Raw genomic sequence first — 72,089 nt, 5'->3', positions numbered from 1 at the left:
TACAAAAAAAAATTCATTATTAACAGAGGATTTTATCTTTTTTTTTGCATTGTGGCTCGGCTGTTTTCAACTGACTACAGTTTTCAACACTGATGCTGATGTAATCGCCATTCTAGCTCGAGGCGTCACGCAGTTTGGTCGTGGGTAATGTTTACTTCAAATAGCACACAGCTAGTGTCCGCCAGTCGCATTATGTTTGAGTGTCACATTTGCTTTGCTCTGTTCATTATTTTGTGCCTTGTTCGTGCAGAAACAAGGCACAAAATGGGTGCCCCTCCTGTCATTCATTTTTTTCTGGTTCCGCCACTGCCAGTACAGTATACAAAAGTAAATACGGGGGATCACAGAATGCATTCATTTATATAGTGATGGGAACTGTAGGTTATAGGAGGGAAAAGAGACTTCGACAAAAGAAAAATAAAAGAATACTTTTATATGAAGAAACTTAGCCGAGTGGCTTTACTCAGAACAAGGGGATAACAGGTACAGATACGGGGTACTGTGGATGGGATTTTTGAACAGTAAAATTAAGTATAGATTAATGGAATATGGCAGGGTGGGGGGAAATGTGAGCCATCAGAACACTAGATACTGGATTGGAGACTCCTCCTACGATATGACATGAGCAGTTAGAGATGGGTCAATTTGTAATCCTTGTTCTGAAGCATTATGCATGTGAACAAGAACCCGGTAATGGGTTTGTAACCTAATGCTCATTTATTCAATTGACTTATTGTACAAATTACACAATACATTTTTTTCTTTCTTTAAACATATTTTCTTTCTTTTAGAATAATTAATTTCAGAAATTCTATGTCAGACAGAAAGAGTTTAAATTTTACAATTCAAATAAACAACAAACTGCACTTAGTGTATATTGGCCATGAGAGAGAGAGAGAGAGCGCCAAAAGCCCAAACTGTTCCCCATGATTTTTTTTTTCAAAATAAAAAAAATCACGGAGAACAGTTTGGGCTTTCTGTCCTGGCCGACTGGTTTTTACTGGCCCCATTTTCAATAATTCTTTATTCGTTTTATACAAAGAATAACATGTTGGAACTAAAACTGAGAATAAAGGGGTCGCACAGAACTGACCCTGTACAAATGCACAGGTATTTTCAAGAGTTTTCGGTACTTCCAATATGTTACCAGCGTTTATTGCCAGTGTTCTATATATATGTAGGCATCAGGAGTCGCCTCCTAAGAATTTTATTCCGTCTAAGATGAACAAAAGAAAAAAAAAAAAAAAAACGGACAGTAATCAAGTCCATCTGTTATGAATTGTCAGAAATTTTTGACAACTCAACAGATGGACCTAGTTCGAATCGCAAATCGAATCGTTTATCACGAATTCCTGAATTATATCTTCGGAATTAAGTTCTACAAAGGTAACATTTGAATTTAATTCATAATTGTTAAATAGATTGTTAATCTATTGAATTTAATTAATAGGTGGTTAAATTGTTAAATAGAAGGTTGTTAGATAGATTAATGTTAATTATTTTATTTATTTATTTTTTTTGAATGATCTCAAAGTCGCTTTTGGTATTCAGTATGGGATTGTTACGGTTCACAACGATTCACTCTTAGTTTTGGCCCACCTCCTCGTGCTGCAGATGGACACTGGGCAGGCTTTCCAGGTGATCCACTTCCTGTTGACAAAGTGGCCAGAAACAACTAAACAACAGAGCAACACGTGTATTACACAAACATAACACTAAACACATTTCTCGCCTTTTACAGAGATTTGTAATCATCAGTGGACCAAGCGGAGCTGAACTGACGTAAGATACCGTACCCTATGTAAGATACCGTACATGTCGTAGGTTAAACACCCAGGAAATATTTTCAGAAGATTAACTGGAAGTGATCTAAAGAACGCAAATAGAAATGAAAAAGTCAGTTGACCTCTGAAGCAGATAGGAGAGTGTCAGATAGTGTCGTTAAGTTCCATAAATTATTTAGTTACACCAAAGGGGGAAGCATAGAATGGAATCGATAAGGCGCCGGTTCTGCATGCTGTTCCACAATTTGGCTGCATGGGTCTCAGTTAGGACAATGACTGAGAAATGTGTTCCAGTTGATTACATTTGTAGTTAATTCTAGGTTCCACGTGTTCTGTCCAGATTTCATTACTATGGAGACAAAATTAAGTAGTTGTGAGGGTGACGTCGCCTAACCGGAACTGCTATCGGAGATCAAGGACAAGCATATAGAGACGAGGAAGAAATTATTTATAGCCGCAACTTTGAAAGCTGTGTGTGTATACGGGGAGGTTTTGCTTTAATACGACGTGTTTGAATACGTTTAAAAGCCTTGGATTAATGAATATGCTTTTTTTTTAATAGAGGACAGGAATGAAGGTAAAATTGCATAAAAGTAAGAAATCGCATTTTGTGAAATAGAGGAAATTACAGTCATATAGTCGGGTGGTCAAAGCAGGATTACAGTGGTACAGAGGAACACAGTAGTGCACGCATGCCACTTGACCGCAAAAATTAATGATAATATTCTTATGAAATAATTAGTTGTTAGCTCCTCTGACCTATAACATCGAGACAAGGTATAGTGTTGTCCACGCTGTAAACAGAACAACAATCCCTCAGTTATCATATCTGTATCATTGATGACCTGCCAGCAAAATACACCCTAGTCTAAATTCTGTGTTCATTTAATTTAAATTTATTTTATTGTGGTTTATTTAAATGAAATCTCTACGACTTCATTTAAACGGAAAGGGTAACAACATGGTGCTTCTTAAAATTATTCTTATAATACGATAGTACCTTCGTGTAACATAAAGTGATTTGAGTGTATCGAAAATTAAGATATCATTGATGTCGTGAAATAGATGTTTCTATTTTCACGTCTGTAAATAAATGCGTTTATAATTAGAATCCAGTCAGAAAGTTAATGTATTAATAGGAAATAAGGAGCAGAATCATCGGATTATAAAATCTATAACATTAGGCAATAAGTTATCACTCGGCGAACATTTCAGTAAAATTATTAATATTCCTTCAAATATGTAGTTCAAAAATATTGACTTTTTTGTGATAACAATGGAAATGCTTCGTGCCATACATTACATCAAATTTCGAACAGTTTCTCGAAAATTCTGACGTGGATGTACGCAAAGGTCTATTCTTGGAATTTTGTTCTCAACTATGGAAATTCTGTGGTAAATAGCATTAGCAGAGGAATATGATGCAAGAAAGCAAGCTTATACAGCATAAGCCAAAAAATAAAAAAAAAATTAATAAAAAGAAAAAGAAAAAGAAAAGAAATTTTCCCATTTCACCCATGCATTCGCTCCAAAAGTTTTCCACTTCTTCCTTGAATTATCACCATTCATTAAAATAAAAGCGAATTCTATTCTTCAACAACTTTCTGATTGGTCAGCGCTTCACAAACGTACTATTTTTCACAGTAAAATCTGAATGATGTCTTCAAAGGCATCCTTTCGCCAATTGCTCCTCCTTTCCTAAAAATTAATGGTAAATCTCTCTCCCTTTCGTAATTATCATAAAATTCCTTGGATAATCGTTTGATAATCGCCTTACCTTTCTTTCCCATCTGAATCGTCTATCTGACAAAGTGAGAAAATTTGTCTTTCAAATTGTTGGCATTTCTCTTCAGGACTGGGTGTGAACCATAAGATTTTGTATACACTATGCAAAGATGTTGTTTTACCAATTACCACTTGTGTTGCTGCAGCCTGGTCTAGACGTACTGAATTGCTTACAGTTCGAGCCAGCGAAGTTTCCTCCTAGTACTGGTTAGGGCTGTAGAACTGTCTTTATACCTCTACTCTACAAGATCTATATGGTTCACTACCTTTAGACTTATATTTAATTTACAATGGACTTTCTTGCTTCATTCGTAAAGGCCTCCTTGCAGAATTCAGTGGAATTCAAATTGACGTGACCTCCAGTTCTAAACAAGAAACAACGAATTTTAAAAATGCTCCATGACCGTTGGCAACTTTCCTGCTCTGATTCCCAAAAAGGTTTAATTACAAAATCATTTATTCCACAAGTGACATTTGTTAATAAAAATACTCGTAAATAGTTTTCTCCCAGCATGTTTTCGAGTTTTCTTTTAACAGGACACGGTTCCTTAAATTTCAAACTTTCCTATTTTCATCTTTCCAACTCCGAACTTTGCGGTTCTCTCGATGATCCTACCGACGTTCTTTTCTTTTACCCTATTTACGATGAATTTCGTTCACAGTTACTGTCTGTTACTAGTTTTATTACTAGTAGCCGGTCAGGGATCTATCTTAATTTTCTCCCCTACTTTTTTCAGTCGTTTCAGAATTTCTCACGCTCTGTCTTTCTTACAAGACGACAGTTATTGTTCAAACTATAAAGGAATGCATCCAAGAACTTGTTGCTATCAGTCTGACTCCATATTCTTTTACCGTGAAATTTTACATTTCGTAAATAGAATTAAGTTTATATTTAAATAACACCTTTGTTTCTTTAGATTTTTTGGTAAAATATGCTCTTTGTTTTTGTTTTGCTCAATGTTTATTTGATTCTAATCAAACCTTGAATGTTTTGATTTGACGAATAATAGCTATTCTTTTGTAAAATTTATTGTATTGAACACCTGTTCAATATAATAAATATCTTGGGCAATAATTGTTGCACTGGATATTTATTTACTTTAATGGTTAATTTCCTTTTTTTAGAATATGGAATTTTTTTGTATAATTATTTGTATAATTACGTACATTATTATACAAATATACATTTGTATAATTATTTTGCATCTGTATAATTCCTTTTCTTGAAATAGCCGAGCGGTGCCTTTGCTTAACTATTTCAGGTTATCTATCTCTAAATGTTCTATTTTTTAAAGAAAATCGAACTATAAGCAAAATTTCCTTCAAACTGAATTCCTAATTAACCTCAAATGGTTTCTTTCATGTTTACTTTTGCTTTGAAACGGTTTACTGTTGTTTTTCTACCTACAGGCATGTCCTCTATCACCAGAGCGAAACACGGCGGAGTTGAACTGACGTTCCACGTGCCGCCATTCATCAGTCACATATCTACATTTCTACGTGCCATAATGACTTCCTGAAGTCATTTCACTTCCCTTATCATTTTAATTAATAATCATTCTCTAAAACTATTCAAGAAGAATGAATCATGTTCATTATTATTATTCAAACATGTAATTACCAGATACTGCCCTAAAGTAAGATAGTTTAAGAGTTTCAATTTAACTGAAAGCAAAGAAAGCGTTAAACAGCATCTAAACTATATTAAAGAGGAACTGCGTGGAACCGGGACTGATTTATGTCGATATAATGATACAACGATAAACAAAAAAGATATTTAAGTGAACAAAACATTCTAATAATTCATAAGCAAGACAGAAAAAGGTTATATGTAAATAACAAATAAATCAATTAAATTTTGCTTATCTTCACTGCAAGAAAAAAGTGCTTTTTGACTTTGTCAAACTTTTATCTGTATTACTATACGATATAATAATAACAACAACTAGGGGGCTTTGCTCACTGCGCTCGCTTATTTTGATAAAATAAAATACTAAGAGAAGCTTTCGACTCTGTCTCTTCCTCAGCTATGTAAACATAAATACGTTACTATACCTATATAATATCGGTGTAGATACACCATAGACAACTCTTAAAGAAAAACTACGATCTTAGTGTGAAAGGCATCATTTCATCTATATCTCATATTGTGCTCGTCCTTCACAACGAGTTACCATGCATTGAATTATCTCCAATAAGTAACTCTTCACCTATTACACGTGGGCATCACCACCCAGACGGCACCGTTTCAAAGCTAGTTGGCTTTTCATCGGTGGATGCCTTTCGCACTATGATCGTGGTTTTTCTTTAAGAGTTGTCTATGGTGCATTTACACCGATATTATATATATATATATAGAACCAGAAAATCTTAAAATATTATGCCTTATTGCATTTAGTTATTTATTAAATAAATACGTTACATATGAAAATCAAGAATGGTACCGCGTGGTCATGTTAGATAAACATAGCGCATGACCACGCTTAAACAGAAGTTTGTTTTACCACAGTAAAACAAATTTCCACGAAACCCGCATCTCTCTTCTCCCATTTGCTGAAGAATAAATATCATTAGGAGGAAAATCTTTCTATTTTAATGTATAGAAAGATAATAATAATATGTGCAACTGCGCTAGTGACCACCCAGGAAGGAAGAAAACGCCAACTCATGAAGCGGATCATCGAAATAAATACGTACATCATGCAAGCATAAATAACGAAGTTCGCAATCCTGAACACCTGTAGGATAGGCAGAGTTCCTCAACCAACAGTAATGCCAGACATAACAACAAACATCCCGTGTACTTGAGCAATACCCGTTACGAGGTGGAACCCCCAATTAGGGAGAAAGAATATATAAGAGCAATAATAATAATAATCACAAATGCAAGGTTAAAACACGACGAAATGAAGAGAGGTGCTTTCCTCAAAGTACGGTGGGACAACAAAGAATGCAATTTTAACGAAATATGTGGTGCGTAGAATTTAAGTACAAGTCTATTCAAATATATAGCACGGTTGTTGCTGTTTTGCTTTCTTTCGCGAAGTATATATCAAAATAATCAGATCGTAAATGAATGATTTAGTATCATAAGTCTTATGATTATGATCCCAAGCAATATAACGAAAATAAGATTTCTCGCAACTGATCTATGAAATATCTAATGTGAGACCAGATTTTGATAGCACGATCTAATCTAGTAATCACAGGAGTCATAATCCTTGACAGAACAATGCGCTAGTATTAAAGTATAAATAAAGTTGAGGAAGGTAACGTGTCACTTGCACTGGACAAGAACGGATATCCGATCAGGTAGTCATATTGTTCAGAAAAGTTGCCACAGACTTATCCACGAGGTTGTCAGTGCGCCTACTGTACGCAGGATGTCACATCACCGTGAGTTATACGGAGAAGCTGCTGCCACATCAAATAAGCAAAACAACGGGCGTCGCGCTTGGGATTCTCTGATGGGAGGGAAGAGGACAATCTTAACTGGAAGATCATCTCTGATTAAAAATTGGAGTTTCATCAGAAGAACTCTTATTTGACAACAACCCGAAGAGTTTTTGAATTGAGGAAGCATTGGCAGGCTGATAGTTAGGGCCTGTATTTCGTAATATGATGATGATAGATCTCTCTCTATATCTCTGTGTGTTTAATGGCTCACAAGCTGCTGTGGCTATAGTGCGCCTAATCATAGGAAACCAGCTCAATTTAATTTCAGCTCAGAAACTATTTATATTCGATCATAAATTCCAATTTCTTTCAAAAAACAGTAAAGTTCGTTAGTATTTGCCTCCTCTCCAATGATATGATTTAATGTCATCGATTCTCGGAGGTTAGCAAGAGAATGAAACATTGAAGTTCGATGTTGTCAATAATGTGGACAATCAATCAAAATGTTTGGTTGTTAGATGTTCCGAGCAGTGGGAACACTGAGAAGGATCATCGCCTGTGAGTAGATGGAAGTGAGTCAGTTGGGTAAGTCCTATTCTTATCCGTGCGAGTGCCACTTCTTCCTGCTGCACTGTCTGATTGCTCGAGTGCCAGAACTTTGGGTCTTGTTTCAACTGGAAAAGTTTACTTTTTGTTCTGCCATAGCCCTGCCCATTGTGCGTGGTATGCTGCTTGAATTCTGATATTATAATCAGAAGCTGGAATGAAGACAGAGGTATATATCTTGTAGAAGCGATTTTGTAATATCCTGACTAATACAGTTCCATCAAAACTAGTGCCAGTTTAATGCGCAGAATGTTCGGCAGCTTTACTTTCTTCAGCAGGAGAATGCTCATGTCACAATACCCGACGTGTGATGCTTTGGTTTGATTTTAATGTGACATTATTGGGTTGCTTCTATCTGAACTCGGTACGGTAGAAACAGTGTGGAAAAAATTTTAAAGATATGCGACTGGATTTTCATGTAGCCCAACATCTCTTGATGTTTTTTTTTTTTTTTTTTAATTAACTAATCCGTTGGGGGAAAACGAAATACATTGCTGTCGACATGTGTGAAATGGATAGAAAGTTTTTCATGAAGATTCATGTTTTATTACATGATAAAGGAGGTTCACTATTGGGCTAAAATTAGGTCTGCACACGATTGTTATTTCTCTTAGCGTCTTGGTACTTTTTGCAACATAGTATATAAATTAATTTAGTAGTTTCATGCTCTAACGTATAATTTACGAAAATAAAATATAGTAACGACCGGAAGGAAGAATCCACTCGTCAGAGTATGCGATCTTAAATTTCCTCTTCGCTAAAATACAGCGAGTTGTTCGTTTGCTGCTGTGTTGGACTTATATATGAGATGAAATATGACCAAGTTGAAAGCGTCAAATCGGAAGATGACGTCTAGTTGTGTAATTAAAGGAAATGAACTTTTAATCTCAGCTCGGCATCTTAAACAAACCAGCTGTACACAGTCGACTTGCTGTTATGAATTCCGGGTGATAATGAGTAATAATCCTAACAGAAGTTTGAATTTGAATAAAACTATTTATTTAACAATTGAGACGATGTGATTCATAAGTTTCTAGTTCGCTAGGTACAGCTCATTATCTGTTTTATAAGCAGCGAAAATATTTATCTGTGTCACATCGTTTCGCATTATACGCCTTGTTCAAAAGAAATTTAAATAATGTGAACATTCGATATACAATCTGTGTGTTATTTTTTATATCACCCAAATAGAACAATGTATTGGTTTAATACACAGAAAATGCAAGTATAAGCATGCATTCCAGTTCGCACAGCTGCGAAACCCCACATTTCTTTCTACGAGCGAATGGCAGTAGGATATGAATTTGATCATTTCAAACCAGTTGCAAGAGACAACCGCTATACCATCGGGGAGGACACTAAAGCATTTTTCCCAAGCAATGTCGGTTCCAAGATTTTCTTAAAATGGGGAGGGGACTAAAGGAAGGAATCATTAAGCTTTGATCATCATGTAGAAAATTCCACATTATTTTGATCATACAGGCGGATCATATGGATCAAAGTCTCATCAGCCAGCACCCGAAACGGCGCCTATTCTTGAGGGATAGCAAAGTTCGCGGATCCCTTCAGATCCGCAAACAGTTCCGATAATTTATGAAATGACTCCTTTGAACGTTACTCATTTTTAAAAACAAAATCTAAATTTTGACTGGATGTCGCACCCGACATGAGAATTCAGTTGTCTACAACCATTCCCAACTTTAAAGGACTTTGTGAGACGAAGAAACAACATCATTCTTCACACTAGTAGCGTATGAGGTACGATTGATTCTATACTCAAATAGTGACAGTTTATTTTTTATTATTCAGTTATTTTTTGTGTCAGTCTAAAAAAGGTAGACTGTAAACATATAATAAGGCAATTCTGAGATATAATTTTAAAATTTGGATACCTATCGTCCGGACACTTCATATTTAAGTGAGCTAGGATGTGAGGATCCGTGGTTATTCTTCGAAGCTAAAAGGAGTCCGCTAGCTAAATAGTTTGGGGAACAAACTATTCCTGGTAAAAGCTGTATGAAATAACAACGAAACCATATTGGAAATTGCCTTATAAACGTATATTATTAATTAAAACAAAGGCAGCTGCAGCCTCCACTAACAGAGGCAACAAAGAGAAAAGCGATGTAGTACCTGCCTTTAGTAAATATAAGAATGCTATATGGTGTCACTTCCTTCGGAGAAAGAAAGTCGTAATTGAGAATTAATGGATCTCATTTCAAAAGGTATGGCTGACCACTTACCTCGGAAGTGTCTAGCTCTCCCTGTAGCACTTTACATTCTGCATGGCCCACAGCACACCATATTAAACTCACCGCACAGCCTAGGAGCATAGGTAGCACACACCTGGCCTCCATGTTTTCATGTGTCATTTGCTTTCCTCGTGTAGTTAGACGGTTGCTATGGAAAAGCACGCGACCTACCTGTACGTCATCAGGTATGGGTAACGCGCGCTTAAAATGCACGTGGTCTAAGTAGAGCGACGATGATAAAACGTAGAAAAAAAAGAAACAACAAAAAAAAAAAAAAAAAAAAAACTACAGAAAGGATACGAGAAAATCGTTTTCAATATCAGATCCCGTAATTTGTTTTCTACAAACAAATTACGGTAGAAGAAATTGAGAGATGAGCAAAACGATTACATTATATTGCTTTACTCCCCGTACAATAATTAAAATAATGAGCTCCCAAGGGACTTTGCGTTATTATTATTGTTATTTATGTAGCGCAAAGAAGTCACAGGCTTTTGCTGCACCGCCAAAAAAATAAAAAATAAACAGATAAGAAACTAAATATTATACCTTGGGGACCCATACTTCTGACTTCACACCAATCTGAAGAATATCCATTAATGACAACCTTCTGCCTTCTACCCTGCAGCCATCTAGCAATCCATCTCTATAATCTCACCAGTAACTCAACCTGTTCAAGTTTATACAGTAACTTCTCATGAGGAACCGAGTCAATTGCTTTGCTAAAATCCAAATAAACGATGTCGAAATTTGTTACCCAAATCCAGCTCATGAGCAACTGTGTCAAGATATTCTGCTAAGTTAGTTTAACATGATTTTCCCTTAACCAAACCATATTGTGTGTCCTTCAAAATGCCATTTCTATCTAAATGTTCCTTGATGCGCTCTTAATCATTGCTGTAAGCTTTTTTCCCAGCACTGAAGTCAGACTGATAGGTCTGTAGTTAACCGACCTCACTCTTAGTATTGGATACTTAGAACTTCTACTTATTGGTATTGGATACGTTATGGATCGTTATTGGATACGTTAGCACTTCTACAATCGAAAGGAATCTCTCCGGGGTTGATGTGTCATAATTGACCGCAACACACTCTATAACTGCCTCTCTCAAATTTACTAGTTATATGACATGAACTCCACGAGCCTTACATGCCTTTACGCTCGAGAGGCATTGATAACATTATTAGGGAACAGCTCTTTTGATAATTTTGATCACTTCCACAGTACGCGATATCGAATTGCTGCTAGTAGCTATTGGTCTTTACGCTTGTGTTCCTAAGAACGGTGATTGTTAGAAGGCTTTAGAAATCGTACTTAATTAGGAATAGTATATGGAAACCGTCTTAACGTGATTGGCACGGATGTGTGATTATCATGTTCTTTGATAGTAAAGCTATCAGAATTATTTCTACCACCTCTCTAGCATTATGATCCCCCCCGCACAAAAATTAATCCATGAATGGGACATTTATGATTTTATAAAGTGCATATTGTTATTATTAACCAAACAGGCCTGTTCCACATAGAAACCATGTGCTGGTGAACCAAGATCACATGGTTTCTGTGTATATAGCTGTTCTCTGTTCGATTGCTCTCGGTGTAGGGGATTGGTACAAGGCACCCGTACTCTCAGTTCTTTCTTCCGTCAGGTGGTTCGAGCAGCTTCATAAAGGATTTGCACTGTAGATGTTTCTTTCTTTTTTTCTTTTTTTTTAGATGCTATGCTTTATTTATACAGACTAAACCAATAGAGCAAACCGAGGAGACGTTGGAGTCCCTGTCCTTGGAAGTGAGAACTTAGAAAGGATCAGAGGATCTACAAAAATAGCCTTTTTGTTACTCAGTACATTTGAAAATTTGAAAGTATCAATCACTTCGTAATCGACATTTATTTTTTTATGACGGGATGCACATTTTCTAATTGAAATGTGTTGACCTACTCATACAGAAATAATTTAAAATATCAATAAAAATAAATTAACAATAAATTGAAATATTGCCATTCCTAGGAGCCTCGATATCGAAACTAATTAAACTGCTTAAAATCAACCTGTTAAACCATTCTGAATTTTAAGCAGATTTCGAAAATGAAAACGAACGTGATAATGTTCAGTTTTGGAACTGTTGTAAATTATGTCAAGGATTTAAAAAAAAATATATATATATATACCGACTGGTTATAAAATAAGTTTTCCTATTCATGAGATCTTAGTGTCAAAACGGTTAGGGATAGAGCGGTGAAGATCGGTGGGTATGTCATTTAGAGTGTGGGGAAGCGATTTATAGAAGGAAAAAAAAAAAAAATAGTTAAAATTTCTGCCACTAGGAGAGAAATTGGCACTGTAAACATAAGCTGGAATGCTTAATTTAGGATTAGATTTTAATATGAGAACATAAAATTCTACAGATATTGTTCTATGTGCTTTCCTTCACTTGAGATGATATTCTAAAAACGGAGGACTGCGTGCGACGGCATCTCATTGGATATGTTGGCTACATGCTGGTTAATGCTTGCTTTCAGATCGACAAGTGTCTGTATGCCGCCACGGTAAACTCTGTCTTTCAAGTATCCCCATAGCCAGATATCAGAGGGATTGAGGGCTGGCCAGAACTGCGGAAAGTCTCTAGAAATGATTTCTGAATGTTGAACGGAGCAGTTCCTTCACTTGTCGACCAACGTGGGGGGGGGCATCATCTTGCGTGAATCCTACGGTCTCCAAGCATTGCCTTTCTTGCAGAGGGGGAATAATGTGATCTCACAGAAGAGCGCTGTACTGTAAACTAGTTACATACACCTTACGGGGCAATGAGGTGTAGACTCTTCAAAGAAAAATGGTCCAATTATAAAATCTGCTGTGAATCCACGCGATACTTTAACGTATGGACTTTGTAGTGGTCTTTCATGCATAGCAGATGGATGAGAATATTCGGCAGTTTTGTGCATTTACAGCCCCATAAAATGTGCCTCATCAGACCACAAGATCATTCGAGCCCACGTATCGTCAAGTTCCATACGAGCCAGAAATCGTAGAGCAAAGTCTATTCATTGTTGCTGATCACAAGACTTTAGTTCTTGCAGTACGTGAATCTTGTACGGGAACCAGCGTAAAATTATTCGAGGCACTTTACGTACAGTAGACCAAGAAAGGTTCAAGTATCTTGACACACCTCTGGCAGGCACTACTGGCTGGTAGTGTTTCGCATCCTGACCATTGCAACTGCCACTTCATCCACTACCTCCGTTCCGATTCGTGGTCGTATCCTGCCTGGAATTAAACCTAACTCCCTGGTCGGTCGTTTCTAATTTCTTTATTAGTTTTCGAAGCCCCACTGACAAGGTCAAGGGTCCTTTACTCAAACCTTTAAGTTTCCGATGATATTCACATAGTGCTGCATTAGCGTTATTATTATTCTGGTAGAACAATTTAACTAAAAGAGCACGTTCCTTTTTTGTAAGTTATTGACAGTGGTGTTGGCCTTTCTGCTTTTATCTAACAGGATGTCATTTGCATAAAACAACTTTTACTTATGTGCAGCGCCGCTTTTCCCCTGCTGGCGGAAATTTGAACATTTTTTTTTTTCTTCTACAGATCGCTTCACCATACCCTAAATGACACACCCACTGATTTTCACAGCGCTAACCGTTTTGACAATAGGGTCTCCTGAAAAGGGAAACTTATTTTATAACCACCCCGGTATACATGTATATATAGATATATATATATATATATATATATATATATATATATATATATATATATATTTTTTTTTTTTTTTTTTTTTTTACGAGATATACATTTGTATATATATATATCTGCGACAGATTTAGCAGATCGGCAGCTTAAATTTATTGCCTTCAATAGAAAAGGGAGCCTCAAAACTAATAAACCCAGACGTGACACAGCTGATCTTATTGGTGGTGTTTGTGACGCCAACAAGCCTGATGACGACATAATATTAAATTAGCCACACACAATAATAGGACATTGTCACGAAAAACTGAGGAGTGTGTGGACATCTTAAAGGACAGAAAAATAAGCATAATTGGATTGAGTGAATCAAAATGGAAAGGAAATGGGTGTAGAGAGTTACGAGAAGACATCACCCCCAAACCTATATTGGTCTGGGGGAGAAGTAGCGACGAAGGGTGTAGCCGTCATTATAGATTACAAGATTAAGGCTACTGGAGATGAATAATATCAGCGACATACTCGCGTCAATTAAACTGCAAATGAATGGCAGCGAAACATTGAAGATAGTACAATGTTCTGCATCGCAAACTGGTTGCGAAGAAATGGAGAAGCTGGGGTTTGAGGACAAGCTCGAAGAGAACATCACAGGTGGAGATATATTCATCATGGGTGACCTGAACGCTAAAGTCGGAGTGGAGAGACAAGGACTAGAATACATTATGGGTCCGCATGGCTGGGGACTTGGGAATGTCGTGACATCTACTTTGGAAACCCCTACAGTCAGTGATTCTGTCTAGCACTCAACCCATTATTGATCATGCTCAACAACAACATGTAGTATGGATATAACCTCAAGGAAGGGAAGGAAAACCTGTATATCCTCTCCCACGTGATGTGCACGGGTGATATCAAGCACTACGCACAATGGAGAAGCCATTGCACCAGCTATTGCGGATTACCGAAGAATTCAGCAATGACATCAGGATGGAATTTGGACAAGATAAATGCGAAACCACTGACTGTATATCAAAGAAAATTAGCCGGCTGAACCTACCAGCTGCAGACTGGTAAAGAGATGCAAACCACGACAGGGGGAGAAACCTTCAAATACCACATTCAAGAGTTAAAGTACAAGGAGATAAAGGCCTGCCTGACCGAAAAATACCATCCCCGACTCAGAATCCTACTTAAGGCAAAGACGAACTGAGAGAACTCATTTAAAGCCATAAAGACCTATGCAATTCCAATGCTAACGTACTCCTTCGAGATCACAGAATGGACTAACACCGAACTGGAGAAGATCATGACAAAGACAAGGGCATTGATGACCAAGACTGGCCTACACCTCCCTATGTCAGCTGTGGAGAGACTGACCATAGTTCAGAAAGAGGAAGGGCCTTGGCAGAACCACGGTAGAAAGCAATTGAGATTCGAAACAATTATTTCCAGAAAAAAAAAAACAGCGGCACTCTACTGGACCATAATGAAGATAGACAAGCGGCATACCCACCCCACTTGGTCTTAGCAAGGAGGCCCCTCTCGTACAGGCGGAAGAAACGAAGATAGGAGGACGGGCAAAAAGGCAGTCCATGGCAGACTCTTTAGTGACTTCCATCAAGACCACATAGGTAAAATAGCTTCCAATGAATGGCTGACGAGCAGTACTTTTCCTCGAGACTGAAGGATTTATGCTCGCTATCCAATACCAAGAACTATTGAAAATATATCGCTAAGGAAATCGAAGTGATAGATGACACAAGTGGACTATGTTACCTGTCTCCAGAAACACTAAGGACATCACAGAATGCAGGGTGGATCACCCAGACGGAGTACACTCATAGAAACGACCAGGTCACCAGGATAATACATAAGCAACTAGCGAGTAAATACCAGTTGATCAAAGAAAGTGTACGGTATATAGAAGTTGGGTTGTCTAGTACCCAAGCTGTACTAGACAACCCAATCCCCAGTACAAAATGGGACCGCGCAATAAAAACGGACAAGACAATCACTCACAACACACCATAACTCTCGTCCACAAGAAGGAAAATCCTACCTACCTGATCGACATAGTTGTTCTCAACACTGGCAACCGTCAGAAAGCCTACGACGAAAAGATCAAGCAGTACACAGACCTGAGACCTAGGAGGTAAAAGAAATGTGGCATATTGAACAATTAACGATCATCCCGATCACCGCGTCAACGCCCTCATGGTGCCAAAGAGTCTACACTAGAACCTAGCATAATAGACTTGCCAGATTATACCTACAAGGAACTCCATAAGGAACCTAATCTTAAACACCTGTAGGATAGTCAGGGAGTTCTCAGAGTACACCTAAAAGGAACTCCATAAAGTCCTAATCCTTAACACCTGTAAGGTAGTCACAGAGTTCTCAACGAATAGTAATAATAGCCAGACGTAGCAACTACCATGCGAGTGCGGTACCAACCAGCGTGGGAAATCAACAATAATAATGATAATTATTATTGTTGATTTTTGGGTTATGCATAAAAACTTCGTTTCCTTGTATTATTTGGGCTTACTAATACTGAAAAACCTTTATTATCAGCCAATCAGCTTACTGAAGAACGAAATTGCTTCACAGAATTTTGTTTTCCTGTAAGATGATTGTTTGGTTTGTTAGTTTAATGGGCATCAGCATCGCATCTTAGACCACCTCGGTATATTAGGTCTATACGAGTATGTATTTCTGGGAAATTTATATGTCATATGAGCTGAAAAGTTGGAATAATTCCCGGAAAATCCTAGTCTTTCCACCTGAGATTGGCCAACTGACCTCGTGATTGAAGAGTTCTTTAAGAATTCCTCCAGTCTTCGACGGAATTCTAACCGGAAAGTGAGTACTGCACTGTGATGGGAGACCTGCTGTTAGCATTTTCATAATTTTGTAGTGGCCAAAGAGCATTAGCTCCTTTTTTAATTTATAAATTAAAAGTGTTTCGTTGAATTTAAGTAGTCAGTTTTATTTATGTACCTTCGAGTTCATCACATAGTCTTCCATAAAATATTTTGAGGTAAATATTTAATTATTTCCTTGATTTTAGTAAATGATTTACTTAAGCTTGTAGATTAAGTGAAATAGGGGTTCATAGATGGCACTTAAATCGCTTATTGGTATAATTCTGTTACTAGGTTTATATGATTATTACCGCCGCACAACAACAACAGATCCAATCAATAATAAAGAGAGATGCAGTCTTCTTTTACTGCGTGAATTTTTCATTGTATTTTCTGTTAAAGTACCTATAGAGTTCAAATTCGTTCTTACTACGCGTATGAGATTTTCTCCATGGTGACCAACTGGACACAGCAGTACCCTCCATAACAGTCAGTATGAAATTATCAAGTATTTTTATTATTCAACCGATTTACGGCGTGACTCTCATGTGGTCACTTCTGGGTCTGTCCAATGCTAAGGTAATACGGGGAGAACTTGATACAGAAGAGGTGAGTACGATCTCGGCTGAATTGTGTATTATTTCTGCATTTAGAGAACTGAGAAGTTGCCCAATTTGACTGTAGGGAATGATTTCTCATTACTTCTGGAACTATGTTGAATTACAAAGGTTGCGTGACGCGATTCTGAAATGGCAGAGATTTCTAATAATTAATTGCGTTAAGCTTTTGATTTATGTAGATACGCAGTATGGGGTAGGCGGCTAAAAACTTTCCAAATTCATTTATACAAATAATACGCTGAGAAATATCTGGAGTATTATTTCTGTAAATGCAGTGTCTCCTCCTGTACAATGTAAACAGAAAGTTAATATCCTTTTCTCATCTCCTCAAGATGGTCAGGAAATTATTTTCTGTGGACCTCAAACTTTCTCTGACATTTAAGTGTTGCCTGCTCATTTCTTAATAATTTGAGATAGAATAATTCGCCTCTAGAAAGTTTTATAATAATAAAATAATAATATTTTGTTAAAAAAAAATCTTTTATTGCTGTATTTATTACTGCACATGAAACGTTTGACACTGTTTTTAAATAGGACTAATCGAAGAGCCCCAACCATGAATTTAAGAAATTACGAACCTATTTGAAAAGACAGCTAGTATTCTTTCAAATGCCGGTGAAGAACTTCAGTGGGTAGCTTAGTAGTGTAAGAGTGGGTAAAGTACTTGCCCGCCAACCCAAAGGTCGCGGGTTCGATTCCCGCCTGGGGCTTGGATCAAAGTACTGCAAAAACCTTGGGAGGTGCAATATGGCCACAGAAGCCGAGGCGCCAACAACTACCAAAAAAAAAAAAAGTAGTGTAAGAAAAAATATAATCATCCTTCCAACCCCCCACCAGACAGAAAAGACGCGAGTTCGAATCTCGCCAACGACGCGATTAATTACTGAGTCTGTCAGGGGAGGGTGTATGATTTTTTTTTTTTTTTCCCTTCGGGAAGTTCACATTTTTCGTTCAGCACACAGCATTTTGACAACGGAACACAAGCAATTTGCAAACAATATACACAGCGCAATATGGCCTAAGTTGCTGATGTCTCTTTAAAAGAAACGAAAAACAATGAAGAAAGTTGAAGATGGAGTTTTCGTGCATTTTATCAAAGACTACAAAGTGTAAAAAGTACTCTCCCTCGGCGTATTTTCACCATACTTCACATCTCTTCGCGCTTGTGATATTTGTGTTCATTTTCCACTTGACACATGTCTTGAGCCGGCTCGGGAATATAAATATACGTATGCAAAACAAGTTACATTCTTATGCAGTCTCTCAGCTTGTTCAAAAATGAACCCATTTGTTTCTAAAATATTATTATGTAAAACTTACTAATTTTTTTATGTTCATCAACCAGAATAGGTATGACAATTGAGCAATTAATTTCTATTTATAATGGCCTACTTAAAAGATCACTCAGTGTCAAATTCAACGCTAGCTGCCACAGAAATTAATTCATTCATTTCAGACAATGCGTTTAAATCTTCACTAAAGCTGGATCATTGAGGAAGTATCAACCAAGATAGATTGTCTTCACAAAATCTATTTGGGTCAATTTCCAACCTGTTTTAAAGTCGGATTACATTGCTTGGAAAGAGCAATTTTAGCCCATCTAAATTGCTTACATACTACAAAGGTACAGATATGAATCTATTGACTGTCTTCCTGCTACGTCAAGGCTCCAGCCAATTACCTTATGTCAGAAGCATCAACACCCCTGGAAATGAGCTGAGTGTAAACCAGGATATTTCATGCTGAGATGAGCTGCATCCAATTGGGGGAATTGGATGCTGCTGGAACTGATGTTCCAGCAGCATCCAATGCTTCTTTTTACTGACTGGAACTGATGTTCCAGTCAGTAAAAAGAAGGGATCATGATATGGTAAACGAGTTTCCTGCAAGGCCCGAGTTCGAATCCAGTTAGTGAAGCGATCAACTTTTATCGACTTGTTTCACTCCCTAGCTGAGTTAGTTACTCTCAAACGATGGTAGCAAGTTTTATTTTGCTGGAAAGATTTTCAGTCCACAAAAACTCAAGACCAGAGAACTTACGCAATTAATAGACATAATACACATGTTTTTTTTTTTTTTTTTTTGTTAGTTGTTGGCGCATCAGCTTCTATGGCCATATTGCACCTCCCAATTTTTTTGCATTTTACTGTGATCCAAGCCCGAGGCGGGAATCGAACCCGCGACCTTTGGGTTGCCAGGCAGGCACTTTACCTACCTGGCTAGCCCGGTCGGCAAACACATGGGCGGATGAGGTTGTTTCAGATAACCTTAACGTTACACTTTTTCCTAAAAGCTTGCCATTCGTGGCCTGGTCGTCATGATGCATCGCCGTCAGCCTCTTGAGAGAGGTGTGGGTTCGATTCTCGTCGATGAGGGGAGGAATTTCTGTAAGTCGGCTTTATTCGAGGCTGTAGGCAGCCGACCTCAGGCGGAGAGCGCAGAGCTTCCCTGTGAGTTATTCCAGTTTTTTTTCAATCCACACAACATGCAAATAGCCCGTGAGCACACACTTCTACAGATAATGCACTTATGGTTGTGAGGGCACGCTTCAGAAACATAAATAGCGATATTAATTTTTTTATATTTATCCCTACAAGCTGCAAGGTACGAGAGAATCCTTAGAAAATGTTTACGGAGAGGGCCGGTTGCCATCTTAACAGCAATTCTTTGCTTTGTGTTGCTACTTCAGTTTAATGCTTTTCAGCATGAACGCCATTTGTGCCAATTTTTATGAGGTTTAAATATTTAAACCTCACAAAAGGTTTAAATTAAATGCGCTTGAGGTTTAAATGAATGCATCCGCTTCACATCCCCAACGAATTTTTATATTGCACTCTGAGAAAGTTCGAATTTTGTCTTCTTACTTTTAAAATACTGATCAAAAGACTGCTGGTCATTGAGTTACTGCCTATCGGATGAGCTATTCTTAGTGATCCGAATAGTGGAGTTAATCAGCCACTCTTGTAATGTACCACTGGCTGAAAGCAATGGCAGCGTGTCCAGTGCTGGTCATAAGTAACGAAATGTAGTACTGCGAACTTCTATGTTTCCATGAAGTTATTACCAGACTTAATCAAGCCATTCGCATTAATTAAAGCGATCACTTTTTCCTTCCATTCACTTCTTTTCTTAAATCGACATCAAGCATCTGGACTGATGTTTGGAGAAAGTTCAAGATGTTATATTCCGCGAATCTAATGATATGCATTTGATTAAAAATATGTGCTCGCACTGTGGCTCCAAATTAAACGAAGCAGAATGTTCTATATCAACTGGAGTAAGCACTATCTTTTAGTTTTTTACAGACTACAATCATCATGACGTCACTGAGCATCACTACGATGTATTTAATTTATTTTATTACTGGTGTTTCTGAAGGATTCCGTGATTGCTCGCTGTGGTTTGTGCTGTTTAAACATTAGATGGACTTCAAAGCAAACTTCTGATTTTTTTTTTTATGTTTTACGACGTATTAATTGTCATTATGTTTGAGCATGCAAAGGTAGTTGGGATTATTAACTGATGTATGTTCTTTTGCAGAACTGGATTTTTTTAACGCGTTTCTGTTTCTTGTCGAAAATAGGGAACTTTACTTATGATATCGAATATCCACTGGTAAGTATTTATCATTAATAAGGATTTTTTTTTTTTTTTTGCTATTGCATTTCGCGTTTTTTTTTTATTTTGGACATAATGAATTCTTCTGAAATTTGCATACAGTATTCTTTATTTATATGTTTCTTCTTCAGACATTTTCTACATTACCAATGTAGAAAAATCATCATTAAATCCTAATTTAAAACAGAAACAATTCAAATATTGTGTTAAATAAACTATACCGAGCTTATCTACATGCAGTAAAATAATTACCAATTCAATCTATTAAATAAATTGGTGGTAGGGTCACTAAAGGGTTGAGTTTAATACAATATATGCCCACTAGTCGGCAGAGAAATCCAACAGGCTGAATAAATCGGCTATTGAAAGTAACTGAGTAGAAGTAACTAGGCTGAGTAGATGTCCCTCTTTCCACACACGGGCATATGGAAAACATGCGCTGAACTCGCTTTCTTGTCCTTACACCGCTGTTAAGCATTCTTGTGAATGATATAACCATTCTTATGAATGATATAATTTCGTAATTAATGCGAACCTAAAAAAAATGAAGTGAGGAAAATTGTACGTGCCAAGTGTTGAAAATATTATTCACAAATATTTTGGGAATAAATGCAGAAATCAAGTATATTTCTGGAACGAACTATCAGAGGAGAAAACTTACGATGTAAAAGCAAGCGTTGCTTTATTAAATGTCAACACTTAAGTTTAAACGATGGCTAAAACGTCTCTTTTGAAAAAAAAGTCTTATAATGTTTCACAAGTTTCTAGTACTGTACAAAGAAACAGAGTCGAGTAACTATAAGTAAACATATAGGCTTTCCATATATCAAATGCAGTATACATATAGAATCCAATGAACAACAGTCGTTTCTAGTAGCCAATAATTAAAGGGTACAGGTACCGTTAGAGTCACGCGAATTCTAAATATGCTTTTTTAAGGGAACTGCATTTTTGAGAACATTTTTCTAAATAAGTTACACACTTCGAGTTAATATGAATCCGGCTAAAATACAGGGATGTATAAGTTAATTACTATATTTAATAACCACTTTTATACCACGTGAAATTAATAATATAGTTTATTAAGCTTGTAGCCCAAAGAACTGTATATTTTAAGGTGACGTTTCAGGCATCTTACCGATACCTATCATCAGATCTTGCTACTGACAGATGTTCATCCTGCTTGCCGATGCTACTGGAACTTGATGTGCATACTGTAGCACGTAGTAAAATTGATTTTCATAGAAAACAACCACGAAACGCCCTTCCCTAACTATATTAAATGAATAAGTTGCCAAAAACCAAAACCTAAAACTCCTGAAAGTTTCAGATCCGCTTTTGGAAGCAACCCCCTTCTTAAATGTTTGGACAAAGGCATATTCCAAGTACTTTCTAAATATATTTTTTTCCGGAACAATGGGTGAATCAATGGTGACCTGCCTGTTTTTCTCGATGAAGAAGATTCTACACTTACATAGTGTCAACCAAGTATTGCATACATAATTACAGTATTATTGGATGTGATGACATTGTCTGTTCCTTGCCAAGTAATAATCAGACTACAACACATTTGATGCAATAGAACTGAATAAATATTCAAGAAATTCTGTAAATACGCCAACTTTTCTAACCCCCGCCCCTTACTCAATCTTGTTAATTAGGACTACGTTACATTCTACCCAGTAGAAATTTCATACTGTATTGCTCCCATTTGCTATGCCCGAACCTAGAAGAATAAATTCTTAGGTGTTGTTTTAGACCTCCGGTATCCTTAAAAAAAGATCACACGCAGTACTCGCACTGGAAAGCACGGAAGCAGTTCTTGGGGAACAACGGAATTTATGCAAAAAACGCACAGACGAGGAACTATCAGGAAGCATATCTCTTTTTTGTCGTGCAATGAGTATATGATCCACTGCCCCACAGAGCACTGTAGGGAACATTGGGTCTACAGTTCTGAGTTCTCAAATGGGTGCACAGATTACCCATCAGTTGTATATCACCTTGAAATCAGCAATATGTGCAAACCTAACTGCAATCTCACTGTAAATTTGTGATCATTAAATTGATCATTAAAGAACTTTTCTTAACCTGCTTGAACATCTGGGACAATTTGAGACGAGGAGTCCTATCTAGATTCCGAGAAAAATCGAACTGCCCGATTTTCTGTCAGATATTGCATAACCGAAGTTGCACTACAAGCCGTTTTCTTGAAATGCAACACCGACTTATTAGGTTACAGATCCCTTCTTTTTCATATCTTTTCCCTCAAATGCTTCAGAACTTAAAGGTAAAAACTATTGACCGTTTGTGCTCGGACAACCAATTCTTAATGAACAATTTTTTTTTTTGTGATTCATGACCAATCATTGTTTTAATGATTGATCATGAATTTTTAATTTCCATGTTTTTTTTTTTCTTTTTCCTTTGGTATTGGCGAACTCACCCTCTTCCATTATTTGCTCTGCCTTTTCGTCTGGAGGTGGTGATGAGGGAGAATAATAACGATATATTCATGTTTCTTCCTCTGTGTTGCTTAGAAAGTTCGGTTCTGCTTCAATTTCGTTCAGAGGATTGATGCAAACCTACTCTCTGATCAGTCTTTGGTCATGAGGTAAGGGCTTCGACACCTCCTTGGAAATTGTAGCATAGACCAAGTACTCCAATTTTATTTTTAAATTTTGATGAGCACTTTCTCCATCCATCCTCAATTGTTTTGTATCATCCCGGTTATTACCTTTCTTTGAATGTGCCAAAAAAACCCAAATACAACAAAAAAAATATACAACCGTTCTTTGATCGGTACGAAAGCGTTGCCGTACCTTTTCAATGTTTTCAACAGTTTTCACATCGTCACGGACGTTTCCTCCTCCTTCAGAAAATTGCTGAAAATGTTCATGTCACTCAAGGCTCCCTCGACATTGCAAACTCTTCGCGGGTGGAGAACTGGTTATAATTACCATCCTCCCACACCATGTCGAAAAGGCCTTATATAAAAGTTCCTCCCTTCAATGACACGAGGAAATTTTACGGGCCTTTTTCACACTGTGGCTGAGTTAGTCGGTCTCTGGAAAGTGTAGCACGGTTTTTAAAATTCCGGAAACTTTTTTTACGTTCTAGCAAAGAAAAAAACCGACTAAAAAACACAACAAACACAATTTGACATTCTTTTTTATTGAAGTATGTATTGATTGTTAACAACCTTTTGAAGTAGTAGAATTTAATATGATGTGGTGAAAAGAGAATGTATGCCTTAGTACATAAATAACAGTGCCTGACAACTATTCACTGGTTATTGTAACATTAATGAAATACAAAATAGTCCATGTAAATATATATAAATAGATAAGTTAATTATGTTAATCCTGGTTTTAATTGCCGTGATTTGGAATTCTTAGTTTCATGTATATGTATTGTACGGAAAATTTTAAAATAAAAGTTATTTCTTTATTTAATTTTTCATATTGTGGCGTTGCTTTTGTTATTTTCTTATGCAATACACGTTCTTATGCTACACCGCTGCGAATGGTGACTTGGCTGAGGTAACTCGGCAGATCAACTAGCATGTGTAAATACCTTTACAAAAAATTCTTTATTTTTATTTTTAAATCTGCTAGTGAGTGAACACTTACTAGATGGCATTTTCTTTGCAGAGTCATGAAGTCCAAAATATCCTTTTGTATTACGATTCTAGAAGACAATTATCTGGAATGTTCGGGAAGAATAAAGTATGTAAGATTAACATAAAGTTACAAATAGTATTGCAATTCATCTTATAGGAATGGAGCGATTAAATATTGAATTATTTTTAATTTTAAAGCATATATTTTGAAATTTCCCTGTTCGAACAGGAAAAACATGTACCAGCTCATCTCTAAGATTTTTAATGGGATTCTAGCCAGACCTCTGTACCAATCACTCCAATTCTATAATTTAGTTATTTTTTCAGTAAGAAGTATCTAACTTTGACTTTGATTCGGAAGATTATTATGCGGATGCATTTCCAAATTTCCGTCGGCAGACATGTTATTATTTGATACAAATCAATAAAAATTCTTGTATTGAAAAAGTAAAAAAGAAACATTAATTTATTTTAGAGATTAGTTTACAATCAGAGTTCTGATTTTCCTTTTATGGTCATTCCCAAGAATAGGTGAGTGCCCTTTCGCACTGTTATACTTCACTTTTGCTAGTTTACAAATTTTAGAAATTCAATGATATTTGTTTCTGGGTAGAAGGAAGCGTAGGAAGCTGCAATATCAGGAAGCATTGGAAAGGCCGACATTCACACGATATACAGGGTGTCTCAAAAATATTGGTACAAACGTTTAGGGGAGGTAGGTAACATCTAAAGGAATGTGAATGGCATAGGAACCCATAACCAGAAACGTCACGGGAAAGTAGTAGCAGAGGTACAAGAAGCAGAAATGACACGAGACAGTAATTAGTGGCAAACATTTATTTGACATAATATTAACAATGGAGTACGAGATGGATGCATTTCATGATGTTACAACATGCTCGAAGGTTCCACCATGAGACGCGATGCATGCGTGACACCGACGCAGCATGGATTGGCGGATACCATCGAACACACCTGGAGTTTCTTTGACAGTAGCAGCAGCGCAGACGAATCTCGCCACGAAATCCATTTCCGTCTCCACAGGCGATTAGATTTAAGGGCCCCCCCACAGAAAGAAATCAAGGCAAGAAATCGTGAAGGCCAGGCAACGGGTCCACCACGGCCAATCCATCGATGCCCAAAATGCCTGTTCAAATAGTCAGGAACACACCTTCCATAATGGGCAGGCGCCCCATCATGTTGAAACCAAATGTTGCGTCTCACATTTGCTGGAACATCGTCAAGTAACCCTGGTAGAACTTGTTCAAGAAAGATCCGATATTTAGCGGTGTTCATGCGGGATGGTAACAGGTATGGGCCGACTAAGCAGTCACCGACCATACGTGCCCACACATTTATTGCGAAGCGATGTTGTGCCGCATGGGGGCGCACACCGTGTGGGTTTTCGTGAGCCCACACATGAGCATTGTGCTGAGTGATATAAGCCTCATCTGTGAACAAAACATAGGCTGGAATATTCAAGTCTTGAACACTTTCTTGGAGAAACCACTGCGTAAAAGTCACACGTGCAGGATGATCTTGGGGGAGCAGTAACTGAACCCTTTGGAGATGAAAGGGAGTGTAAGGAATCGTCGTGCCAGACATGCTGTACACTGCAACGAGACACTCCTAAGGCAGAGGCAACGGCACGTGTGCTGGTAGTAGGATTATTCTGGACGGCATTCAACACACTTTCTTCCATGGCGGGAGTTTGCGTCAAACGTGGTCTGCCCGCACTACTCATGTTACCTCTAAATGACCCATAATCGCACAAAGTTTGATGCACACGCGCAAACAAACGGTAGTTCAGTACACGTCTGTCTGGGAAGCGTTCTTCATAAATTCATTGAGCGGCGCGTCCATTGCCCTCTGCTAATCCATACGCTAGGTATATGTCTGCCAGCTCACAGTTCGTATATCGATACCTGCTCTTCGTGCGGCGACTACTGCTTGAATGAGTAAACCAGAAATTTTCCCTCTCGCGAACTGATGAACAGCGCCGTCTACCGACTTACGGTGACGTTTTCGGTTATGGGTTCCTATGCGATTCACATTCCAGTAGGTGTTACCTACCTCCCCTAAACGTTTGTACCAATATTTTTGAGACACCCTATAGAAGCCCTCGAGTGTAGTATAGTGTACATATAAAATCCCCCTCCCCACATTGGGAGGAAAAGACCCGAGTTCTAATGCTCAATGACCGAGAAACTTTTAAGAGCTTTTATTACAATGTGGTTAACCCTCGCCAGAGAGTCAACGTGGGTGCATGGCTTTTTCAGTTGGAAACTCAGGCTTTACGTCGCAAACAAGCAACTCGACCATAGAACATATACAATTTACAGATGTAATATACAAGGTGAAATATGGCCTCAGTCGCTGATGCGTCTAAAACCATACTACAACAAAAACAACAATGCAATAAAGAAAAGGATGCTGTTTTTAGTTCTGTCTAGTTGGGACGAATTATCACATGGATTTATCACAATAGAGCTTGGTTAATCAGCCTGGTACGGAAAGAATTTCTTGCTAGAATTGCTCGGTTTTCTTTCCAGGAAACTTGGGGTTTCCATTCCTCAAAATAGACAAACTAATTACAAGAGGGACGCAAAACAAAAAAAAACAACCAAACTATTATTTTTAGCCGTCTGAATAATTAAATTCATCTGCCGTGCTTGTGTGTCTTATGTCTTTTAATTGTATGGGTTCTATGGGCGATTTGTCTGTTTTGCTGGACGAAACCCCCAGTTTTTGGGGGGAACCTTGCTATCTACGCCTAAGACCGACTAACGCAGCCACGGAGTGAAAAAAAAGCTCTTTAAAGTTCCTCGCGTCATCGACGGGATTCGAACCCGGGCCTTTTCCACCCGATGTGTGGAGGGCGGTGACGCTACCACTGTGCTCCCCTCGCAGACAAGATGAGCGCAGGTTATAGACTCGATACACAGAAACTTCATGATATTATTTGATTGGTGCAAAATCAGACTTAACTTCCCAACTTTCAAATCAATCGAGGCAGATATATGTGTGCCGTCCACAGGGATACATGTCGAATTTATGCATACTATTCCCCATGAGTGCCGAGGTGAACATAGAGAACCAAGAAATCCGGCGAACGTTGAGAAGAACAGAATGAAAAAGAGAGAATACTCATTTCAGTGTGGCCAGAATTATCCCGCATAATAAAATGAAGAGGGAGGGCAAAAACTTTTTCGAAATTAAAATAATCCTGCAATATCAAGAACAGCGAAGATGGTGCCCAGCTTAGCGTTGCCAGCAAAAGATCCCACCTCAATAGAGGTCATCAAACGCACACACACCGAAATAAAGATCAGTATGAGAAAAGAGAAAGATGAGAAGACAAAAAACAAGATCTTTTGACACAAAACGATGAAAACACCAGCACTGAGCTAAACTTAGTTGAGGCAAAAAAATAAAGATAAAAAAATTAAATAAAATAAGTAAGAAAAAATAAAATAAATACAAAAAAATCATGATGATTATTATATTAATTATATGATTATCGTGAGGGACCTCGGTGACGGCGAATCTCGCTCAAAGTAAACACTGTATCTGCAGAGACATCAATTGGCGTTTGGAAGACAATATTCCAGGGCAGCATCATTAGTCAAACATCAAAAATTGTAGCAAGGCCACAGGAATGAAAGAAAAAATCCGATGTCAGGAACTCCCAGGGATGAATAGGATCAGGCGACATAGTGCAACTTGAAGCATATGGATCAGAAGCAGTAAACATTGGTAATTGCATTTTATCTGTGTTTTGCAGCGATTGAAGTTCTTACTAAGAATGAATCCTCTATAAACTGTATAGCCTTATATTTTCAAAATGCGACGTCCTGCAAAGGCAAGTTTAGTGAAGTTTTGGAAGGTGATAAAGATCTCTTTAGAAGAAAGTTGTTGAATTTCGATTCCAGAGAAAAACTTAGAATTATAGTGTTGAGTGGTTGTCTGAGGAGTTCGTAAAGTAGACAATTAATCATGAGATGTGCAGAATCCTCTTCAGCGCCGCACACATAAGGAAGTATTTTTTTACAATAACATAATTGACAATAGGAACATTTTTTTTAATTTATTGCTCCTTTAGGAGAGACAGTCGAAATCTGTTACCACAATTCAACAAGAAAGTTCCAACACCTCTTCCTTTCCTCCACAGGGTTAGCGGAAGTATCAATCTGGAAATTGTAAAATTCAATGGTGTTGTCGTGTCTACTGTCGTAACAAAATGAGCAGTAAACAACTAAGGGATCAGAGGAAAAGTTCTTGCCAATACTTGTAGAGCGGGAGTATAAAGAAACATTTCTGTATGTAGAAGAGAAAGCAGGAAAACTCTCTATATACGTGACAGTTTTTATTCAATGGTGAGAAGTTTAGCTCTTTTAACCAAAAGGCAGCCACAAAAGTATCAATGGGAACAATTACAGACCTGTAAAGATATTGTGGTTAGTCCCCAGTCCTGTCGAATGATTCGATAAGCTTGGCTATAAATTTCTTCATTTTTATGACTAATTGTTTAATATGAAGTTTGAAAGAAAAGCGGTCATCAATGTGGACTCCTAGATATGTGGATGACATATCCTTCGGAATGGTTTTGTTCGTAATTTAACAGTTGGAGGTCTGTTGTAATTCATCGTGCCCTTAAAGAGCATTAATTTTGTCTTTGAAGGTGATATATTTAGCTCGTTTTCATAAGACCAACAAATAAAGCTGTCTGTTTTGGTGTTCGCTTTTAGTTCAAGTTCTGCTCGCGAACTGCCACTGACAAGATAGAGGTATTGTCAGCATATGCTAATTGTTGAACGTTGTTGAAGTTGATAGTCCTGGACAGCCAGTTTTCTAGAGCTTCCAGATCAAAGGGCCTAAAATTGGGTCTTGAGGGCAACTGCGAGTTCCAGTTCTTGACACAGATTGATGTTATGAATGAATGGCAGCAGAATGATCAGTGAAGTAGCTATGTAGCAGAGAATACAGCTGTGAGGGGCGGGCAGTCATTCTCCCAAGACAACGGAGGGCGCTCTCTTGCCATAAGCTATTAACTTTCAGTAGTGTTGTAATTCTATGGCAAGTTTATAAACAATGCAAGAATGTATTTGGAAGTGGAGTAAAGTTTTTCTCATTTAATAAGTTCTTGATGGGAAGAGCGATTAGTCTTTCCAGTAGTTTGCCGAGATTAGATAAAAGCGCTATCAGACAATATAACGTTGGATCACTCAAAGGTTTTTCTAGTTCTGTACTAATTTTCAATATTGCATGCTTCCAGATTTGAGGAAAAGTACCAGAAGAAAGAACTTATTGTAGATACTGAGAAGAACATTTGGTCGGAGAGAATAAATCTCTGTATACAAATATATTTTCTATGAGATCATCACCAGGCCATTTATTGGCTTTTACTCTGTTGACAACATATTTTAATTTGTGTGAAGTAAGAGTGAAGTTTGTTAAGAATGTTAAGGGCCCATTCTGGAACATTACTGAAACCATAGACAGGCTATCAGTAGTGTTGTAATTCATATGATTAGAATCTGTATATCATCTGTATGAATGTATATTGCGGATTTGCCAGTTTCTGGCTAGGGGCCGCTCGTTAATGAAAATGAAATGAAAATGTTCCCACGACGAGCTGAACAACCCTTTTTGAAAGCAGTAGTCAGAACAGCGAGTTCTGATGACTGCTTTCAAAGCGGGTTGTTTTGCATCTTAACAATGAGTAATCTAATGTAGCCGGAAAATGGAGGGGGGGGGAGACTGTCGAAATGATTCGAAGGTTGAAATTCGGACTTCTCCCTCGCCCACCATCTAGTTCAATTCTAACTATCACCTTTTAGGACCACATAAAGAAATGATAGGTGGACTGGTAAGGTGGATGGTGGCTTGATGTAACAAAGGTTTGGAAGAGCAAGGAGATAACATTAATACTGGAAATATGCCTTTTGTGTCATCACGCCAGTAACAACTGGGTGAATTAGAAAGGAAACAGAACACTACGTTAATATTTTAAATGCGCTGTTTTCATTTATTTTAAATGAACTTCGTTAATTGTGTCTTTCACGGTTCCATAAAAATTAACATTTATATAATGATTATTATGCCTGATTATCGTTAAAATAAGTAAAACACAGTCCACAAAAATTTGCAAATTTACTTTAACGTTAATTTTGTTATGCCACTCCTTTCGAAGATGATATTGATTTTAAACAACGGCTGTGGCAGGCTAGCCAAAACTGTATTACCCACTAAAATAGAATAGAATAGAATAGTATCTTTAATTGCAGCAATGATAGACATACAATTAGTCCCCTCACGGCATGGTGGTACCAGGGGTTAACAAAATATATTTACAAAAGAGATACACATGAGAAAAAAAATCAGATTATTAACAAAGCACAGTTTTACATTTTCAGTTCGACGAGGATACCCTCCCTGTATTTTTTATTATTGACCACTTCTTGGAGGTCCCCGTCGATGGCTTGCAGTGAGGGCAGCATTTGCTTTGGCAGGAATCTGTCGGTTAGTACTAGCCGGTTACGGTTTGCTAGCAGCTGTGCTGAAGACCGGATATAAGGGGGAGGAATGCACCAAGATCAGTGATCCCAGAAGTTCGGCTCTGTAATTTTACCGGTGGCCATCTTGATGGTGAACAGCAGCCTTCTTTCTCCGATGTAGGACTGGAGCCTGCGTAGGTGAAGAGCTTCTGCTAACTGCGTTGATCTGAGAGCTGGGGGAAGGTGGAGTTTGCTGTTGGCCCATTTTAGAAGCCAGAATTGGTCAGAGAATATTCTTTTAATGTTGGATTCGGCGGCCGATGCCCATATCTCTGAAGCATAAAGTATTGTCGGGTAAAGGATTGATACGATGTATCTTTTTACCAGTTGTGGGTCGGTGGTGTGGAGCAGCTGTTGTTTGGCGACCCGCGTAGTGAATTCAGCCTCGACTGTATGAGGTTTATGTGATCGTTGAAAGATAGTTTGGAGTCGAAGACGACCCCCAGATCTTTGTGTGTTTGAACACTTGGAACTGAGGAGCCGTTAAGCACAGGCTCCAACGTTGTTGGGCTGTCCTTTAGAGAATAAGTTATTTGTGCCGATTTTAGGGGGTTGATTTGGAGGTTGAAGGTATTGAGGTAGTCAGCCATGTCCTGCAGTTTGCTAGTGATTTGCTGAGTGATTTCAGCTGCCGAGTTGGATGGCGATATTCTAGTAAGGAGCTTGACATCGTCAGCATATGTGATCCAATTGCACTTATTGGTCACAAATGGCACCATGATTGCTGAGAAGAGAATGCCAGATGGGACCCCCCCCCCTTGAGGTACACCGGCAGTTATGTGACGCGTGAAGGTCTTTGTTCCGATCTTTAGAATAAGGGTCCTCTTAGACAGGAGAGATTCTAGGAACCAGAGAACATCGCCGCGAAAATTGAAGTAGTTTTCTAAGAGACGTAGGAGATGAGGTATATAGATGGCATCAAATGCGGAATGGATGTCAAGATATATAACTGACAATTCCTGTCTTTGTTCAAAGGCATCTAAGATGTGCAGAGTGGTTGTTGCAAGGTTAGTTATAGTTGACCTTCCTGATGTCCCATAGTGTATTTGCTGATTACTGTCACGGAGAATTTGATGAGTGACAGACGGTAGTAATACTTTCTCCAGAATTTTTAGCAATACAGAGGCGCAGGCGATGGGCCTATGTTGGCTTGGGAGCGTCGATTGTTGGTGCTTAGGAAGGGGCCAGACAGAGTACCTGTTCCACTGGGGTGGAAAGAAGTGAACTTCGAGGCATCTGTTTTATAGGTTGAGGAGTGAGTCGATGATGAAGACATTTAAACATTTGATTATGAACTGAGGGATGCCATCGTCACCGGTGGTTGTTGTGAGAGGGAGAGTATTAATGGCCTGCATCAGTTGTTGCTTAGAAATTCGGATCGTAGCGAGACTATCAGTGAGATGAGAGCGGTTGAGGAGTGGCCGATTAGGTAGAGCTGGAGGTTGATTAGAAAATCTGGCAACGTAGTTGAGCCAGTCAATTGGGTCGATGTTGCTGGAAGAACTAGCCTTTGTTCTGTAGAATGGTTCCCCCCTTTTTAGGGTTCTTTCGAGGTGCTTTTTAATTGCGGCTGATTTGTTTCTGTTGAATTCGGCCCTGGTTTTGGCGGTCTTGGACATTGCCGGAAGCTTTCCACTTGGCGTGTAGTAATTGTTTGTAGTGGAAACTTTGGTTGAACTGGGGAGTCCACCATGCTCTGGAGCGCGGAGTAATGGTGACTGTCTTGGTAGCGGTGTGAAGGGCTATGGTATTGATCCATTTGGTCATTAAATCGATTGCGAGGCCCAGTTCACATCCATCTAAGATGTTCTATGGGACTGTGGATGCGGCTTCAATGCAGAGTGCTGGATTCAGGAATTTTGGAGCGGTGACCTTTTTCACAGATTTGGGTTTGGGGGTATTGAAATATTTTTTGGGTAGGAGAGCTGTAAATATGATTGGTTTGTGGTCTGATTGATACATGTCGGCTGTGGTTTCTTCGAGTTGACATGTTGCCGAGGAATAGACTATGTCCAGTAGGTTTTGGTCTCTCGTTGGCTGGTAGTTAACTTGGAATATTTGGATTGATTGGAGAGATTCTGTGAGACGACTTTTGAAGTGTTGGGTAGATGGCGGAAGATTGAAGTCCCCACATACGATGTGAGTGGCTGCGGGGTGGAGATTATTTATTAACCAGTTAGTGGCTGCGTCAATGGCCATCATAGTTGGTGTTGGAGGAAGGTACAGGGATGCGACGTCTATAGTGGTACCTTAATGTTCCAGAATTATCATTAAGGCTTCCACATCTTGAGAGATACTTGAGACAGAGTATACGATGAAAACTTTGTCGTATTGAAAATTATAGCAACTCCACCCCCTCTGCGGTTATCGCGAGAGGCAGCCAGCACATGAAAGCCTGCAGGAATGGAGCAGCTGATATCTGTCTGGTTCGCCTCTAACCACGTTTCAGCGAGGCACAATATGTCTAGTGAGTTTGAGAGTAGAATCTCTTCCAAAAAATCAATACACTTAATAATAAGTGTATTGATTTTTCTGGTGTGTAGGAAACTTATTTTAACAAGCGTTAAAATAAAGTTACGCACACACCAACTTTATAAAATGTTATGTAGCTAAGCAAGGTAGAAAACCAGTGCAGTTAAATAGTTGTTGCGGTGTTATTAAAGTAGTATTTTAGGCACATCAACGAGTTAGACCATACTGCGCCGTATATATTATGTCTGTAAATTTCGTGTTGCTAAATTTAGGAAGAGAAAATCGTGCCACCCTCGTCTGAGGTCGACTAAATTAGCCACGTTGGGAAACAGGCCCTTAAATTCTTAGTGGCAACTGATTCCCACTCAGGTCTTCCACCCGTTGTTGAGAGGAGTGTGATTATATCAACTGTGCTACATGCGAGGGCACAACCCAGTGTTCGATGTTTCCTTTCTGATTCAAGACAACCTCCGAAAATTATGGTACCCGTGTGCTTGGTTTCCTTCTGATTTATTAAAATAAATCAGCTGTACTCTTTGAACATTTATATTTTTATTATCAAGCGGCCCCTAGCCAGAAACTGGCAAATCCGCTTATATACATAATCATATACAGATGATATACAGATTCAAAGCGATATGCATTACAATGTCACAAAGTGAAATCAACGTATAACATGTCCGGACAATAAATCACATGAAATATTCGAATTAGTGAAGTTGTTTTGATCTTTAATACTGCGTTGAAATACCCCTGAAATCCTATAGTACTGTACTGCGTTGGATAAACGCAGCCGAAGTCTAAGAGTTAAATGTAAACATAACAGTTGTTATGATTTTAAATGGAGCTTTACTTCGATACACTTATCGCATTGTCAGAAATGAATACACAAAGCTAATTCGTAAAAGTAAAAAGCAAACGTGGCAAACCCTGGTATCCACTTCTGGGAATAAGGACCCCTGGGGCATAGTTTTCAAGATCGTAACAAACAAGCTGCCGCGAGGAGAGGTACTCGATACGACACTAAAGATGGATGGCTCCTCTACTTACACCTGGAAGGATAGCATTAACAATATTCTAGACACCATTTATCCCATTGAAGCTGCAGCTATGACTCAACAACAACAAGAAATAGTAGATGAAAATCACAACTATCATCCTGCCTCTGTGGAATCCCCCTTCACTAACATTGAGATGGACTTGGCAATAAACAAAATGAAAGTAGGAAAAACACCTGGTGCTGATCTGCTGGAAGTGGATGTGGTTAAAAAATTTGCAGAATGCTATCCTGTTACTCTCCTAAGCCTTCTAAATAGGTGCCTGACAGAAGGCACATTTCCAACATCCTGGAAAACGGCAACCTTGAAATTTATATTGAAAAATCCCGACAAGCCACCACAAATTCCAACCTCCTACCGCCCGATTGCCTTGCTCTCTGTAATGGCCAAGCTACAAGAACGCCTGCTCCTATTTCGCTTAACCGCCAGATATGAAGAACAAAAACTTCCAAGTGACAAGCAATTTGGATTCAAAGCAGGTAGCAGCACAGAAGATGCCATTAACAGTTTAATCACTCAAGCAACTCACACAGCCTTTAAGTACTCCCTTGCAATCATGGTAGACTTCGCTGGGGCCTTTGATCGACTATGGTGGCCCAGTGTTCTTCGGAGGCTTCGGCAATCAAAATGTTTCCAACAACCTATACAACAGTTTAAGGTCATATTTAACTGGTAGAAAATTCCAAGTTACCAACAGATTCCAGACAGTGACTAGGTACATCGATCGAGGCTGTCCGCAGGGCTCTGTGCTTGGCCCTTTCCTCTGGTCTATTGTCCTGGATGAGTTCCTAGGCATGGACCTGGGAGGTGTTGAGCCCTTGGCCTTCGCAGATGATCTTGTCCTTTTGGTATGTGCTAACACCAGGACGAACTTAGAGAAAATGGCAAATGGAGCACTGGTAAAACTTCAGAACTGGGCAGCCCTGCACAACCTTACCATTTCAGGAAAGAAAACAAAGTCCATACTCCTTAAAGGCAGGCTACAAATCACAAGACCACCTACAATAAAATTAAACTTTATGCCCATACGGCTGCACGCTGAAGTCAAGCTCCTAGGTATCTTCTTAGACTCGGGGCTTACCTTCCACCACCACCTAAAGTATCTAGCCAACAAAATTCAAAGGTACAGTGCTATGATAAGGCGGGTCAGCAGGGCAGACTGGGGGCTGAAGCACAAAGCTCTTACTCTGATATACCAAGCGGCATACGTGCCAATTGTGTGTTATGGTGCCTCCATCTGGTACCGAAAAGCCATCCTAGCAAGAAATAAACGTAAGCTGGATTCAATCCAAAGATTCATGCTCCTTTCAATTTGCAGGGCATGCCGCACCGTCAGCACCCCTGCTCTGCAGGTATTAACTGGATGTCAGCCACTATACTTAGAAGTGGTTAAAAGAGGGCTTTTTTATCACTTAAGGAAGGGAGTTCCAACCCAACTGCTAAATTTTCAACTTGACACCACAAACGGCACCAGGCAGGAAAGACAACGGATAACCAAACATCTACAAGAGATATGGCAACATGACTGGAACACTACAACAAAAGGGGCCATCACAAAACGATTCCTTCCATCCATAAGTTCAACTCACCCAGAACCTCCACCCTCGTTTTCGCCTGGCCTCTATGTGACCTTTATCATCACCGGCCATGGATCCTTCCAACAAAAACTGACCGCCATGGGAATCGAGAATGACCCACGTTGCCACTGCGGCGAAGAGGAGTCCTGGGGGCACCTCATGTATGAGTGCCCCAGCTACGACAACATTAGGCTTAAATTCCTCACCACAATACAGAGAAACCCTCGAAATCAAGAATCCACTCTGCTTCTCGAGGAACATACCTATAAGGCATTAACCACCTACGCGCAGGAAACATTTGCTCTTAGGCGAGCTAAGATTGCAGAACTCAGAGCCCAAGAACTAAACCGGACTGGCGTGGGATAACTCTCCATTCCCCCGGAAAAATGCAGACATAATTATGCAAACCCAAATAGGGTAGGATCCACTGCAGGCACCATCCAAGGTGCAGGATGCTGGCACTCCTCGGAGTGCGGGATTTAAAAGTCATCGCAAACCCGAAATGGGTAGGATATACTGCTGGCACCGATCTAGGTGCGGGATTGCTGGCACTGACCTCAGTGCGGGATCTACAGGCACTATGCCATTGACAATTACACAGGGGCACCTGTCCCCTGTGACCTTTAAACCCACACTCTTTCCTATACTTCGCCTAAATTAGGGTGGATTTATTCTCCCCTGTCAACCCACCCAAATTCATTCTCCCTGAAATCCTCTCTTTTTCTATGCTCCACTCTCTCTCCTTTTTTTTTTAATTAATTTATTTATTTTTATTTAATTTTTTATTTTATTTTATTATCTTTATTTTTTATTTCTTTTTTTATTTACTTATTTATTTTTATTACTTTTTATTTTTATTTACTTATTTATTTTTATTACTTTTTATTTTTATTTATTTTTATTACTTTTTATTTTTATTTATTTTTATTACTTTTTATTTTTATTTTATTTTATTTATTTATTTATTTTATTTATTTTTTTTATTATTTTTTTATTTTATTTTTTTTTATTTTATTATTTTTTTATTTTTTATTTTTTTTATTTTTATTTTATTTTATTTATTTATTTATTTTATTTATTTATTTTTTTTTTTATTATTTTTTTTTTTATTTTATTTATTTTTTTTAATTTTTTATTTTTTTTTTGGCTCCGTCAGGAAGCTCAGGCAACCCTGGCGGAGGCCAGCCAGAGTATAATGGGCAGCCTGGCTCACCTCCCAGTGGTGGTGGCGGGCAACGTGGGGTTCCCTTAGGGGCCTTGCGGCTAAGCAGCCAGAGACAGAACAACAGACCACAGCACAACTGTGTCACAAACCAGCCACCACACCTTTTCTGGCTTTTACAGAGATTCTGTAAATTCTTCACAAAGTACCATGGTGCAGATGTGGGAAACCACCGGTGGCGCCTTCCACAAAACACTATGCCACTATGCTTAGCTGTTCACTTAACAGACTGCATCATTCACATTTTGGCATTCAATTGCTAAATAGAAGCTATCGGAACAGGTGGCGTCTATTAACAAATTATAGGAACTATTGAACTTTGAAACACGATGGATTCGTGAGAATGATAGAGTTTGACCTCGTCTCTTTCAGACAGTTTTTTTTTTCTTTTCTTTTTTTGTCGTTTCATGTCTATTTCCTATTTTCTGTCTTCAAACTTTTAGCTTTCGCCTAACGTCTACCAAAGGCCTTTATGAAATCTGGATTTTTTTTTTTTTTTTAGTGCCAAAATTAAAACAGTCGATACTGTACCATTCTAAAAGATATTAGCAACTTAGACAGAACTGTGGGTAACTGACGTAAGTCCAAACCTTAACACAAAGTATCAGTGATCGGTGTTCAGTGAGAGCAGAAGATCTCTCCGTGATCGAAATCGAACGCGGGTAAAGCATACGAGTTTTGATTTGAATTCTACCTCAACTGCTTTGTGGAAATTCTTTGGAGAAAAGCCGTATTTGTATCGGCATGACAGCAATACTTGTCATTTACGATCGGAACACAAGTGATTTCTTTTTCTTCAAGAGAAGTGTTTCCATTTACAATGGGTTTCCTCAGTATACAAGTTATTTTTTGGTAAGATTTTTTTCTGACACAAAGTGCGGTTCAAGGTAGTCTTGGACAGTTAAACCTTGGGCTGTCATGTATTTCCATACTCCATCCATCCATGTCCTGCTAGGCTTCCTCTTCTCCTTCTTTCTGGAGGTATCCATTGCAGGATAGCCTTTGGATATCTGGTTTCTTGCATCTGTTTTACACGTCCATACCATGTTAAACGCTTTTCTTCGACAGTATCAATAGTATTCTTTTTCGCTTCCATTTTCTCTCTTATGTCTTCATTCCGTTTTCTGTCTCTTTTAGAAGTTCTTGCTGAGCGTCTCGAAAAATCTATTTCTGTTGAGAGCAATTTGTTTTCTCCTCACCCAGGCAAAGTCCAAGTTTCCGCTGCATACAGTAAAAGACTTTGTACAATCATTTGAAAAATTAATTTCATTGTTTTGTTTAGAATATTCTGCTCCATAGAACAGAATTTAGCATGACGATAGCCTTTCTGCCGTCTACAATTCTCTTATTGATCTCTGCTTGGGATGATCCGTATCTTTGTAAGATTAATCCCAAATATTTGAATTCATAGATTTGTTTGATTTGAAAATCTTCAATATTTAAAATGTGTCCTGATCCTGAAGACAACATTTCAGTCTTGCTAAAATTGATTTTTAGACCCAATCGTTTATTTTCCTCAAACAATTTACGACATGCATGGTCTGCATCTTCTAAGTCTTGTACAATTGTGGGGGGTGGGTAAAGATTCAATTTTTATTTTATATTCTTGGGGGATAGTATATAATTAATAAATCTCTTTAAAACTTTCAAACCCACCTCTCTTAACTTTGTATTTCCCCGTTTATTTTCGCCCTAATTTACACCCTCCCACATTAACCCCTGACTTGTATATTGCACAGAAGATCACAGATTCTGGGGGAATAGAAGTTCATGTATGTCTCCTCTGGACTGGCTGAGTATTCAGAATGACTCATACTACACTTGATAAACATATACAATATTGTTTATTCACAGAATATACATTACATTAAAAGAATATATATCATACATTTTCAATTGGGAAAAATGTTAATTACTAGAATTATGTGTGCTAAGATGTATAGATAATCACAACTAATATATCATGTCTCTTCATGTCTTTCTGCCTTTTCTCCTTCTGGTTTAGGTTACATCTCATAACATTCTCTTGTCTTCTAACAATTTAAACTTCCCAACTGGGATTACAGCAGTGAGTACAACACCTATATGTGTATTTTTCCAGATTTATAAATCCCCGCTATAATCTTTCTATAATTATCCCTTCCAAAATAATTATATGTGCATAGAACATAGTCTCAACTTAAAACATACTAGTCTCGATACATATATCTAAATCTTCCTTACTTAATAAACTTATCCTTGTGATGAAATATCTATATCTTATGAACTTTCTCCTTCCCTTTATGCTAAACAATATCAAATCAACTATCAACTAATCTAAAACAGTCCATAGAGTCCTTTCTTTCAATTCAAGCTTAAAACTATTATCTGGTACTTTGTACATAACAGCTTAGGGGATCACGCTTTACACAACCTTTTTCTCAGCTCAGGGGCGGCCATCATCTCAACATAGGGCATGGCATCATCAGACTCCTACTGGAATTAGTCATCGGCTAAGGAACTGCTGCTCATCTACAGGAATTCTCCTTCGTTCAGGAAGCGGGCTCTCGCCCGCTTCCTGAACGAAAAGACGCCCAAAGACGCCCAAAGCGGGCTCTCGCCCGCTTTGGGCGTCTGATCAGCTCGACGATACTGGGGTGCATAATAAAATTATCAAGACTCTCCTTACTGCTTTATCGAGAAGCCAGACTGTATAACTCTTCCTTATCTTTCTATACCGGCACTTTTCGATCCTTATTACTCAACTCCAGTATATGTGTTTCCATCTTTCATTGGGCATTTCCTTTCTATTTCTACGTTGTGGCTGACCTCTCCCAGGACTTGCCTAACGAATTGTCTTTGCGACATACTGTTCCAATTTCCACTACCACATTCCAGCGATTCTCCCGGCACTTCTCGGGATTTCTTTCCGGCCGCACATCACTTAGGCACACCCACAGGAACTCTCCAAACTTCCAAAAACTGCCCAAACTGTGTCAAAAACTGTAACTCCCTGTCCCTTCTCCTCCTGTTTCATCTTCTTTTGTTTCAGCCACCCCCTTCTATTCTGATCCAATCGTAGTTCGTTCTTTATCATCTCTTTTTTCGCTTTCGCTCTCTCCCACTTCCTCCGTTTTCCTGGCCCTTCCCTTTCCTGGGGAAACATCCGAGTTCTCGAAATTTCCAGAAGCTTCGATAAACTTCCGGAAGTCTAGAAATTTCTAGATATTTCCTTGTGATCATTCCTTTTCACTTACCGCAATAGTCCACTCTGTTTTTTCTCTACCGCTCCTTGAAATCAGTAAGTGCTCAAGGAGTCGGTTAGTTTTATCTAGCGGCTAGCCATTTCCACAGGTGTATGCCGCATCCAGGGTTCCCTTCACCTTCTTAGTCTTTAAAACTCTTCCTCTCCACAAGGGGGAGCCGGTTCCCTTGTTCTTTTCTTCCAAAGAGCTGCTCACTTTCTGTTTATAGCGACTTGAACTGGCCTTATGGTGCTCCCATTGTACTTTTGTGCCCTGTCCAGCTACCCCCCGTTGTTACGCTAATCCTCACCTACTTAACTGTACGGTACAGAGCGATCGCAATCCAAGCTGAAAATCATCCTATGTAAATAATATTATTTAATATATATTTATATTTTTTTTCTTGTTATGTTATAATATTTATAACATAACCTTCCCTAGGATAAGTGTAAGAATTGGGTTCTTACACTATCACTATCTTATCGTCTGCAAAACAACAACAGTGTGTACAACAGTGATTTGAGGGGAATAATGTTGCGAACCTGACATTTTTAATCAAGAGTCAGATCTGAATACAGTTCAGAACATGCGTATGTACAAACTCTTTAAATTGTAAATTGGCCAGAAAAGTGTGTGTGTGTGTGTGTGTGTGTGTGTGTGTGTGTGTGTGTGTGTGTGTGTGTGTGTGTGTGTGTGTGTTCCCTTTTCAACCAAGATGCTGAACACCTGGAAAGCTTGCGCAGACCCACCCATGCCACAAGGAGGCGAGCCACAACTATGCCATTACCAAGTGGCTAGGAAAATTAAAAAATATTTATCCCGCAACCACAGGGACAAAAAGGCTTGTGAGTTACAGCAAAAGAAAAAAAAAAAAAAAGTAATCCAGTTCCGAAAATGATTTCGGTAAACTAACTGCCCATTGTAAGCTAAACAATTGTAGAATTTGTTACATAGTAAAGTTTTAAATCTTAAACTTACTCTGAAGAACCACTAATAATTTTAAAATAATTTCGCATTTACAGAATGCCGAACAAAAGAAATTAGTGTTCTCTTTATGTCAATGCGAATTTCTGAAAATAACGGTTTACATTAGTACTTCAGTGTACTTCCAGAAAGGATTATAATTTCACAATTTATCATTTTTTATGACATAAAAGATTGGAATCTGTCAGGCCACGGTGGTAGTTGAGTAACTGCCGATCAGCTTCCAAATTGAGATGGGGCAGCTGAACATTGGCTTTTTAATGGGCTAATCACACATCTTCTCCAGGACGATTCTGCATACAAACTTAAAAATTAAACAGTGGAACACATCGACTGCAGGAAATAAAATCTGATTCCAATTGACATGGTTTGTGCAGCAGGAAACCTGGAAACAGAATAATCAGAGAATAAAAACAATCGAAGTTGCAAAAGCGTATTTGTGTGGAACAGCAACAGAGAGTGAAACAGAAAGTGTAACAGTATTTTAAATAATTCATAATGTACTATTCACTGTATATTTTAAATAATTCAGAAAATTATATATTATTATAATTTAGAATCTCTGAAAGAAATGAAAGAAGTTGAAGTAAGTAGTGAGGAGTTTTAACCAAATATTTAAGTGTGGTAAAAAAAAAAAAAAAAAATCTCTCAGGAAGCGAATTTCGATTCAACTGCGCCTTCATTGTTTTGTGCATGTCGCAATGTTTTATTTTCTGTGCACTTTGACAATGCTAGGCCATAATGATCACGTTACCGTGAAAACAGTAATGATAAATCCCATTTATCAACAATTATCAAGATTTTTAGATGATTTTAATTCCTATTTTCAGACTTGCGAGCAAAAAGAATCAGTGTTGTCCATAATCAATGGCCAGATCGTGAACTTAACAGACAACTATGGCCCTTCCGTGTGCAAGTTAGAAAAGCATGGTGATAATTGTACAGTTTATCATTGTCAATACTACAGGACATTTGAATCTGCCAGACCACGTTGGTGGTTTGCTGCCATCAGCAACTGTGAATCAAAAAGGGTACGTACAAAGGATTGCATTTTCTTTCTTTTTTTTTTTTTTAACAGGAGTTATTGAGACATAATATACTCATGAGTGATTTCAGAGGAGTTGCAATTTTGTTATTATGACTTTCTGGAGCTCTGGCGATAATAATGTAAATTAGTACTATTTTTATTTATTAATATTTTATCAATATTAGACAGTTTATCGTTGTCAATTCTACAGGAGATGACTCTTCTAAGGCCCTGCTGGTGGTTTATTGCCATCAGCAATTAGGAGTCACGAAGTTATAGGTACAATTAATTTAATTAACGGAATAATGAATTATGCTGTTCTTGTGTGACTATGTGACATTCTAAAAATAATATTCAAAAATAATAAACGAAATTAAGCATGACTTCATCTCCGTGTCGAGCGTTCTTTGAACAAAGTTCCAACTATATTCATAGTACATAAAAAATGGCACACAGCACAACCCAGAGAAAACCAAAATACTGTACAGTGATATCCGCACACCTGTTCCATTGGAACGCAATATGTATACGACTGCTCATTAATTATTAATTGATCATTTTTCATATATTCATATCGTAATTTAAGAAAATACTACTATTTCTAATATCAGAAAGAGTATTTGTTTTTTTAAAGAAAAACAAAAATTATAAGTGTTATTTGGGTTTCTCTTCCTTTGAGTGTTCAGAGGCAAGTTGTGGGGCTTGTTCTGAACACTCATACAGAGGAAGAGGGTTTGTTTTTACTTTTGTATGAGAGCTGGGTTTGTGTTTGTGTTTGCGTTTGTATATCTTGGGTTTGTGTTTGCGCGTGGCCTTCGGTCGAAACAAAAACCGATAAGAACATGTAGTTACCAGAGACATTAGCCAACTCGGCAGTGGCGTGAAAATCAGCCCATAAATTCGATATTAACATTGGAATGATATAATCGAATAAGTATTTAGTACAGTGGATTTCAACCGGGATGCCGCGGCACACTAGGTTGCCCCAACAACATTCTTGGGGTGCGTGTAATTTGGGTTTAAGCTACTTAAAGTCATTATTATTTTTTAATTTGTGTATTTGTTTCATTATAAAAAGGTCTACGGCATCCATTGTACCGTATATTTTTAATTTTGTGATGATCTATAATTGATCTTTATTTAGCACCTCTATATAAAGAATAAAATTATTATATAGGTATATATTAAAATGTCGAAAACCACTGTGTTAGGTATTTCTTTTGGCTTAGGGGTGCCGTGAAAAAATTACTGGGACACTAAGGGCGCAGTGAACCGAGAAAGTTTGGGAACCTCTGAGTTAGTAACTAGTAATCTTTTGATTATTTTGATTATAGTAATCTCTCGATTACTAATCATTCGATTATAGTAGTCACTCGATTATGTGCATCACTAGTGACTACTGTGTTAGCCGTAATTTAATTAGCAGACATCATTAACTGCAAGGGGAGAGCCCTTGTAGTTAATTACATCACTCGTACTCTTACTTTAACCTGGCTTTCCTCTTGATCTGTATTTCGTCTTCTCTCTTTAAACGGAGCAATATGGCCTTAGTTGCTAATGCTCCTAAAAACCAAATAACAAACAAACAAACAATCTCTTTAAAGTTCATTATGTGGCTATTGTGCTTATTCGTGTTTTACTAATAACCTGTGAACTCAAATAATCTTGTTATATCTTTTTATTCAAAGTCCAGATTTCCGAAAAACTCCTTCAGGATCATAGAGTGGACTAACACTGGGGGAGATAATAAAAAGGATCAGGACAATGATGACGAATAGCCACCAACACCATTCGAAGACGGCCATCGAGAGACTGACAACAGTCCAGAAAGGAGGGAGGGGTTTGGAAGACCTCATCGAACGACAGAATACAGCGATTCTGGAAGGATTACTTCCAGAAAAACATAATTCCAATATATCAGGACATAGGGAAAGCAGATAAACGGCACTCAACCTGAGCGAGTGCCCAGACAACTCAACCCCACACACCTAGACAGAAAAAATAAAGACAGAAATTTGGGAAAAGAATGCCCTCCATGGCAGGAACTACAATAATTTCCATCAACCTTACATAGATAAGGTGGCTTCCAACGCATGGCTCACCAGGGGACGCTCTTCCCTGAAACCGAAGCATTCGTGATTTCCATCCAAGGCTAGAGTGAATACACAAAAAAAAAAGTCATGCTAGGATCATCCGGAATATACATTCAACTGCTCATTATATTATTGTGTATGTGAATTTCGTGTATTCTCTGGTCGATTTTCCTGTTTTTCTGGACTTTAAAAATACGAGTTTCCGAGGGGGTGACGTTGCTATTTATTTGCGCCTGAGAACGACTAACTCGGCCACGGAGTGAAAAAAAGTCCATAAAAGTTCCCTGCGTCATTGGTGGGATTCGAACCCGGGACTTTTACACCCGGTGTGGGATGGACGATGACGATGCTACTGTGTTACACGCGCAGACGGTAGTGAACACCAGAAATTACTGAAAATGTATGGCCAATGACCACGTAATGATAGACGACACATCTCTACTAGGTCACCCTGCTCCAGAAACAATCCTACACATTACCGCTGGATATCAGGGTAATCACCCAGACGTAGGATGCTCATAGGCACGAACAGGTTGCCAGAATAATACATCAGAAGTTATGAAAGAAATACCATTTGATCAAAAAAGTATGCCGTGTTCGAAGTATACGAACGTCAGGCCGTACTGGAGATCCCTACCCACCAGCTGTACTAGGAACGCGCTGTAAGAGTGCACATGATGATCCCTCACAACATACTGTACATAACCGTTACTGAGAAGACGGAAAAGATTATCTACTTGATCGACATAGCTGTGGGCAACACAAGGATGTTGCTGGTGTTCAGATTGCTGAAGGAAAACCTGAAGGTTGCTAGTGTTTAAAAGGTCGCGAAGTACACAGATCTTAGACAGGAAGAACGACCATCGCAATCAACATGTCACCATAGGCATGGTGCCTAAGAACCTAGCACCAATGAACCTCCCAGAGAACACCTACAAGGAACTCCAGAATGCCGCGATTTTGAACCGTTGTTGGATAGTCAGAAAGTTCCTTGACAGTAACCCATCACAACCATCCCAAGCACCTGGTATCCGCCCAAAAAAAGGGGGAAAAACCCAAATGATTAACAATAATAATCCTTTAAATTTGTTACAAAGGGGAATGTGGTTCATATTATGGTTACTATTGTAAGAAAAAAAAGATCACTAATTATACCATTAAACTAACGCGGCAAATTAATGCATGGTGCGATTCTGATATCTGATTTCAAAGGTACCCTAATAATCAATTTAATTTAAAATCATAAAACTGAAAACACAACTCCCTGCTGAAGGAGTCGTATTCTCACATCAACCAGAGGAAGAGTGTGCCACATTAGAAATAAAATAAAGACGGAAAATACAAAAAAAATCATTGCTTCCGAGAACATCAGCCCTTATGAATTTCAAAAAAATGTTCCTAATTTTTGGAATTCACTTCATTCGGAGTAATGTCTAGTAAGCAATCAACGGATGTCCCGATGCGATCCGGATACAGATGGAAAGAAACGAACAAATTGAACTAAGACATGGAGAGTTCCATTCATCGTATTATCATTACAGTTATCAGAGAACAACCTCATCCACCTATGTGTATTATGTCTATAAATTGTTCTTTGGTTGCCTGTTCTACTGGTCGAAAAATCCAAGTTTATGGGGTGTGGGAACCTTGATATTCTCTTCTGAGACCAACTAACTCAACTTAGCATGAATACAGATTATCGGAGAGCTTTCCCTGTACGCTGCCCATAATAACCTCACTTTTTTGCAAAACGTGTTTCCAGCAGTCACGTTGTATCTCCACCACGCGCTTCAAATTCTGCATTTTCCCAATATTTCTAGTTCCTGTTATATAGACGATAAAGGCAATAACAAACCGGATCTCAAGAAACATTACTGGTTTTTCTTATTTTAAAGTTATCTAGTAATGCCTTAATACTATAAACGTGTTTCATAATCAAGAGGTGGAGACTCCACGTTCCTCTGACAAGAATCTCTTAAGAGCTTATCTAATGTAAATGTAAATACAACAATGTTACCGCATCCGGGGTAGCCGATGCGCCAGCACTGGGGACCCAGGGTGCTGGTGTAAAGTGGACCACTGGCCATAGCAATAAGCTTACTACGCCGAAAAGGGCAATTAACATTGGCGAATGGAATGTTCGAACGGGACACCACGTTGGACAAAAGGAAATCATTGCCCAAGAACTACTTAGGTGCAAGGTATCAATCGCGGCATTATCCGAATTAAGGCTCACCGGGTCTGGAACGATGATCATCCAACCACCAGCACCTAACGAAGCGGTTATCCTATTCTACTCTGGTGGTGAGAAACGAGAAGCAGGAGTGGGCTTTATGGTCGATGTTCAGGCCATCAATAGTGTGATCGCTTTCCAACCAATATCGGACCGCCTGGCAGTCCTTACTGTCAAGGGCACTATCAAGACCCATATTATCTCCGCCTATGCACCAACTGAGACTAGCCTGGACCCGACCAAGAATGACTTCTACAACCAGCTTCAACATACGCTGGATTCAATTCCACAGACAGAAGTGATCATCCTCGCAGGGGACTTTAATGCCCACATTGGCGTGGACAGATCTGGTTGGGAAACAACAATGGGCAAGTTTGGCCATGGGAAGATCAATGACAACGGACTACGTTTGTTGTCCTTTGCCGCATCTAACAACCTGATCATCGGAAACAGCCATTTCCAGCACCCTCAAAAACATCAACTTACATGGCGAAATCCATCTGGCAAGGACTCAGCAATCCTGAACTACATTCTGATCAACGCCCGATTTCGCTCATCACTCATGGACGTTCGTGCCATGAGGGGACCTGATTGCGGATCTGATCACTACCTCATCCGGGCTAAGGTGCAACTCAAATTACGGCATGCGAAAAGGTCATCTCGCTCAGCCAAGCTGGACTGGAGGCAGCTAATGAATGCTGCCAACAAAAGGGCATATCAGATCGCCCAATCCAACCGCTTCGAGACGCTAACCCTGCCCGAGGATATAAATGAAGAAGAAAAGCAGATCTCTGATGCCATCCTGGAATGTGCCAAGCCCCTATGTCCACCTGTCCGACGTCGAACGCAACCATGGATATCAGACGAGTGCCTCGACCTCGTGGATAAACGGAAACAGGCAAAGTTGGTCGACTTTGAACGGTACCGGCAGCTAAACCGAGAAGTCCGACAGAGGATGACAGCGGAAAGAGAAGCATACTGGAACCAAGTGGCAGACGATCTTGAAGTGGCGGCATCCAAGAACGTAAGTACCGCACTCTCTACCGCACCCTCAGATGTCTGAGTGGAAAGACCAAATTGACTAGTGACAACATCAAGAATGCTGATGGGACCTTCGTGCGATCACCGTCCGAACGCCTGCAACGGTGGAGTGAATTCTTCAAAGCATTGTATAATCACGACCCACCTCAGGAACCGCCAGAAGCCGCACTATCGATCGATCCCCCTGAAGTCTCCATGGTCGATGTTGAGCCTGCAGTAGAAGAAGTGAAAGCAGCCATACAATCCCTAAAGAATGGCAGGGCACCAGGAGTGGACCAAGTCACCACAGAAGCGATCAAAGCCGGGGGAGATGTACTGTTTCGCCGACTACACTCACTCCTCAAAACCATCTGGTGCACTGAACAAATTCCGCTAACATGGAGGAAAGCCATTATCATACCGATCCACAAGAAAGGTGATAACCGGGATTGCAAGAACTACCGTGGCATCAGCCTCCTTTCCATCATCGGAAAGGTCTTTATGAAGATCATCCAGTCAAGGCTGCAAAAACATCGCGAGCAAACCAGTCGAGAAGAACAGGCGGGATTTAGACCCGGGCGAGGATGCTGTGATCAAATCGTTGCCATCCGTCAGCTGATGGAGGAGAGGATCCGGTGTGGACAGCGAACCGTCATTGTTTTCATTGACTTTAAGTCTGCTTTCGACTGTGTCCATCGGCCTGCCTTATGGAAACTACTAGAGGTCGAACATGTACCTCGAAAAGTCATCACACTCCTCCAAACTGCATACAACGGTTTAACCAGCCAGGTGCGCATCCAGAATGATTTATCTGAGGAATTTTCCATCCAAACTGGAGTCCACCAAGGGGATGTAGCCTCCCCGTTGCTTTTCAACATCGTGGTCGACGCCATTATGAGGCAAGCATTCAGAAACAGACGGGGCATACAATATGACAAGGATCACTATGTGACTGACCTGTTGTTTGCCGATGATAGTGCTATCTTTGCTGGAAACTCTGAAGCCACGGACATCCTCTACGACATTGCCCGCATTGCCCGGCCATACGGTTTGAAGATCAATGCTGATAATACAAAGGCCCTGACAACAGATGGGTCGCAAGCCACCATCTATCTCGAAGGCGTCCAGATCGAGCAAGTGTAGGACTTTAAATACCTTGGGTCGCTGGTCCAGGAGAAGAAAGTTGCATCCACCATGGAAATCCACAGCAGAATTGGACAGACGGCCACTGCGTTCGCCTCGCTCAAATGGTGTCTGTGGAAGAGGACCAACATTTCCTCAAAGACTAAAATCCGCCTCTTCTGGACTTTGATCCTGCCCATTCTCCTTTACGGATCAGAAATATGGATTTGTCTCAAGCTAGATTTAAACAAACTTGAGGAATTCATAATGCGATGCCTGCGGCAGATTTTGTGCATCTCACTTCGTGACCGCATCACTAATGATGCCATCCGCACCAGATGCCAACAGCAATCAACCATTGCCGACCAAATCCAGAAGCGAAGGCTTAGATGGTTTGGCCACGTATGTAGAATGGGCACGAACAGAATACCATCCACACTGCTTTGGAGACAACGACCCACCCAATGGAGCATTCAACGGACCGCGCCTAGGAAAACGTGGGCCAAGCAAGTGGAAAATGACTTGAAGAGCCGACGTCTCGACCTTAACCAGGCCAGGACTGACGCCATGGATCGTAAAGTATGGAAGAACATCACGGAGCAAGTCCGAAACCCTGCGGCACCTACAGCAGCATACTGGTTGCGTAGCCAACCGCCTCCTCCAGCTGCCAGCTAAGGACCAAAGAAGAAGAAGAAGAATAATGTAAATTAAGATATGGAGAAAATTCTAAGACATTTCTTAAAATTGTATTGGTATTTCTATGGCAAAGGCTACATACACCATACTGAGTCAAATTCAACGTTTTTTTCTAAACTTCCAAGAAACAAAGTTATATGTTATTTGCGTTTGAAAATTGTCTAGCGATGGTGAGGTATCTTAAATGGTTTACTTATTCGACAGCGGTTTATTTATTTATTACGTATTTATTCCACTGATTTTTCAATTAATTTTGTTTTTTAATTAGTTTAATTAAATTAGTTAAATTAATTTGTTTTATCTATTTATTTTTATACCTATCTATTTTTTATATATATTTATTTGTTCTATCGATTTGACATTTATTCGAAAATGGTTTATTTATTTTAGAGAATATCGAAATATTAAAACATTTGAGGTTTTTCTGTGATTTAAGTTTTTAATTTCAGTGAGGAAGTTTATAGTTTGGTTTATATAATATAATATTACAAACAGGGTCTAAAGATGAAGTATCAGATCGCAATGACAAACGATGAGAGCAACTGGTGGTTTCGACAATTTTCTGCAGATGAATTCTGTAAGTTTCAATTAGCAGTAATATTCAATATGCAGGATATGGCAAATGTCAGTTTGAAATGAATAGAAATATTAAATGTTATATTTATATGAAGTTGCTTATCATATTTAAATGAAATGTTCAGTTTCCGGCAATTTACTTCTTGGCAAACAGCATCTCAATAATACATATATTATTAAAATGTAATCACAAGGATATTATTGTTGAATATTTAATAAATTCTTCAAAATATAAAAAGGAATATAAAATATTTCAAAAAAATAAAAGCAGATATGAAAAATAAACAGCACTGAATCAAAAATAATTAATTTTACCACAGGTTAATTATTAATTTTGTATTATATATTCTTAATATTTCTTTGTTTTTGATCACAGTTGGTTTTGCTTGCTATGAATCAACTTCACATCGTCATTAATGGGTATAATAAGATGGCAAACTTTAATAGTTGATTCAATAACGCAATGAGAAAACATAGAGTAATGTATTATTTATGTATACTGTCCTCCATCTTGAATTGGGGTACCTCACCCACAAAAAACAATGATTAATTCCAGAAGAGTCCTGCGAATAGAGTTCCTCTTGGGAGAAGTGAGGTGTCTTGTTAATTCCATCTCTGAAGTTTACAGGGTGTGATTACGAGTAATTAATTTGATTTCAATACTCAAGAAATCCAGAGATCTAGGGGGGGGGGGCTCGTTTTCTGTATTTTCTCCGGAGATCCGAGTTTACAGCTTAATCTCCAGAATGTACATAATTTATAAAACTAGGTACTACTCATATCATGTAGCACAGTATATTAAATGGCATTGATAAGGTCCTAACGAGGAATTATTTAGGGGAGTGGAGGGCAGAAGATTATTAAACTCTAACATGGAGCTTAATGATTTTGTAATAACTGAGAGAAAAGTGGAGGAGAAATTGTTCAAGTTAATACAAGAAATGCACCTGGGGTGGATGAGATCTATTCAGTTATATTAAAGGAGGCAAGGAAGTAAGAAAACCCTTAACCACAATTGTGAGAGGATCCTTGGACCCAAGGGAAGTTCCCATGGACTGGAGATGTGCAAATGTATCCCCAATTCGCAAAGCGGGATCAAAGGTTGACACGAGTTTAGTTCAGACCTGCTAGTTTAACTTCTGTTCCGGGAAAAATAGTCACTGGTGAAAGAAGCATTGCAGACTCATCTAGACAAGACTGTGTTGTAGCGTTAATTTCGCCCCTCCCGTTGTTTTATAATCACGGCTAAATAATGACTGAAATTACCATACCCTTACCACCCTAAATACCTTTCAAAATTTCAATTTATTAATAACCTGCAGTTTCACCCAAAGTGTAAAAACAGATTAAATGTCATTAAGAAAAGGGGCGCGTGTTTTTGTAAAAAATATGGCGAAATTATTCGCTATAACTGTGCAATACAGACGTGTTTTAAAAACCTACAATTGTTAGCCAGCAACAGCTATTTCTGCTCGGCACTTACAGGTTAAGGGTTAGATTTCTGTAAACACCAGAAGGATCCACTCAGGCCGGAATGTGAATTTAGAGCTAAGAGAGGGGGTAAGGAACCGTGATTTTCACGTGAATAGATATCTGAAATACCTCTCAGCCTATATAAGCTCTGCACAGATGTATGCTATGGCTTTACATTTACCTAAAAAGGAGATATGGAAGAGCGGCTACATGTGTTGCAGGGATATTCAGTACATGGCGTGATGAGGGGATCACTGGTTACCCCTTTAACTAAGATTCTATCACGTGCCGACCGAGTGTCTTAAGACTTGGATCTCCCCAATGAGAGCGAAGTGTTGAGGATCCGCTTTTATGTACCAAGTTCTCCCAAACTGTTTATCAGTTTGGGAGAACTTGGGACATAAAAGCAGATCCTCAGGAGTCAGTGGGGAGAAGGTGTTTGTTGAAGAGAAGGTTAAGACTGAGAAAAGGTGTGGTAAAGACTATCAGATCCTGACAAGGAGATCCGGTGAGCCCCACCCAAGAAAGAAGCCGACTTCTGTTGAGACAACGCCCAGAGTTGTCCAAATTGACTGAGGAATCAGGAATCATTTGCTGATTGGGCCAGTGCGACATCTTAAGCTGATAAGTCGAAATGATACAAGTATGAAAGTATCTGTAAGCATGATGATGAAATGATTCTTTCTAGTTCATAGAACTTATATTTTAAGTGTAAAACACATAAGTTCGCCCATAGATTACTTGAATATTTTGCCAAGCATGAAGTGTCCTATTATGCCTATATTAATGGGAAGAGTGAAGTGTGTATGTTCTTTCTTGTAATAAATCATGTTATGTTTTGTGTTATAAAGGTTTCTCTTTTCTCTGCCAAAACCTCTCATTCAACCAGAGAACAATGGAGTTAGTGTTAAAATATGATTAAAAGTTTATTGCGGCATCGAGTAAATTATTTGCATAATTGCTCGATGTTAATCACAACACTAAAGTCCAAACTGCGGGATGAAGAGGGGAAGTGAACTTCTTCTCTGTTCTGAGGGTATACGAGACTTTGTTTTATAATACCACTAGACGAAAACAGAAGAGTGGAAGTTGACACCAGACAATACCATAGGCGAACATTTTAAGTAAAAATAAGATAGCCACAAACGTCTTAACTACACTAAGAACAAAAAGTATCAGTTACGCCTAGTCTGGCTATAGTTTTGCGGCCACGCCCTGCAGCCTCACGAACGGTAGAAGAGTTCGTGGCGGATAACAACTGCAGTAATAATTCAGATCATCATGTTTGTTAAGGGAAAGTCTTGTTTGATAAATTCGATTGGATACTATGATGTGGTTACAAAGGAACTGGATGTCAAAAATAATTTTGCTATCATAAACTTGGGTTTCAGAAAAGCTTTGATACTGTTGCGCATGAAAGACGACTGTGCAAATTGGAGCAGATTATTAAGGTGTTAAGGAGCAGGTATTAAGGGTAAGTTGCTACAATGATAAGAGTGGTTGAGTGGGAGAAGACAGAGGGTGGTAAACAATGGACGCTGCTCTTTGTGGACAAATGTTATTAGTGGAGTTCCCCAGGGTTCGGTGTTGGGCCCACTGTTGTTTTGTATGTTTATCAATGATATTGATGAAGGTATATCAGGCTTAATGTCCAAGTTTGTAGATGATACGAAGGTTGGCAGGGTTGTTAATGACAGTGTGCTACTGCAACATGATCTAGAAAAGTTGGGCCGAGAAATGCAAATCAAGTTTAACATTGGCAAATGCAAAGTAAATAAAATAAATTTTCTGTTTATACTCCGGGACGACCACACTGGTCAGAGGAGTTTTCAAGGTAGAGAGGATACAAGAAACCGCACCGTATTCAGCAGTCCTGGGCATGAACCCGGGTCACTCAAAGCACATATACTTATGCACCCGCGCGCGGGACCACTCGGCTAGTACTGCATATGGGTAGAAGTAACCCCAGAGAAACGTACCAACTGTGTGGTAATACACTTATGGTTGTAGAAAATGCAAAAGACCTGGGAGTAATTGTGCAGTCAGATATGAAGTTTTCTGACAGTGCAGACTTGCTGTCAGTGTAGGTCATGGAGTATTGACAATGATATACAGGAATTTTGCTAGTAGAGAAAACGAGTCGAGTATCCCTTTGTATAAGGCAATGGTCAGGCCACGACTTGAATACTGTGTACAGGTCTGGAGGCCTAATTTTTGGGCCTCCAGACCTGTACACAGTATTCAATTATAGAGTTGCTTGAACGAGTACGGAGAAGGGCAGCAAGGACAATAAGACTGGTGAGGGGAACAAGGGGATACTGTTACCAAGATAGGCTTAAGTTCTGCAAATTGCAGCGTCTAGAGACTAGGCACTTGCGAGTTGATCTGATTGAGGTGTATAAGGCCTGGAATGGTTTGAGCACGCTCAGTGCTGATGGGATTATTCCTCTTGCTCAGATTACGAACCTGAGAGGGCATACATTCATATTGAGAAAAGACAGTTGTAGAACAGATGTGCGGAAATTTGTCTTTAGCAGCCAGCGGGTAGCTGATTGTTAAAAACAAACTTCCATCTGTCGTTGTGGAAGTTGATTACTTAAATAAATTCAAGGAGGACATTTAACTGAATTTAAATAAATTCAAGGACAAACATTTACAGCGAATGGATGTGTTTAAGGATTTTTTTTTTTTTTTTTTTGGCTGATGCTACATAAGCTTATACGCTTGATTTCTTGCATCACATGCCTCTGCTACTAAATGGGAAAATAGAAACCTGTACAAATAAGTCATTATCACAAAATATTCTGTGCAGTGTTTTTATAATAAATTAGGTTTAACAAATTAGTTTTTTAGATTACACACGTTTTTATAGTACAAAGTAACCTAAAAATGTGCAACTTAAATGAAAAAATTTCAGGATTTCCCTCACTATTTTTGTCTGCGCAATCATCTCCTTCTGTCAATTTATTACCATCTCCGAAGCCTTCACATCATACAAGGAAGTCACGCTTAGATGCCACCACACAAACTGAGGATATTTCTTACCCGTCTCCCCTGTCTACAATATCCCCGAACAAAGATATCTCATTTTTTACCCTGGAACAAATGTTGAGAAAACAATTTAGAGAATGATGATTGTTAAACCAAATGTAGTTCTGCCTCTCATTCTCTCCGAGGGCAGAATTGTGTATCCTCGCAACGTATTGTTGACACAAGCATGCAACAGATACCCACCACAATTAGAAATCAACAGAAACCTGGCAGTATGTACGTGCACTGTCAAAATTATCCATCTGATCCTAATCCTGAAGTGCCTAGCCATAATAGCTTGCCTTCAAACTCCTCAAGTTTTAAGGTTCACTGCAGAAGAAACAAATATAGTAGCATAATAGGAACAAAAAATATGCAGTCTTGTATTAAAATTAGAAATCGTCCGATGTTTAGAAGTAATAATATTTTTGTTAGCAGACTAGATCCCAATACTATCTCCCAGCAGATGGATCAGCTACTATTCTATTAGAGCTGGAAATTCCGGGTAGTGCTTTCAAGATAAAAACCAAACATCCGACTTACGCATCCTTCAGAATTGAGCTAAAGGATTGTGACCTTCAAAAGTATCTAAATCCTGATATCTGGCCGAATGGTCTACTCGTCATGCCATTCTATGGAACTGTTCTAGGTTCTGTCAACAACCCTAGTGAGAAGTTAACATTTAACTCCCAATCTGTCTGCATAGCTAGAGAATACCAGTCCGAGTTCGCATCATAGTCCATCCTTTATCCTTCCTCCTAATACTTGCGAACGACCTTCTAACACCTATGTTAATCTCAGCATTTTTCTTCAGAATGTAGGAAGTGTAAAAAATAAACTGACTACGCTTACATACACTTTTGGTTGGAGAAACTCATGACATAATTTGTTTAGTTGAAACATGGATACAGGAACCTCTTGAGGATGTTTTTCCACTGCCGGAAAATCTCAACTACACTCCATACATGACATCTAGGATTAATCGAAGAGGTGGAGGGTCAGCAATTATTTTAAAATCCAACATTAAAGTTATTAACACCTACAACTCCTGTTCCTACAACTTTGAAGGAATTTCTCTTCTGATCCAAGTTAAAGATTCACTACTTCAAATATATAATATTTATATTCTGTCTGGATCTACTGATTATATTATTAATGAAGTAATAACCTGGATCATCACTTTATAAGTCTCAATCTAATATAATTATAATGGGCGATTTTAATCTCTCCCTGCCCAAATATAATTTACAAATGAGTTGCTGTCCGACTTCTTATTAGTTCTCGGAGCTAAAAATATCAACGTCCCTGTTACAAGAGGTAATCAAGCGCTTGATCTTGTTTACTCTAATCTTCAACTTCCGCCCTGCCATGGAATATTGTTCCCACATCTGAGGTGGTGCCCCCAAAACCTCTCAGGCTTCTTGATTCCATTCAGAAGAGGGCAGTTAGGTTAATTAATGATTCATTTCTAACAGAGTCTCTCCACTCGCTGTCTGATAGGCGTACTGTTTCTGCTGCATGTCTCTTCTACAGATACTTCCATGGGCACTGTTCTTCTGAACTGGCTTCTATTATTCCCGCTCTCTCTCTCTCTCAAAACAGTCCGAACACGTGCCGCCACTAGCCAACATCCATTTACTGTCCAACTTCAAACCCACATAACCAACTTTTCATCTTCCTAATTTATTCATTCAACTGCCGTTTTCTGGAACAACCTTCCTTCATACGTATTTCCTGAAAATTACAATCTACAGAAGTTCAAGTCCAATGTCAACAAATATCTTCTTTCGTCATCTCAACCTTCAACCCAAGCACGGTACTAAGTATTATAGGTTCCAAAACCTCTCGTGTTTAGGGTTTACATTATATATATATATATATAAAATAAAAACACTAAAATTAGAAATAATGATTAAAAACAGAGAAAATTCAATTTAGAGCAGTGAGTACGAATACACGTGGTTGGCGATGATGGATTCTGTTGAGTGGGCGTTGTGAATGCATGTGATTAAAGAGTAGAGGGCTGAAATGTGGAAAAGGAATGAAAAACAGAAGGGAATAGAAATCAAAAGGCGAAACGAAGGAGGGGGAAGGAAAGAAAAGCTGCGAGCTTCTAAATAATTTACGGGTTTGCAAGGAAAGAGGAGGAGGAGAAGGCCGGAGAAAACTTAGGTGTGCATTAATCGCTAAAGAAACCAAGGTGTCAGAATAATGTGTCTATAATTACGTGCATTCTTGGGTCAGTTTTCTGGACAAAAAAACTGACGTTTCCGGAACAAAAACATGCAATAACGTCTAAGAACCACTAACTTCACATTGAGAAGCCCATAAAAATTCCTCGCGTCATTGACGGAATTCGAATTCACTCCTTTCTGTCTGGTTTTGGGGGGGGGGGCGATAATAATAACAAGCATGACATCCGCGAGGGTCTAGGGGAAGACCTCCACCCATCTCAGTTGAATTTTTGAATAGAGAAAGATACCATACCGATGCAAAAAGCTTTTGTTTGTAATCTTTATTTCTAATTTTAGCGCTTTTAATCTGTATAGTAATATTTTTTTTTAATATCTATATTCTTAACCAGCGTCATCTTGATTTTACTTGTATGCTGCTATAATAAAATTATTTTAAAATATAGTGAGCGTATTGAAGATCTTATTATTTTTCTCATTTTTGGCTTCCACTAGTTTTTACTCATTTACTGGAAGAACGGGATGCGTCTTAATAAATCACACCACCAGTATATGCATTAGATGCACATGTTTGTGCGTGGTGTGTGCTCACAGTCGGTTCCCAGTTTGTATTGCGCTGACAACGAAGTTTCGTAATTGTAGTGTGATAGTATGGCCCGGTTTTGCGTTGACTTGATCCACTGATTATCACCGATGTAATCATGACCCCAGCTCTCCCTTGTAACATTCCGAACAAATGTCTATATGGTCATTCTTTAAAGAATTGCCATTTTGGCAATTCTTTACAGAAGGGCCATATTTGTATCAGCAGGGCAACGTTCCGTGTCGCACAGTAAGTGGACATAGTAACTACTGAGGGCACAACCAGGATAAAGTCAGAAGCCAGTAATATAATTTCATTTATTCTTAAAAAAAAACAAATTCGGAGAGATGTGTATCATTCATGTGACATCGCAGTGTCATAAAAATTCTTGCAGATTAGACAGCTGAAGAAGATCAAACTACCACTACTTTACAATGTGCATTGCAGGAATGTACGCTTTATTACAAGTGGAGAATGGCAGTGGTTATACGAGTGGGTATAAAAAAATTTCGTAGTCTTACCTAAAAATAATAGTCCTAGAATGGTGAAACTTCACAGGAACTTAATCCTTTTCTATGTACTTTCCACGTATAGTAATACATTTCTCCCGTCTATAGACCAGTTGTTTATTGCGTTGATCATAGAAGTCCTCACTTTTTGCCTGAAAACGCGATTCCACTTAGTATTAGTAATGGCTGAATGGTGCAAGAAAGCCTATGGCTTATGCTGCACCAGCCAAAAAAAAAAAAAAAAAAAAAACGAATAAAACAATGATAAAAAAAGAAAAATAATAAATAATAATAATAATTAATAAAAGAAAAAGAAATTAAACCTATCATCCTATGTGCTTCCGTCACCCGAAGGTACTATCCAATATGACCTCTGAATTTCCCCGAACTGTCAGCCTCTACCACCCATGTAGGCAACTTATTCCAGTAATTTATAACTCGGTGGCTAAAATAAAACTTCCTGCAGTCCAATCTAAACATTTCCCCCTGTAATTTGAATTATGTCCCCTAGGTCTAGCATCATTTATAATCTTGAAAATTTCGTCCTCATTCATTTTACTGATGCCTCCCAGAGTCTAACATCTCAATCAAATCTTCTCTAAGGTGTCTAGTTTCCAAACTCTGCAACCCACATACTCGAAGTCTTTCTTCATAAGGCGCCCTTTTGCCGATCTCACCAGGCAAGTTACCCGTCTTTGCACCCTTTCAAGAAGCTCGATGTCTTTCTTTAGGTGCGGTCTCCATACTTGAACACAGTATTCCAAGTGTGGTCTAACAAAAGCCTTATGCAATGGGATTATCACGTCCCTGTCTCTACTTGCAAAAGTTCGATAGATCACCGATAGGACACCATGGGCCTTCCTTGCAAACTGTTTACAATGCTCAGAGAATTTCATATCTGACCGTATCGTAACATCCAAGTCCCTCTCCTCCAGTACTGGGTTTAGTTGAACTCCACCAAGTGAATAAGTTATTTTGGGATTACTGTTTCCCAGGTGTAATACCTTACACTTTGTTGGATTAAAGCATAGCTGCCATTTTTCTGACCATTCCTGAAGTCTATCTAGGTTTCTCTGAAGACGCTCAGCTTTACAGTGATCATTAACTACTCTACCAATTTTAACATCATCTGCAAATTTAGACATCACGCCCTCTATCCCTTCATCAATGTCGTTTATGAAAATTAAAAACAACAGTGGTCCTAATACTGATCCTTGGAGAACCCCACTTCTTATATCAACCCAATCTGAGGAATAGCCATTTATCACAACCCTCTGCCTTTTGTCCTGAAGCCATCGTGCTATACATCGAAGGATTTTCCCAGTGATTCCAACCTGTTCCAGCTTATAAAGGAACTGCTCATGTGGGACTGAGTCAAAAGCTTTGCTGAAATCTAAATAAACAATGTCGAAATTATTCCCTAAATCCAGCTCGTGAGTGACCCTTTCAAAATAGCGGAGCAGATTTGTTAAACATGATTTTCCCTTTACAAAACCATGCTGAGTATCCTTGAAAATTTCAATTCGATCCAAATGATCCTGAATTCCACCCTTGATCATTTGCCTCCATGATTTTCCCTACCACTGAAGTCAGACTGACAGGTCAATAATTTCCCATTTCACTCTCAGCGCCACCCTTATGTATGGGAGATACATTGGCACTTTTCCAATTCAAGGGAATCTCTTCAGAGTCTAGTGATGCTTGCATAATTAGCCTCAATGGTTCAATGCACTCACTTGCCCCCTCCCTTAAGATTATAGGGTATATTCCATCAACTCCAGAAGCCTTACTGGCCTGTAGGTTCGAAAGTTTTTTCATCAAATAATCTTGCGAAATTTTAATATCATTAATTAAATATTTTTCAACTTCGCTCCCACAATTTCCATTGCCACAAAAGGTTTTTCATTGGTAAATATCGATGCAAAATAACTGTTGAGTTCATCTGCAATGGCAGCTGGCATATTTAATACTATCCCCTTTCACTTACTTAAAGGTCCGATCTGGTTTGTCCTGCTCTTCTTGGCATTTATATATGTGAAGAATCCCTTATCCCCCCCCCCTTCTTTGTTCGGTTTGCTAGTGATTTCTCATAAACTGCTTTTGCCTGTCGAACCTTTTCTGTGGCTCTATTACAGATCATCTTGTAGCTGTTATAGGATTCGGTGCTTTTATTGCTCTGTAACCTTTCCATGCCACCTTTTTCTGCTCAAGTAATGTGGCAACTTCACTATTCATCCAACTTGGAACCCTCCTCGTGGAGTATTTTTTAATGGTAAATACGAATTCAAGGCGTCTGTGATTAATGTTTTAAAAGCATACCACAGTTCAATTGTATTCATTCTCTGTGCGATATCTACCCAGTTAATAGAAGCCATGTAGTACCTTAAGGCATCGTAATTTCCTTTTCTGAAATTAAAACCCATTCCTTTGTCTTTCACTACTGCTACCTCTCTCATCATCATCCACCGTAGAACTCCGTGATCACTTCCTACTACTGTTTCCTCTACTGTCAGCCCTCTTACGTCATCTGATTCATGGGTGATGATGAGGTCTAGGATATTCTTTTCTCCAGTAATTTCCCTGACATGTTGATATAAATAACAGTCATCTAGTTGATTTAAAAATTTTGTTCCCCATGTCGCGTTTCCTTCCCATTTTCTCCAATCAATTAGAGGCAAATTGAAATCACCCATAATAAGACATTGACGCTTACTTGCCCATTCGATTTGCATGTAGAGGCTTTCGTCATAATCTTCACAATCACCTGTCTCTAGATTACTCCTACTCGCATTATACCTTTGTTTCCAACTATCTCACACCATACAGATTCTATACTAGCATGTGAAACGTCTGAATCCGGGAAAGCTATCGTCGCACTTAGGCTGCTTCTGATAAGAAGCATTACCCCACTTCATTGATGACTTCCTGAGACGAATCAAAGCGGAGTCCATGCAATGTGATTTCTTCATTTCTCGAAAAAAGAATAAGTCTGACGGTGCTAGGTCAAGAGAATAGGGTGGGTGCCGCAGTAGTTCGAAGCATTACACAAATCCAACGGTTGGCGAGAACATTGCTTCTGAAAAGGCGTCAGAAATCTTGGAACCCATCATGCAGAGACATTAGACATGTGCAGATGGTAATGTAAAATGTGTCGGCCGCCCACTGAAAAACTACCGATCGGTGAAGTACCTAGGAGTAATTTTGGACGACAGGAGAACTTTCATTCCTCATATCCAAGCTATCAAAGAAAAGATAAAAAATTACATCAGTATGTTAGCACGCATTACCCGCAAGGACTGGGGTCTTAAAGGACCAACTCTACGCCTTTTATACTCAGCAGTATTTATACCAATTGTCACATATGGAGCTGCAGTATGGTACCACCGAATGACTTTAGTGCATGCTCAACGCAAAATTCAGCAAATTCAACGACTTATGCTACTACAAATGACCCGCGCATGTAGAACGACATAAACTGATGCCCTACAGCTACTAACAGGCCGCCTCCCTTTGGACCTCCACGTCGCTTTTATCGGACTTTCTCATGCCATCAAGAAGAATAAGAAAGCTGAATTCCTCACCATTCAAACCCGTACCGATACCGACATAAAACAGGAACATAAACGTGTGTGGCTACAGTTCATAAACTTATGGCAAACCCGCTGGAATAACTCCACACCTGGTGCAACCACTAAACTTTTCCTTCCTGAGGTAACCTACATCAACCAGCAACATTCCACTTGGTTCTTCCCTAACGTCTATGCTTCCTTCCTATTAACTGGCCACGGGTCCTTCAAGAGACGCCTTCTACAGTTCGACCTAGTCGAGGATGCCCTCTGTACCTGCGGAGAACCTGAAGACTGGGATCACGTGATGCACTCATGCAACGTATTTTTTTTTTTTTTTTATGAGAACCCCAAACACGAGAGGTATTTTAACCTATAGTACTTAGTACCGTGCTTGGGTTGGAGGTTGAGAAGACGAAAGAAGATATTTGTTAATATTGGACTTGAACTTCTGTAGATTGTAATTTTCAGGAAATATGTATGAAGGAAGGTGGTTCCAGAAGACGGCAGTTGAATGAATAAATGAGGAAGATGAAAAGTTGGTTCTGTGGGTTTGAAGTTGGACAGTAAATGGATGTTGGCTGGTGGCGGCACGTGTTCGGACTGTTTTGAAAGAGAGAGCGGGAATTATAGAAGCCAATTCAGAAGAACAGTGCCCATGGAAGTATCTGTAGAAGAGGCATGCAGCAGAAACAGTGCGTCTGTGAGAAAGCGAGTGGAGAGACTCTGTTAGAGATGAATCATTAATTAACCTAACTGCCCTCTTCTGAATGGAATCAAGAAGCCTGAGGGAGGTTTTTGGGGGCACCACCCCAGATGTGGGAACAATATTCCATGGCAGGGCGGATTTGCGATTTATACAGAGTGAGCAGCTGTTTGGGAGAAAAGTAACGCCGAGAGCGAAAGAGAAAACCAAGTTTTTTAGATGCAGAGGAAGCAATATTTGTAATGTGCTTGTGCCAAGAGAGATTAGAAGTCAGGGTAAACCCCAAAAGAGATATATCATTTTGCCTAGAAATCGGAGTGTCACTAAAGATAAGCATAGGAGCAGAAGAATCCTTTTTGCGAGATATAAGACAAGATTGAGTTTTAGAAGGGTTGAAATCAACTAAGTTGTCTTTGACCCACTGGCGAATTACCTGAAGATCGGCATTTAAGGAATTGGCAGCAGATTTTCGAGAACTTGAAGCTGATTGAGCAGGACAAGGTTTCTCAAAATGGAAAGTTGAATGCAATGTGCTATCATCGGCAAAACTATGGATAGGATTTCGAGTCAATGGAAGAAGGTCTTTGATATACAAGAGGAAAAGAACTGAACCTTGGGGGACACCGGCATTAGTGGAGAAGTTAGAAGACAGAGAGACATCTACCATCACCCTCAGTGAGCGATCAGAGAGAAAACTGGATAACCAATTACTAAAAACAGTTGGCAAACCATAAGATGGAAGCTTGTTTAGAAGACCTTTATGCCAAACACGATCAAAGGCCTTTGAGATGTCAAGAGCAACTACTTGTGTTTCACCGAACCTTTCCATTGAATTAGTCCATAAATGGGTAACATAAGCCAGAATATCACCAGTGGATCGACACTGACGGAATCCATACTGGCGATCGTTGATCAGACGGAAGGTTTCTAGGTAGTTTAAGAGTTGGCGGTTAATTGATTTCTCCATTACTTTAGAAAGAGTAGAAGTAATTGCAATGGGACGATAATTAGATGGGAGGGATTTGTCACCCTTTTTTTGGAACTGGCTGGATATGAGCAAATTTCCAAGCAGAAGGAAAAACACCTTTGGAATAAGAAAGTGAAAAAAGGCGGAAAAGAATAGGAGTAAGTTCAGGAGCACAGGTTTTGAGAACAAGTGGAGAAATACCATCAGGACCTGTAGCTTTCTTAGCATCAAGATTCATCAAAATCCTTCTGATATCCTTTTGACGGAAGACCACAGGAGGCATTGAATGGAGCGTGTTAGGAATGGTGGGAGGTGTTTTACCAAGATCATTAATACATGAGCTCAAAGAAAAATGGGATGCTAGCAGGTCAGTTTTATCCTTGGCTGAAGTGACAACAGAACCATCTGGTTTGGACAGAGGTGGGAGCAGAGATGGGCAAAAGTTGCGGCCAATAGCTTTGGCAAGAGACCAGAATGCTCGGCTACCATTAGGGCAAGAAGCAAGTTTTCTACTTAGCCTGTTCAAACTCTAGTTTGGATTGATTAATAACTGCTTTACAATTGTTGCGAGCTTTGGTGTAGGCAGAAAATGAAACTGAAGAATTAGAAACAAGCCAATTACGATATGCAACGGTCTTCTCTTGGACAGCCTTAGCACATTTATTGGAAAACCAAGGTTTAGATAAAGGACGAGATTTTAAAGTGGAGTGTGGGATAAAGGATTCCATTCCTGCAAGAATAATTTCACTGACACGATCTGAGCAAACGTTGACATCAGAAGTTTTGAAACAGTAATCAGACCAAGGAAAAGAAGAAAAGAAGTCTCGCAGGTCATCCCATTTTGCATTCTTGTAATGCCAAACAATACGAGGTTGGGAATAGCCATGAGATAAAGGTTCCATTGGAGAAGAGGCAATCACCAAGTTGTGATCTGAAGTGCCTAAAGGACCTCTCACTTCAACCTTGTACTTAGAAGGGTTATTTGTGAGAAAACGATCAAGCGTATTGGCTGTATGATTAGGATTGTCCGGTATTCTTGTAGGTAAATGAACAATCTGTGCTAGGTCATTAGTAATTGCAAAAGCCTCAGCATCTCGACCTGCGGGATCGGTGTGACTAGAAAACGGAAGCCAGCTGGAGTTGTGAACGTTAAAATCACCAAGGAAAATTACCTCACTGTTAGGAAAGTTGGACTGGAGAAAGTCAAGTTGCAAAGAGAGGAAGTCAAAGAGATCCAAGTGATTAGTGGAGTTGGGAGAACGGTAGACACAACAGATGAATTTTACACAATGAGGTAGACAGATTTTAAGCCAGAGAAGATCAAAGAGAGGAGATTCCAAATTGCCAAGTCTCTGACAGGGAATATCAGAACGGACATATGCACAAGTACCACCTTTGAGGCAAAAGGAATCATACAGCAAATAATTTGGACATCTGAGATGAGCAGTAGTTGAATCAACTGATAACTGAGATTCAGTCAGGAAAAAGTACATGGGGTTTGGAAGACTGCAAGTGGAAATGGACATCGTTGAGATTAGAATTGAGACCACGTATATTTGTGAAATGAATTAGGAAGTCCTTGGGAGGTTTAGATCTTTTCGCAGATAAGCTTGCTCTATTATTTTGACAATTCATGGTGTATTCAATAGTAAGAAAAAGTGGGTGGGATATGCTGTATGAAGTAATGAAATTTTTGGATATGGCGTACATGTGGTAAGAATATACCCAGATCCTTGACATAACGTGGCCTCGACAATGCTCCCCGCATACACACTACTCGGACTCCCTCCAGTCACTATCTGGCAGAGTAGAGGTAGCAAGATTATACACTAGCTGATCCGGAAGCTTCCTAGAGAGTTACCAATAGGTTCAGTCCGGTGTACTAACTAGCGGCCGGCCTGCGAACACTGTTTTAGAGCTGTACCCTCGAAATGTAAGGAATATTGGATCTCGCCACGACATTCATCATAACCTCAAAAATCATCAATCATACTGCATGATGGAAGAGATAGGGAAGGGTTGGCCGGAACTTAGCTCTAGAGACTAAACATGGGTTCCACCACTTCAAGCCTCCAATAAGGAAAGCGGTGGTATTTCACCGGTTGATGAGAGTCATCTTCCACCTAGTACTGCCTGGTAACATAGAGGGGCGGCGTTCCTCCATGTGGTGTGGCCGCCACACCTCGACCCCTGCTTACGTTAGTTCACACCTGGGTGGTCACCCACCATGTACTTGTGCATGAAGGTTATACCCAGGATTACTAACAGTCCCACCATCGTGAAGGTGCAAGCAGAGGATTTGGCTGTCATAGACCGTCCCGGACTTCGCCGAAATTGGGTCCACTTTGACTTGAGTGTCACCCGAATATCAGTTCCATCAGCGTTTTAGACTCCCAGGTAGCAAGAACAGCTTGTCTGGCATATCTGAGAGAATGTCTGTGACAACCTCAAGGACCATACTTAGATCTAAGAAAATAGAAAATAGTTGGTTTCTTAGATCTAAGTATACTTAGATCTAAGAAACCAACTACTCCTAGACCTCCACATTACATCACTTCGGCCAGAAACCAAGTTATTGGAATCTAATGATGCCTTCCGTGCACTGACCAGTTATGCCAACGAGGTCTTTCGTCGTCGCTGGCATAACCTGCAACTCCCGAACACTACTCCTGGATAACTTCCTCTAGACAGCAACTGATACCCAGCACCGGAAACCTCCAGACATTAAACTGCAAATGGCGGACAGCCCTGTCGGCGCCGCTCCGTGATTATCCATTGTGACGATCCTGGACTGTTTAATTTGAACTTTACCTATTCTCTTCTTCCTACCCACAGTCTTTCTCCAGGACTCCCACAACTGCACCTAGCACTCTTCCTGCTGCGTTTCGCCTGGGAGGATGCCTACGCTCTGTCATCCTCGCTATCTTGTCTGTCTTCCACTTTCCTGTCTCTTCTCCGCTCTTTCCTTGGCTCTCCCCACTCTCGCTCCTGCAAGAGTGTGGACGGCCCGTCAGATGTCTTTTACTCCCTGGTCCGGCTCCTCGTGCCAGTGGACGGATGCTGGGAGGCTCCTTCCTGGTGATCGTGCCTCCCAGTAACGAAGAGGCCAGTCAAACAACACAAACAAAACACTATTCACACATAACCCACACTGACTGGCTTTGCTATGTTAACAGAGTATTTAACGCGGATTTGTGGGAAACCACGGGAACCGCATAACAAAAAACACTATGTCCACTATGTGTCTGCGGGGGTAGCACAGTGGTATCGTCACCGTTCTCCTCACATAGGGTGGAAAAGGCCCGGGTTCGAATCCCGTCGATGACGCGCGGAACTTTAATGTTTTTTTTTTTTCACTCCGTTGCTGAGTCACTCGGTCTCAGGCGTAGGAAGCAAGGTTTTTACCCCGGCAACTCGGGTTTATCGTCCAGCAAAACAGGCAAATCGACCATAGAATACACGACGCAATTTACGGACATAATACACAATGCACGACAGATGAATTAAATTATTCGGGTGGCCTAAAAATAATAGTTTGGTTTTGGTTTTTGGTCATGTAAAATGCTGAGGACAGACCCATAACTAATTCTCACTGCATTAGCGATGAAATGAATTGTCACATGTCTGTCACTCATCACCAGCTGCTCAATCATTGCAACTGTCTGTGGATGTTGATCGCCTTCCTTCTCTTGGTTCGTCAAAGACACTTGTACGACCGCACTGGAACTCCCGTTTCCACTTTTTTTAAGTGTCATTTGGATGCACAATTCTGCTCACACACAACTTTCATTTCTTCGTCAATTTCCTGAGCTTTCTTGCCCTGCAAATGCAGGTACTTGATTACTGCTCGATACTCCACTTTGTCAACCATAGCGTCCTTCCTCAGATTCCGGGCTCCACCTCTGGTGTACGATAACGTACGGGAATTAAATTTCACATGTTAGTTGTTGAATATGTAGACAACGTATATTAAAAACAGCATCTTCCTACTGATGTTTGGTCTAGGTCAGGGTACGAACATTTTGGTACCCCCTCGTATATATTGTGGAGGATCATGTCTCATAAAAATAAAAAGTTGAGTAAGTTGTATATGACTTGTTCGTGCCCAGGCTGGGATAACTTGTCGGTTTGAGCAGAAGCTGTAAGCCGAAATTTATATGACAGAGTTTGTCATATAAATGTCTGCCGAAGCAGAGTTGTCAAACGGAAGGGTATAGGAGTTCAAGCCCATGTGACTGTAAATACGGTGTTGATTTTTTTATTCTAATGTGAACTTCACTGTCCTTATGTAGTCGTCCCAGGCTACAAACAAAAAATAATTTATTTATTTACATCAATGTCGATTCTTCAAAATCAATATTGATTTTCACATATTCTTCTTAGAATGGACCTGTAACTGAAAAATACCAATTAAATTAAGAAATGGTAATTGGAAATGTTTTGAGGCTATGCTAGTTGTCGCTTTGGCAGTATAATATGCACCTTTATTCCCTTACATTTATGCTGTCCCAGCTGAAGATAACTGCTTTTTGGTGCTCATAGAAACGTAACTTCCTATCCTATATGCTTTAATAAGGGATGTTTAACGAGGTGTTTCGCAAAGCAACCAGAGCACCAAATGAGTTTTTATTGCAAATTACTGTTTCTTGATGTACTAAAAATGGATTCTAGCTTTGCGATTTGTGCGGATAATGAATTTAATATTGACCTTGATATGTAGCAAAGAGACGTAGGTTAAAAGAGTGTTACTGTAGCTTGAATGGTAGATTGCTGCTATGGATGTTGTTTAATATTTGCTTTGTGAACCCATCTCCTGTAACAGGGTATGACATTGTCATGATTCCTTATTTATTAAATAAAGTGATTATATATATATATATATATATATATATATATATATATATATAAAGTATATAGAAAGGAATAGAATTATTTCGTTTTTTTTTTTTTTTTTTTAGTGAATTTTTCGTTTGTTAAGCATTTCTCTTTCGTGTGTTTTCATATAGATATCTTCCAAATGACTATCGGTCATTTAGTATTGCATTTGCTGTTGTTGATCGTTTCTCTACCTGCAGCATGTAAGTATATTTCTTTCTCTGCGATTTTTTCTCATTAGGCAAAAAATCTCATTAGATTTTTTCTCATTTTATTAGGCACGCTTGTACAGGGTGTTTCAAAAATGATGGCCAGTAATTTAAAGGTGAAAAATACCAATTAAATTAAGCAAAAAAGTCCCAGTGAACATCGGGCCGCAAATGAACCGTTTTCGAGATAATGCACATTTTCTGTTAAGATCCGCCACTATGGAATGGGATGACTATGGGAGCACTAGTTTAGCAAAAAGCTGTGAATCCTTTGCTAAGGGTGGTTTTATTAAACATAAGACAATACATTTTTAATTTTTGGTTTCAACACCACATGATTTTACAGATGTTATATGTTACAGAATGTTCTTTCTAGCATTCTTTCCTCAACATCAGGTGGTATGCTTCTGGGCCTCTCTGCTCGTACTCCATGTGCGAAGCGCCCATGTTCTCTAAGGTGCTGATGTACCCTGATGAATGTGCGCCTGTTGGGCTGCCTTCAGCGGGGAAATGCTTCTTGGTACAAACGCGCAACCTCGAGTGCACTGCCGTTGGCTTTACCATACATGAAATTCATGTCCGCATACTCTTCGTTGCTGTAACCTCTTTCCATGTTGGCTATCCTTTGACAAGTACTAGTATGCCCGCTACGTTGCCAGGTGCCGGCACCCAACATCCAACATGGACACGTGTTTTTGTAAAGGGCGGCTCCTACAAGGTCAGTTCAACTCCGTTTCATATCTCTGTGAAGAACAGTATCACTGCAGATGGGCCAGATGTGACGGAGGTTTGTGAGTATTATGTGTGTGTTCTGTTGTTGTGTCTGGCTGCTTGGCTATCCAGAAGCATCAATCACCTTGACAGATGATTCTGGGTACTCGTCCACACCACGGGAAGGTGGGCCAGTCCCATAGTGCTCGTACTGTCTCAATTCGAGACTCTGACCCACTTGATGTTGCCAGAAGGTGAGCCAGTTCCTCTGGAGAGGGAAAAAATATATAAAAATAAATAAATAGAATGAATAATAATAATAATGAGGAAAGAAAGAATTCCAGTGGTGTTAAAAAAATAAAATAAATTAATATAAATAAAAAAATAAATAAAAAATAATAATACAACAAAAAAAATAAATTTATATATAAATAAAATGATAAAAAAAAAAAATATATATATATATATATATATAAAATAATTAAAAATAATGAAATAAAAAAAGAAAAAAAAGGGGTGGGATTGGCCTTCTGCCGACTCCACTTCAGTACTAATTGTTACTCTCAGAATCTCAGCGAACCACCCTTCGTCTTCTTTTAGATACTTCCTTAGCAAATTCTTGCAATTCCTGAAAAGTTGCTCGGTTGGAGAGAAGATTCTCTTCTTTCCCAGGATGGAAATTAGAAACACAGCCCTGCATTTGTAATTGTAAATCATCATACTATGGACAGTCATAAAGTACATGCTTCCAGTTTTCAACAGCTCCACAAGCACATAAATCTGTATGACGTAGTTCGAGTTGGAATAATTTGGCATTGAGAGACCCGTGTCCTGTTATAATTTATGAAGTTTCCATTCCCATAGAAAACCATGTTCTTGTCGACTTATTTAGTAAATATGTTCCTTGTGGTATAAAACTTCTTGTTACGACTCCCGTTGAGGGACTATCCCATCTGGTCTGCATAGTTTAATCGGTTCGTTCCAACATTTTTTCTTCTCTGTCTTTGGATTGGCCTCTAAATTGAGGTGTATATTTAGATATATAGTTGGTATCTCCCTTTTAATTCTGTAGCATGATCCTCGGAAAATAATATATAAATTCAGTTGCATGGTGCCAGCTAATACCAGCTAATGCTTGTCTTGGAAGAACTTATCTTCAATTTATTTTCGTGGGTCCAATTCTGTAGGTAGTGTAGGACTATTCTAGATGATGCTTCCAAGGCAGATCTTGAGTTACCGCTAAGAAGTACTGTTAGATCATCGGCGTAAGTCATTATCTTGGTATTTTCAAATTTTCACTATATTCAGTACTGTAACACCACGTTCCAGAATAACGGACCTAAGATGGATCCCTAAGGACACCCTCTAGAAATTTGATGTAGAATCTGGTTATGCTTGGATCTGACTGTGACGATTTGTTAGTAAAATAGCTCTTGACAGGAAGATATAACTGTTGAGGGCATTCTGCATTCCGTAGACGTTCGAGAGCGCTATCCCACCAAAGGGAATCAAAGGCACCCTCGAAGTCTATGAATATAGCCAATGTGTATTTGAACGGAGAGTTTTCAACATGGTAAATGAAATTTGCCATGGAGAAAAACCATACTGGTTGGACGCAATATCTTTTTCAAGGAAAATAGTTCAACCTTAGGGCAACTAGGCGTACCAAAAATTTCCCCATATTGGCCGATAAGATCTAGGCTCGTCCGAGGGATTGTTGGGTCTTTTAATCAATCTCAGAAGAGCAGTTTTCCAGAGCTCCGGAAAGTGTCCTTCCTCCAATCATTTGTTAAATAACTGTAATAGAATTTCAGGTTTAAGCTTTGCAGTCTCCACAATGAATATATTCTCAAGCATATCCATACCCGGATATTTTTTTATATTGATCTGATTTATAACTGTCTCTAACTCCGCAGCAGTAAATGGTTCCGGATAACAATTTCATATGTACAAGGAGTTGCACAGCGAATACTTCTATGAATTTCAGTACACAACCCGAGTCATCAATCGGAACGAGTTGTCAAGTATAACACTTACAGACTCAGACCAGTTTTTAGTCTCGACACCATTATATACAATAGTTATGGGTTAGCAGAGTTTTGAACAAAATCAGACCAAGTTTCCTTTTTCTTAGCGGCAATTGCCCTAACATATTTCTTCTTAAGATTAATATACCGACTATGGAGTACCTCAGCATCTTCAGGAGACAAGTGTCTATATCTCTGGTAAGTCCTGTGAGCTTGGTGAACTTGTATCCTAAGGACAGACAAGTCCGAAGACCACCAAGAGCAAGTTTTCACATTAACACACTTCTCCCTAGCCGATTTATACAGTACGACGCTGTTATCAGGGTTTTCTGAACATAAGATGCAGCAGCAGACACGGTACCGAGGCGAGGAGAAGCAGAAGCAGTAAATCCAGTCTCAATGGAGAATTTAAAGATCTCCCAGTCAATATTATTTAATGAAAATTGTGTGAATTCCGGTTCTGTACTTTCACAAGACAGTGAAGAGACAGAACGAGGAGCTGCAAAAATAAAATAAAATAGATAGCTCGGTGATTACTGCACGTCCAAGACGGCTGATGGGTCCATTCAGATGAGAGTTCGAAAACGTATTATCGATATCCGACTCTCCAGCTGAGCTTGAGAAAGTGGTGAATTGCGGAGGGATGTTATAGATCCCCATATTGTTGTTAATAATAAACTCCTCCATCATTTCACCCGAGCGTCTGTTTGAGAACTATACTAGAATTCCGATTTTGCATTTATGTCTGCAGAAATTAAAATATTACTGGTACCGAGAAGATTAATGATAGCCTCAAGATAATTCAGTGAATCGTTCAGGTCACCAGACGGTGGGCACTATACAGATATAATGTATAAACTAAAGGCGAAGACTGTGATGAGAGTGCAGGTCGCAAACTGATTACGCGATTCATTAACCACAGTCACTTGTAAATTCTCATTCATGACTAAACTGAAAGTTTGAGTCGTGCTGTTCAGGCTGGATGACACGAGTAGAAAGAGGAAATCCAAGAACTCTTGTGCGATTACCCATATGTTCCTTGGCAACATATGGCTCCTGTATTGTAACTATATCCACATGGGTTTGCTCGGCAGCAGTTCTGATTTCGTCTGCAACAGCTCTAGAACGCTGCCCGTTAATTTA

This window comes from Mastigoproctus giganteus, chromosome 5, assembly GCF_048544385.1.
Source record: "Mastigoproctus giganteus isolate SK-2022 chromosome 5, ASM4854438v1, whole genome shotgun sequence".
NCBI classification, from domain to species: domain Eukaryota; kingdom Metazoa; phylum Arthropoda; class Arachnida; order Uropygi; family Thelyphonidae; genus Mastigoproctus; species Mastigoproctus giganteus.
Note: the sequence above shows the minus strand (reverse complement) of the source record.